This window comes from Apium graveolens, chromosome 1 (assembly GCF_009905375.1).
Source record: "Apium graveolens cultivar Ventura chromosome 1, ASM990537v1, whole genome shotgun sequence".
Taxonomy (NCBI): domain Eukaryota; kingdom Viridiplantae; phylum Streptophyta; class Magnoliopsida; order Apiales; family Apiaceae; genus Apium; species Apium graveolens.
The window spans coordinates 193332684-193404611 of record NC_133647.1 but is presented as its reverse complement, the minus strand read 5'-3'; the positions used below and the strand labels follow the sequence as shown (position 1 = coordinate 193404611).

General features: G+C 34.0%; 6 protein-coding genes across 6 annotated transcripts; 3 read left to right on the top strand and 3 right to left on the bottom strand.

The window, feature by feature from the left end:
* Nucleotides 1-3840: 3840 nt before the first annotated feature.
* On the top strand, nt 3841-6725 carry LOC141674668 (plasmodesmata-located protein 6-like). The gene is made up of 3 exons (XM_074481374.1): nt 3841-4635; nt 5914-6030; nt 6241-6725. The coding sequence occupies exons 1-3, from the start codon at nt 3909-3911 to the stop codon at nt 6255-6257; spliced, it is 861 nt and encodes a 286-aa protein (XP_074337475.1). The 5' UTR covers nt 3841-3908; the 3' UTR covers nt 6258-6725.
* A 22546-nt stretch (nt 6726-29271) lies between these two features.
* Nucleotides 29272-33493, top strand: LOC141674664 (protein TIFY 7-like). Its single transcript, XM_074481372.1, has 8 exons — nt 29272-29498; nt 31135-31173; nt 31270-31310; nt 31565-31851; nt 32009-32099; nt 32238-32559; nt 32941-32998; nt 33133-33493. The coding sequence occupies exons 1-8, from the start codon at nt 29411-29413 to the stop codon at nt 33266-33268; spliced, it is 1062 nt and encodes a 353-aa protein (XP_074337473.1). The 5' UTR covers nt 29272-29410; the 3' UTR covers nt 33269-33493.
* Nucleotides 33494-34779: 1286 nt separating this feature from the next.
* Nucleotides 34780-49739, bottom strand: LOC141674657 (mediator of RNA polymerase II transcription subunit 23-like). The gene is made up of 21 exons (XM_074481366.1): nt 49599-49739; nt 49350-49393; nt 48212-48308; nt 47120-48103; nt 45997-46237; nt 45105-45319; nt 44651-44858; nt 43959-44236; nt 43081-43164; nt 42178-42272; nt 41786-41948; nt 41464-41709; nt 40785-40955; nt 40594-40698; nt 40366-40491; nt 39181-39329; nt 38153-38393; nt 37338-38070; nt 36797-36978; nt 35210-35313; nt 34780-35097 (listed from the first exon to the last, which is right to left on the bottom strand). The coding sequence occupies exons 1-21, from the start codon at nt 49686-49688 to the stop codon at nt 34896-34898; spliced, it is 4758 nt and encodes a 1585-aa protein (XP_074337467.1). The 5' UTR covers nt 49689-49739; the 3' UTR covers nt 34780-34895.
* A 2938-nt stretch (nt 49740-52677) lies between these two features.
* LOC141674650 (glucan endo-1,3-beta-glucosidase 3-like) lies at nt 52678-57490 on the top strand. The gene is made up of 4 exons (XM_074481360.1): nt 52678-52904; nt 54919-56172; nt 56672-56699; nt 56840-57490. Exons 1-4 carry the CDS (start codon nt 52838-52840, stop codon nt 56997-56999), a joined length of 1509 nt encoding a protein of 502 aa, XP_074337461.1. The 5' UTR covers nt 52678-52837; the 3' UTR covers nt 57000-57490.
* A 1018-nt stretch (nt 57491-58508) lies between these two features.
* On the bottom strand, nt 58509-59858 carry LOC141674641 (protein PLANT CADMIUM RESISTANCE 2-like). The gene is made up of 4 exons (XM_074481354.1): nt 59628-59858; nt 59438-59509; nt 58984-59196; nt 58509-58875 (listed from the first exon to the last, which is right to left on the bottom strand). The coding sequence occupies exons 1-4, from the start codon at nt 59749-59751 to the stop codon at nt 58796-58798; spliced, it is 489 nt and encodes a 162-aa protein (XP_074337455.1). The 5' UTR covers nt 59752-59858; the 3' UTR covers nt 58509-58795.
* Nucleotides 59859-61612: 1754 nt separating this feature from the next.
* On the bottom strand, nt 61613-62723 carry LOC141674636 (cell number regulator 2-like). Its single transcript, XM_074481347.1, has 4 exons — nt 62569-62723; nt 62384-62455; nt 62016-62228; nt 61613-61892 (listed from the first exon to the last, which is right to left on the bottom strand). Exons 1-4 carry the CDS (start codon nt 62660-62662, stop codon nt 61810-61812), a joined length of 462 nt encoding a protein of 153 aa, XP_074337448.1. The 5' UTR covers nt 62663-62723; the 3' UTR covers nt 61613-61809.
* Between the last annotated feature and the right edge of the window lie 9205 nt (nt 62724-71928).

The window sequence follows — 71928 nt, the reverse complement described above, 5'->3', positions numbered from 1 at the left end:
TCTATAGCTCCGTCTCTGGATATAAACATGTTTGTAAATTTGTAACTGATATTTGTTTTATATGATTTTTGAAAATAATTTTTTTATAAAAGATTTTAAATACGAGAGAATAAAAAAGTCTGCAAGTTCTAAATTAGTTCCCACGCCATTTAATCACATTTAAATAGAGGGGTTCCGGTCGGGGCTATTCTCAAGTTCAATTGCAGTCAATTAGTGCGTACAACTTATCAGCATTGAGCTTTAAGGATCACATCAAATGGAGAAAGAAAATTTAGTACACAGTTGAATATACGTTTACATTGATATTAAAATGGCATTAGACGTATATTAATAAAAATATTGCACCAATATACGACCTTCTAAGATTTTGCATACATGCATATCGTTGATAACGATGCTGATAAGATCTTAGTTCAAATTTTCTATCATGTGTATATGAATATATTATAATTGCGAAAATTTATAAATTTAAGTCATTTTAATTAATTATTTCCTTCTAATAGTGATGAACATGTTTATATGTACAAAAAATACATCAATCAAAATAGCCAAAATTTATAAATTTCCGTACTTATTTAATGTCAATGGGCACATGCTGAAAAAACGATATTAGTTTATTTACAACAACTTTCTTAGTTTATTTACACCATCTCCTTTTTTTTACTTATACTTTGACTAAACAGCATACTTGTGGGTATCAAACACAGTAGGCAGTGCAGTTGGTTGTTAATAAATACTCCTAATTTCTAAAACTCCTGATTTAAACGATTAATTTCTAATTAATTTTTTACAAGATGACTGATCGATTCGATTTCAAATCCAATTAATTCTTATATGATTTTCTTTATATAAGTATCTGTATTAATTTAAAAATAAAAATAAATACTATATCAATATAAATATGAATACTTATAGAATATATGATATATTAAATGTATAATTGTTAATAATAAAGAATATAATCATAACATTATATTAAATAATATTTTAATATTAAAATACATCCAATTTTTTTACTTTAATTAATCCTTTCGATTAGTTTCTTAATTCCTGATTTCCGATTAAATCTAAATTGAGAGCTTAATCGATTAGATCCGATTACCAATTTTACAACACTAATCATTGAATAACACCTTAATATGATATTATATTTCACCCTTACTAATATAATCCTAAAAGACAACCTAATTCTAGCTAAAACTATTTAACCAGTTGCATATCATATGGACATTTTTTGCTAATTTATGTCATGTGCTTATGTTAAGTTGAATTTAAATGTAATTTAAAATAAAAGAAACAAAAAACAATTACTAAATATTGGATTAGTCAGAGACTCAATGTCTAAACATGGATGAGAACGAAGTTTTAATACATTTTTCTAGTAATTTTTTTCCTATCTTTGTAAATTGTATTGAACGAACATATAGTTATTGGATTATGAGAGACTCGAACGATTGAATATGGATGAGAACGAAATTTAAATATCTTTTTTTTAATAAGTTTTTTCCCATTTTTGTAAATTGTATTGAACGAGCACATAGTTTGGATCAAATCTGAGTTTCTTTTTCTATTTTCCTTTTAGTCAAAAGTCGTTATTGATTGCCTTAAAAAATGTCGTTAATCTATACGCGACCGCAAGGCTGTAACGAAGGGTAATTTAACTAGACATTAGCAAATAGCAATTCTTTTTTAAGATTCCTGTTTGTTTTCTGACCAAAATGTACGGAACAAACCTAACACTGCAAGTAATACTACTTAATGTTCATTCAACGCTCCCCTCCACATCCGCGATACGTATATTGTGCCAATCATTGATTAACGGTCAACAGTTTCTTCTAAAACATTTCCTCACAAGGTAAGACTTACGTATCAAAATCAGTGTTATAAATTTCGGAAATTGGAATTATTTGGTTAAGTTACTGATTTACGATTTATCGGATAATTTTAAAAAAATCGAATAATTAATCAGCGATTTATCGGAAATCGGTCAAATCGGATAAATATTTTTGACCATTTTTAAGCATTTTATTGGCGATTTTTGAAAAATCGTCCGATTTTTATAATAGAAATCAAAATATGTTATGGTCCGTTTTGAAAATCTCAATTTCCATTTAAAATTATGACATAACTTGTTTGTTAATATGGATTTGCACGAAATTCAAGATATTCGAATTTTAATTTAATTTTAGTATAAAATAATAATTCAAAATTATAACTTAAATCTTATCATTTAAAATTAATTTTTTTTTTAATATATTAGAGGAATCATTTTATAAGAAAAATGTTAGGGCATAGTTTTGAATATGGTTCCCCAGTTCCATACAAGTATATATTGTGCAGTGTTAAGTATTTTGAAAAAAAAAATCTCAAGTATGAATTGATAATTTTTGAGTCTGAGAGAAATATACATATATATTCGGTATAAATTTGATCAATTTACTATGAGACTTATCTATTAAAAACTACTTTTAATATTAATTGTGGAATAACTAGCACCTTTAATGTCTACTTAGTTAATATAATTGAAGCACAAGTCAATAAAAACACATTTATCTAATGAAAATCGAAAATGCACATAATCTATTTAAAGTCCCTCTTCACAATGGAAAAGGGCAATGTGTGTGTATATATATGCTATACAAATTAAAGTATAATAATTTGAATTTTGAAAACGATAGTGGTATTCATTTTGGATCCATATCAAGGTCCCTTTCAAAATAAATTATTTTATTTGACACGGGTTGCAGCGACCTGTCGTAATCTTTTGGAGGAACTAGCAACAACTTTGTTGTTTTTTGTTAAACGGTGTGCTAACGAGGCTACTTACTATATGACGAGAGAGACTTATTCTTTTCCGGATCGAGTTCTTAATAAGAGTACGGTTTCTATTGAGCTTTTAAATATTTTGCAAATTAATTTGTCTAATTAATAAAACACCCTTTTACATAAAAAAAAATAAGTAACCGTATTTCGTTTACCGTTTTGGTAAATTTCCGAAATGAAATGGAATTATACCTAAGAATTTAATAACATTTTAAGGTATATATATTATTGATATAATCTATATCTTGTATTCAATATTCTGCGCACAGAAAACTCTATAAAGAAATATAGTTTGTGTGCTTATATTTACTATTGTGATTATAATCAGATCAGCATAAAACAGGGGTTGAATATAAATGAAATTAGCAAAAAAAAGGATCGATAATATAAATGAAATTTGTTGGCTTATTGTGACGCTGGACACTTGGAATTGTGTGGGCGACTGGGACTGTTTGTATGCTTGAAGTCGTGTGCCACGAAGGGGTGACTGGGATTTAGTCACAGAATATATTGCATAGGCGATTTGAAGAATAAAAAAATTAAGTCCGCGTGACTTGCATTATCTCGTGTACTCTAATATAATTTTGGATAATGTTAAAGACATGAAAAAATTTACAAAAATTTGTTATAAAATGACATAGTATGGATGATATGATATAATAAAGTAAATCAATTTGTGTTATTAATGTAAATGCAGGGGTTCATTTATATTTAAATAATAAATATGTAGCATGTGACATTTATAACTATTTTAGTAACTCATTTTGTATCTCTAGCATTTTTTTATAATTTTTTTAAAAAAATAAGTCCCTATGACTTGAATTATCTTGTGTACTCTAATCCTTTTTACGGAACCATACTACAAATTCAAATATACTAAATTATCCGGGTTAATATCTTTTAGTATCTTTTGGAGGTGTACACTACAGCTGACTGTGGTCCATTTTATAATCAAGTTTACTAACTGACCTACGTTGATTCTTTACCAAGCAAAAATATGGAAAAGCCCCTCAAATTTCTTCTCATATACACACAACTCATGCACAATAGCGCACTCAACTTATTGGCCCTCAATACACAACAACATGTTTATTCAACCGCTTTTATTTTCTCTCCTATTTGCATACTTTCTCACACTCATTCTATTTGCACAACCATCATTTTCTGCCGCTGATAACTTCATCTATGGCGGTTGTTCTCAGCTAAAATATGCTCCGGGAAGTCCACTCGAATACAACGTAAACTCGATACTCTCCTCCCTAGTGAACTCAGCTTCCTCTACGGGCTACAACAACTTCAAAATCTCCCTCCCGGGCTCCACAAAATCAGATATTGTTTACGGTCTCTACCAATGTAGAGGTGACCTGATTAGCTCAGACTGTCGAGCCTGCGTTACGCAGGCTGTTAGTCGAGTAGGCGTCGTGTGCCCCGGGGCATCAGGCGCTGCGTTACAATTTGATGGATGTTTTATTCGGTACGATAATGTTACATTTTTTGGCGTGGAGGACAAGTCTGTTTTGATGAGGAAATGTGGACAGTCGACCGGGTATGATTCGGATGGCTTGACTCGACGCGATTCATTGTTAGGATATTTAACTAGTGAAGGACAGTATTTTCGGGTTGGTGGATCAGGGAATGTTCAGGGTGTGGCACAGTGTGTGCAGGACTTGAGTTTGAACCAGTGTCAAGATTGTCTAGCTGAGGCAACTGGTCAGTTGAAGAGTCTTTGTGGATCAGCTGCGTGGGGAGATATGTTCTTAGGCAAGTGCTATGCGCGATATTCGGACCACGGGGATCACTCGAGGAGTCGCGGTAAGCCGTTGTTCCACCACCACCACCACGGTCACCTCCGTGGTTGGTGGTTTGTGGCTCTTGGTTATGTGTTATTTTTTTCGGTATTTTAAAATGAATTTTTTTAATTTGAAGTGTTGGTGTTGAGCCTTTGAAGTAATAGTCAATTCGATAACTTGTTCAACGATTTGCAGAATCTTTTGTTTAATACATAAATATTTATAATGTATGCAACTTAATTAAGTAATGTTTTCTTGCTTTAGTACATAACATGTATGACGACTAAATGAAAATTGAAAATACATAATGTGTTCAGCAACTTATATTCCGAAAATAAGTACTTATTTTTCGGAAAAAGTACCATAATTTCGTATGAGCTGAATTTCGAAAGTTATAACTTAAAAGCATTAGGACGTCATGGATAATGTTGAAATTGTGTTACTTATATATTGGTAGTTTTGAATCTTATATTACTGCAGTCCTGTACATCCGAATAAAATGGATATCTTCCAACACAATTTGGTGTTCATATGCAGAAGAACTGAATATAGGCATTTAAAGATCACTGAGGCACTTGGGTGGCCCTTGTTAAAGTTGATATGTTCAAATTTCAATTACTATAGCATAGTATAAGACCCACTTTTATATGAAAAGAAGGGTTATGAAGGCTTTCATTAGTCAATAGTAGTACCTTTTGTTACTTTTAGTTTGTCTCAAAGTACCTACTTGCAATTACCACTTTAACACTACGTAGGATCCAATGCCATTATGGCTTTAATTTTTCTTAACACCAACAGTTTCTGAGAATTGGGAATCAGTTTCACGCTAATTAATGTCAAGCTCATTACCGAACGATACCAGCAGGTCTTTGGAGGATGCTTTTTTTCTGAAATTTGAGAAATTCGAATGTAAATAGAATTGTTTTATCGTGCTGATAACATGTTATCAACTCTCGAAAGAATATAAGGTGTTTATGAAGGTATTTGATATGCATCCTATAGGTTCCTTCACTCGAAAATTTTTCATTTTCGGTTTTCACAAAATTGATAAGTTAGTAATATATTTCAACCAAACACCAAAAATAAACATAATTTTCTTCACAATTAGTGAGAAAGATTTGTGATTTAAACAAATAGAATTGTATAGGTAATTGGTAAAGGACTTTAATATATGATCAGTGTCATAGTTAATTAAGATGATTGTTCCACATTTAGATTAACTTCCAATTCTAATGCTCGTGTTAAGAGCTTAGGCTATAGTTACTAATTATTGCTATTGCTTAACTGTAAATGTTTGCAGATTCTAGTGAAAAGAAGAAAGATGATAATATGCAAAGGACACTGGCAATTCTCATCGCAATCATAGCTATTGTTGCATTGGTTATTGTTTGCTTGGCCAAATTTTGTCACCGGAAAGGTACACATGCCTCTTTTATAATTCTTAAACATAAATTCATTAATTAGTGATTTACTTAACAGTCTCACTCCGAAAACAAGGAAGTCTGCGTACATCTGGACCTTCCCTAGCTTCCACGCTTGAGAGTTTACGTCTTTACGATATTGTTATTCTACTTCTACCTGATTATTGTCACTAGTACTGACCTTGTTTCAAATGACTACATTGCAGATAATTGTGAAAAATAAAGCTACAATCATTTAGAGGAAATATTCTCTGAAAACTTCATCTTACCATGGATAGTGACTCCCACTTGGTGCATGCAAGCTCTTTTATTTCTAATTCTTTCTGGCTTTAGAGAACTTTTCTTTTGTATTTCCTCTACAGAAAGACCCTCCCTCCATCTTTCAAAGTTGAGATAGAGGGGGACAGATACATTGAAGCAAGAGAAAGGAAATAGTAGGGAAAAACAGCTGAAAGCTTCAAAGATAGCACCCCACATACTCTTTTTTCTTTCCTTTTCATCCTACAAGATGTTGTAAATAAATAATCAAGGCCTATAATGTTCTTCTTTTATGTAAGTGCATTCTTTATCAGACAGTACTGATAATGAGTCCCATTGTTTAATGTTTGTACATTTTGGTTGTTAATAATCTATCAACTTGTCACCTTATATACCTCATCTAATTAAAAAATAAATAAATTTAAATTTAGTACTTGACAATTCAATCTGATGTAGGCTTGTTTAGCCTTTAATATTGGTATATGTAATATTTTACTTGCAGAAGTTGTTAATATTCCGGTTTAAATCCAAATGTTTGTGCTAAAACTCTATATTACCTGTACTTATATTAGGTGCAAATATGGCATGGTTAAAAAGTTATTAACATTTATGATGTAATTACATAGATGTATTGAAATATGATAAAATGTTTACATATTTGACAATTTTAATCGAAATTCATGAATGAAACTGAGATTCAATTTTATATTCAAATCATATTATGAATTATCCCCAAAATCAATTTGATCTGATTCAAAAATTATCTGAACCTAATCTAAAGTTCTTTCTGATCATAAATTGAAATCTATCAAAATAGAATAATAAATCGATCGAACTTGATATGACTCGAAGTATGAGATCGGCTATAAATCTGAATTATAAAAATGGTGATTCGAGTTTTAGTTTAATTAATATAATTTTAACAAATTAAAATCCATAAAATTTAAGTTCTTATATTATAAAAGATCGGAATGGAATATATTTTGATTTTACTTCAAATTTTATTCAATTTAATATGGATTAAAGCCGAACCTGATAAAATCCGATCTAACACAAACTGTTTTCAATATTTTATGGTACACGAAAGTTGATTTGATCCGAAATTAATCTAAACATTCATCCATTTATCCAAATTGTTAATGCTCTTAAATGTTTTTCTTCTTTTTTTTAGTACAAAATGTTTTTCTTAAACCGTCCAAATTGTTTTATACCCTAATTGAGAAAGCCTACACTGAAAATGCTTGTTTTTTGGCTACATCCGATGAAATTGTTTGCTCGAGGATCCATAGTTGAGTGGGCCATAACCTTAGAATTAGCCTTGTGGGAAGTGGATTGGGCCAGTATTGGGCCTAATCTTACAAATTCTGTTGTCGTTATTTCAATGGCTTTTGCCGGTACGAGTATAAATAAAAACTCCTGAAAGAGAGCTCTATTAATCTGAAAATGTGACTCCTTAATCTTCTAAATTCTCAATCCAACTACTTTATATACGCAAGCTAAGCAAATCACATGCTTTACAAATAACTTATTTTTTTCCTTTTAAAACAAACTTTCACATATTGCCATAATATGCAAATATGAACCATGTGAGGATCACCAAAAGAGTATAATTTTGTACTTGAATTAAACTCTTATAAATTAAAGATGTGCCTAAAATTAACCCAATTATTGAATATATTGTATAGTCATGCATGGTGTGTTCGGCTGTTTGCTCCTAAAAATTGATAAGTTTTACTCCTAGACGATGTTTCAAGAAAAAGATAAAATGTATAGTCCAAAAGTAGATTGATGATTATGAAAAATCGAAAATAAAGTACATTTCACATGTTAGTGGAGTTCTATGTTCGAACTTTGACAAGTGAACGTAATTGTATGCGTACATCTCTATTGTTCAAAATTTTGAAAATATTTAAACAATAATCATAATATGTTAGCTGATTTTGTCTTTTCATTTTTTTTTCTCATACTATATATGAACACCAAAAAAATTAGAAATGAGTTGTAGATATGATTACATATTTCGGAAATCAAAATTATTCGATTGAGTTATCGGTTTGTAATTTATTGGATGATTTTTGACAAATCGGAAAATTTATCGATTTTTTTTTGCTAAATTATGTACATATCAACAGAGAACCAAAAACAGGAAGGGATCTACCCTCTGCTCTATGACAGGTCATAAAAAAGGACCATCTATAACCAATCTAGCAAAGATTGGAGATAGAAAGCAAGCAACAACCATACAAGGAGCCTACTACAAACTATTACAAGGAATAAGATCCGGCCTACTATTTACAAGCTTTGAAAACCAAGTAGAGCTATGAAGCCTAGCATAAACATCTTTGTTGATTCCTTTGAGCAGCTTCCGTGGACCAAGAACACCAGAATTATGAGCTCGGGCATTGCATTCTCTCCAAACATGATAGCAAAAGATTTGGGCATAGCAAAGAGCCACAATACTCTTATGCTTATCAGGGAGGTCAGCCAAGTAAATGAGGAAGCTGATTAAAGAGGTGCCAACAATATCAATCCCTAAAGAAGACATGAGGTTGCCCAAAATCCATCTGCTGTAAGAGCAATGAAGAATGATATGCGAATCTGTCTCGCGAGCAGAAATGCACATATAGCATTTTTGAGTATCCACAAGACCAAATCTATGAAGCCGAGCCAAGGTGTGAAGCCTCCCGTGACAAGAAATTCATTGATGGTGAGCATAATGATTGACACGAAGCCTATGCCAAACCACACGATGCCAAGGAACCAACTTGCCTTTGTACCTTAAAGAGTTCCAAATATGCCAGATTTTTATCTGGAGACAAAGGTAAAGGAGCAAAAGTTGAGAGCCATTGCACTAGAACGGGGTCCAAGTGATGTCTTTTGGGGTTTGCTCTCGGGAGAAACCAACAACCATTTCGAATAACAACACTGAGTTTGTCACTGTGGTGCATACCACATTGTGATATAATAGGAGAGGTCAGAGTATAAGCTAGACACCCATTCTGCCACCAAGGATCAAACCAAAGAGAGACTAACTCACCATTGCAATTCTGAAAGACACAAACTGTAGAGCCAAGGAACAAAGCTTGAGAATTTTCTTCCAAATCCAGGAGCAATCTGTATGGAGCTTGGTTGTCCAGAAGTGCTTCCCTTTGAGGACAGATTTATTAACCCATGAAGCCCAAAGAGTACTAGAGTTAGTTATGATTTTCAGCAAGTGACCAATAAGTTGGGTTGTGTTCCACTCGAGCATGTTTTTTTAAGCCAAGGCCCCCTTCCTCCCGAGGGAGACACACTGTCTGCCAAGCAATCTTGGCTCCACCCTTGTGGTTAATGTTACCACGCCACAAAAATCTGGTAAGAAGAGACTGGATGGTAGCATGAACAGCCCCTGGCAACAAGAAGTGGTTGCACCAAAAAGCTTCTAGAGCACAAACAACCGACTTGATAAGCAAGGCTCTACCAGCCAAGGACAGAAGCAAGGTGGTCCAAGAATTAAGCATATTCGTGATTTTAGTGATGAGGGGCATACAGTCATTAACACACAGCTGCGTAGTGACAAGGGAACACCAAGAAATCTAACTGGAAGAGTACCCCGGGGAATCAACAAAGAGTCAAATCAAGCAGTGAAATCATGATCACAGTTACACAGAAAACTGTTGCTTTTATGAATGCTTGGAGACAAGCCACTCCAAGAAGAAAATTTGGCAATAGAATCCATAATATGTATAACAGATTCCTTGGAATCATGAGAGAAAAAAAGCATATCATCGGCAAAAAACAAGTGAGTGAGACCCATTTCTTTGCAACGACAATGGTATTTGAAATCTTAAGAAACCTTGTTTAGGATGCTAGACAGAATTTGCATGCACATAGCAAAAATATAGAAGGACAAAGGGTCTCCTTGCCGAATGCCTTTAGTTCCTTGGAAATATCCGTGAATCACACCATTGAGTTTAACCGAAAACCTAGTAGTGCATAAGCAAGCTTTGATCCATTTGATAACAATATCCGGAAAATGAAGTCTAACCAAAACAACCAAAATAAAGTCCCAATTTAAAGAATCAAAAGCTTTGTGTATATCAATCTTGAGGGCACATTTAGAGGAGCCAGTGTCCCTATCATAACCACGAAACAATTCTTGGGCAAGCAGAATATTATCAGAAATAGACCTCCCCGGAATAAAGGCAAATTGAGAAATATCAATTATGGATGGCATTATCAGTTTAAGTCTAGCTGCTATAATTTTAGATATACATTTGTACATGACAGTACAAAGGGAGATAGGTCTAAAGTCACTCATTCTAGTGGGAGAGTCGACCTTAAGAATGATAAAAATAAGGGTGAAGTTTGTACCTGATGGAAGGAACCCAGTCTCAAAGAAGTGCTTAATAGAAGCACAAACATCCGGACCTGTGGTGCTCCAAGTGGCTAAGAAAAACTCTGCATTGACTCCACCAGGGCCAGGAGCCTTATTTTTCTTCATTTTCTTCAAAGTGTCTAGAATTAAAGCATCAGTAACCGTAGCACTAAGCAAAGAAGCTTGAGTGTCAGTAAGAACCTTGCAATCAAAAGACTCTAAATCAATGTGAGAGTGAACAATCTCCGACCCCAACAGATTTTTGAAGTAAGTGACTGCTAAGTTTGCACAAGGCAACTGGCCATGAACCAAGGTTCCAGAGTCGTCCTCAAGAGCTAAGACCTTGTTATGATTCCAATTTGCTTTACATTGTTGGTGGAAGAATGCATTGTTTCCATCCCCAAGCCCCATCCACTTCACTCTTGATTTTTGAAGAAAGAGAGACTCCTCCTCGGCAAGAGCCACATTGAGTTTATTAAATCAAGTCCTTCTCTAAGACAAGAAGAGAGGGATCCCCATTATTGAGCATGCACACCTGAAGTTCTTCAAGATTAGCTCTAGCAACCAAAATACTAGAGGAAACATCACCATGGATCATGTTAAGTTGTCGAAGTAACAAATTGGTTTCTCTTAACCTAGAAGCGAACTGAGCATAACAAGAACCTGAACAAGGCAAGGACCAAGCCTTGTCAACAGCAGCATGAAAGCCTGGAATGTCAATCATATAGTTGAAGAACTGGAAAGGTTTGTTAACCTTTTGCAGCTGTATTGGTTCCTCAAATAAGATAGCATTGTGATACATGAGCCCTCGTGGTTTTACAAAGACATTACCCTCAATAAATAAATTAAACCACACACCATTAGCAATTATTCTATCCAAACGTTTGAACACTGGATTGTTGGCACGTTTGTTCGTCCAAGTGAAAATGCCCCCACCGTACGAACATTGTCAAGACCACAGTCTGCAAGACATTCTTTGAAAACTTGCATATCCAGAGTCCAATGCTCCCTGCCACCAGATATTTCAGCAAGATTAACAACACAATTAAAATCACCTAGGAGACGCCAAGGTAGAGTAGTAGTGCTCAAAGATAAGCAATAATCCCAAAGAGGAACACGATCAATTGCATCATTGTGAGCATACACAAATGAAACCAAACTAGAGATATTCTTTTTAAAAAAGTAGCATTACAAGTGACAACTTGGCTAGACATAGAGTGAATAGAAATATCCCACACATTGGGATTCCAACCAACCCAAACATGACCATTATAATGATGATTATAATTAAATAACCACTTCCAATCTCTTCTAATTTTCTTCGAAATTACCATAGACTTGTCACTCTTGACTTTAGTTTCGAGGACTCCCATAAGATTTACCTTATTAGTAGAAATAAAATTTTGCAACTTTTTTTGGTGAGGGGCTTTGTTGATGCCCCTTACATTCCAAGATGCAAAATTCATTGCAAACGTCTGAGACTTACTGGTTGAACAACCAGTTTGGGACTCCTTTTATATGTTGGGCTTTTCCTGTTCACAACCTTGGTAAATCCATCCTCGTCAATCAAATCAGCATTGGGAGCTTTAAGTGCAATGATAACAGGGTGGGTTTGAGCTTTGGGTGCTGCAGCCACCGGAGGCGCTGCGCGTGTTGTAGGTGTTGGGGGCGCTGCAGACAAAGACTGCACTCGAGCAGCATCCTGGCTACGACCCCTCCTCCTTTTTTAGCCTGGTGATTTTGTTATAATAATTTCAACAATTCTGTCAACAGCTGTGCCAATGGGTTCCAACAAAGGATCTGTCTGAGCTGTGGTATTCACCAAGCCAACTGTGATAATTTCCTGATCAGGATTCTCCAGATTCTCCAAATTATCCACCGGGACATTGTTGTCCAAATCCTTGTCAAAAATCTCTAAGTCATCACCATTCTGAAATACATCAGTGTCTTCATGAGTCTGAACATCATCCAGAGTCTGATCACCATCAAGAACTAAATCACAGCCCAAAAATTCACCAAAGACTACTGGGTTCACATCAGTCAAGTCTGCCAAATTTCCAGTTTCTTAATCTTGGCCTTTATCAACTGGGTTTGTTGCCTTGCTATGATTATTTGTCTTTGTAATTTTCGCAGCCCTTTGATTGATTCCTCCAGGCCTATTCTTAGGAGCTAGTTTGACTGCATTGGGATTATGAATGCACCTGGAGAATGAGTGCCCAAATGCTTGACAGTGACTACAGGAATAAGGCAATTGAGGGTAAATGATGCTAACTTTAACAAGCTCTTCTTCACCACAATCATCCTAAACTGGAAACCAGATAAAGTCTGGCCTTGGACTAGAGTAGGATAGCATTACTTGAACATAAGCGTATTTTGTAGGCTCGAATTTTGCTGTAAATTCATCAAACTTCAAAGGTGTGTCAACTGCTTTGGCTATGAAAGTAAGGCCCTCCCGAGACCAATAAGAATGGGGCACTTCTTCAAATTTAACCCAGCAAAGGACTGCTTCAATCACATTCTTTTTGAATTTATTTGCCTCCATCCATGGAGCCAAATACATTGTTCTACCACCAATTTGAATCGAATTTAAGGCCAGGATTTCATTCTTTTCTTGAACCGAGGCAAACTTGAAAGTGAAATAACCTTTGGAACTATAAAACACTCTGGACAAACCTTTGTTTTTCCATAATTTGAATGTAAAGTCTCAAACATACTTAAAATCAAAGCTACCACCAATAAAGTGCCCTATAATGCTAGTACTCCACATTTTTCTGGCATTCACAAGAAATTCCTTAGGTGGTTTAAGTGTTGCAGAACCATCCTCATTGAAAGTAATTTGGACATTATGGTTGTGACTTGTGCCCACGGTTGGAATATTTTTAGCAACAATAGAGCTCCAATTATCCAAAACAGGGGGGGTTCGACATTATCAACATTAGCAACATTAGCACTATCAATGTCTTTAGGGACAAAAACAGTCAAGATACCATTATGAACCTGGAAATTATCTTGCAAATCTTCAAGAACAGGAGTAGGAGCATTACCTTGCTTGGTAACAGAATCAAGAGACTTTGTTTGAGATTGCTTGGAAAAGTAAGATAAAGCTGCACCTTGACTTGGACCAGGTTCATGCCTAGTAGAACCACCCGCAAGAATTAGGTTCATATCTTCTTGAACTCGTCTAAGAGTATCTGGTAAAAGTGGCAAGGGGTTAGCCACTTCTTCGAATTTGTATGCGTATATCTGAAGGCAGTGATAGAGCGAGATTGAGGCAGGTGGGGTCATGGGACCACTGGACTTTTTATATTTTTGATATATATATAATACATATCATGTATGTATAACCTAGCTGGTTGATTTTGTTAAAAAGGTATTTATTTTGATTAATAAGGATACTAATTTTTTGACCTGCTGGCAATGGCGGAGTCAGCCATAAACGGCATGGGGGCAAAAAAATAATAAAGCAGTGTTTCTCCCATCTCATATTACATGTCTATTTTGAAAAAATAACAAATTTTAAAATTTTAAAAAACTGCCCTTAAAGTTGTATAGAAATAAGAAATGAACAAGTAATTTAACATAGACATGCATATTAGGACGGTATATTAGAACATAGGAAATATAATTGATAATAGTTTATAATTAGGGGTGTAAAATGATCCGGGCAATACCAGGTACTGTTAGGGCGAAAACACGCACTAATAACACACGCAAGTATACGCGTTCGCAAGTAATATAGAATACTTTCTAGTTCGTTCCCACAGAGACTCAGACTAATTATGTTCAATTAAACTCACTCACCAATGTATGATTACTTCTCAATGTCAAGACAATAACACTTAGATTTGATTAATTAATTATTAACTACTAGAATTAAGCACTTAATTAACACTTGAACTAACAATATTAAAACACTCATGAGATCACAACTTCATTACTACTTCCTTCAATAGTCATTGTTATTACCCTTAGCATGCAACAGTGATGATATTAATCGAATAACACGAAACTGATAAAAGCCAACTTTCATTGTACTAATACCATTCTACCAAGCATCCATAATTAAGATAGAAGTTGAATATGCATCAATTATGTTGAGTCCCTATATGTCTACAGAAATTGACAACATAACGATTTAAGTTCAAGTTATTTCTTTTGATTACACAGGGCGAATAAAACGGTTAGAGTTACCCACTAATCATGCATACTCTTACATGAACCTATGCTAGCATGGCAAGTTCTAAATCTCAAGATCCACCGTCGCTTTACAAGAGATTAACACCCTATCTTATATGTTCGCGATACACATAAGACGAATACGCACAACCTATACTAGATATCATACAATCATCACACACTAAGGTATTAAACAACTAACTAAAGAATTCCATAGTAAATCCGTTACGACCCCATGATCACGATTAGCCCATGATAGCACTCATCGTCATTATGGGTTCATATGAAAACATGATAATAACACACGAGAATAATAACTAAAACTACTTATATTAAACCAGAGTACGTCACAAGAGTAATTAGGTTCAAAGTAAAGAAAACTAGCATCCAACGTTACAACGAAATAAAGAATCACAAGAAAATATGCTTCCTCTTCGTTGCGGTGTGCTAAAACGGTCTTCTTCCTTATCTCCTCGCTCTTCGATTAATACAATGATCCAACCTCTTTTGAAACGTCTCTGAAATCTACTTATATAGAAGTCCCATAAAGCCCAGACAACTCTGAAGTTGGAAGCCAAACATAAATAGGAGTCTAAAATAATTAATCTGAAAATACGACCCTGCGCGGCCGCTCAGCATTCCTGGGCGGGCGCTCAGCCCCCTTCTGGAAACTGATCTATTTTTCCTCCATTTCTTCGCTGTAATTTGCTCCTATATTCCCTCTTGCAATGCTAGACACACGCCAAGGCTTATTATTGATGAAATCTCTTCCGAAATGTAATTAATATCCTGAAATGCACAAACACTAGAAAAACGCATCAAATACACAAAATACTTGATTTTAAGACACCAATTCAAGCTATTATAAGACGCTCTAAGTGGTATAAAATGCCACTTATCAGGTACCCCTTTACTCAAGTCTTGGATCATTTTATTTTCATAGTGTCCTGATTTGGGTCCAGTATCGTTTTACAACCCTATTTATAACCAAAAATAGTACTCCCTCCGTCCCAACCATTTGTATACAAATGGTTTGGGCACGGAGGACAAGAAATATAATAAAATAATGTTAGTTTTGTTAAGATAGTGGGATGAGAGAGAAAGAAAAAGTGTAATTTAATGAAAAAAAGTATAAAGTTGGTTAAAGTGGGGGGGCCATTCAATATTTAATGAATAAAGTGAGTGTAATGGGAGAAAGTAGTGGGTGTAGTTGATTTTCATATTATAAAATTTCTACTATTTTTGATAAGTTTAAATGTATAGAATTGAATGGGACATCCAAAAATGGAAAGTGTATAAAAATGAATGGGACATAGGGAGTACTAGCTAAAGTTATGAACGAACCCGATCAAAAGATTATTATTCTTATTAATCAAAACAAATACCATTTTAACAAAATCAACCAGTTAGGTAATATACATCCATGCATATATATTATATATAAATGTATCAAAAATTTATAAAGTCTAGGGTTCGTGACCCCATCTGCCCCAATCTCCCTCCGCTGTGGCTTGCTGGGTTTAGTGTAGTACTATTTTTGATTATAAACTATTATGAATTATACTATCTATGTTCCAATATACCGTCCTAATATCCATGTTTCTTTTAAATTACTTGTTCATTTTTTATTTCTATACAAATTTAAGGGCAATTTTTTAAAATTTTAATATTCGTATATTTTTCAAAACAGACATGTAATATGAGATGGAGGAATCACTGTTTTATTAAAAAAAATCCCCCACTATCGTTTATGGCTGGCTCCGCTAGTGTCTGAATGAGTTTTTTTAGTAACAAAGGGGGAACTGATTTGATGTAGACTAGAAACCTACATAAGATATCTGTCATTTATAAAATTAAAAAATATATAAGGTTTTTAGGAGGGTATAATTTATCACCTCTTAAGTTTATAAATTAATTTTAATTTTGTCATGGAGATTAGCACGTCAATCTAGTATTTTGAACCGTGATCTAGAGTCTAGACTTTGCAATACTCTCATTAAAGAGTTGAAAATAGAAATAAATAAAAAAGAAAGAACAGAAATCATTAAATTTTTGTTAACGGGGGAATTTGGTTAACAAAGAGTTGAGGTTCGCGGCCGGAATCAAGATCTGCAACGGTGGTCCTTCGCAGTGAAAGTCGTGGGAGTGTGGTGATTCTGATGAATCATGGGCTGAGATCGCAGAGGTGTTTGGTGATGACGTATAGAGTTCTCGCTTTCAATCCTCCACAATGTGCCTACGTACCTATTTTTATAGAGGATAAAGCCCTAAGTAGTTCTTGGAGAAGAAGAAACCTAGATGGACTTGGCTTTTCATTCTGTGGCCCAATAGAATTTGTCGATACAACTTCCTATAATAACTCGAATATCGATTTGCTTTAAGAGTGCCTGACGATGCGGCCTAGTCACAAAGGCCCAAGGCTCAATTACGACTTTAGGACTTCATGGACAAGAAAACTCCCCCGCCGAAGGATATCCCATTCCGCTACCACTACTTCCGTCGATCGTAACTGCATGTATAGTCATGACTTACCGCAAATGTCAAAGCGCATCATTTTCCCCCGATGAGGATAACCCATCAAAGTACTGAAAAAGTGAGCCCAAGCGTAGAAGTGCAAAGTGCGAGATAACCCCAAGGTCTTCCGTCGAGGACAACCCGCCGAAAACGGAGACAGGGCTCCCAAAGCACACACTAAATGTTTACGACCGTTCCCTTACGCGGATAACCCGCAAGACTACAGAACGACACCTTCAACATGTTTTCCGGGATGAAAGGCTCCTGAAGGGCCCTTTTTCTTTACGTGTTGCGGCACTCGGGGCTTCTATGGCGCATGAGGCTACTATAGCGCCCAGGGATGCTGGCGCGGCAGGGGCTGTTATGGGGCCCGATGCTGCTACCCGCGGCCGGGGCTGCTGAGGCGCCCGGAGCTGTCGCGGAAACACGTCTTGTCTTTAAAAATGTGTTATACGGCGTCGCGAGCGTCGAATGCTCAGATTAGTTATGCAATTGAGTACTACATTATGGAGTGCATATAAATTCGTCCAGTTTCCTTCATGAGATGTTACTTATTCAACTACAACTATAACTTCAGGATTCCTCTGATGGTTATCTCCTTAAAATTGGTCGAGTTTGGCTTTAGCGCATATCTTCATCCTTCATTCGGGTGTATTTTGCATTGGTTCGATGTGGCGCCTCTCCAGTTGTCTCTCAACAATTGGAATTTAGCGTTATCTTTATTCGTGTTGTATGATTTCCATAAGCTTGGTATTCCAACTGCAAGGGAGTTTGCTTATTTCTTCAGTCTTCGTCGTCATTGCAATATGTCAGTTTAACTTGGATGTCCATACGTCTCCCTAACTTGTCTTTCATTTGGCGTCATATCAATATTTCTTTTTTTGATAAGGTCAACTCTTTTTCTTTAAAATAGATGATAAGAGGTTGAAGAAGTTAATTAGTGCGGCAGCGGAGAAAGCGGATGTTGTACTTCTCCTTCCCTTGAAGACTTTAGTCTCGAAACTCCTTTTACGGATGATAACCTTAGGAAAATTGGAGTTATCCATTCCAATATGGGTTTAAAGTGTAAGAAAAGAGTTTTCGTGAAGAAAATGAATATTATAGCTTCCTTAAAGGATCTTCCCTCCTCATACGGTAGGTGCTAGGCGCGCCTAGGGATTACACACCTTCGGAGCGCGCCCTAAGGGGTGAACCTCCTAGAAATCAAAGCCTTTGATTTTTGTTCTCGTATTCCTCGTTGTGTCACCTCTACTTGTGTTTTCATATATGAATATTTGTCATGCCCCAGACATTCTTCACTTGCAACTCTGTGTTATCCATTCTTCATCTGCGGTGATACACATGCATCTCTATCTTGTGTGCTTTATTCCATATTTTACATGTCATGTACTACTTGATCTTGCTCCTCGAAAAGAGGTTGGATCTTATCTTGGATGTCGTAGTTGATGTATGTATGGTTGAAAAGTGTAAGCTTCAAGCTTAGATCAACAAGGGGATTCTTTATGAACAATCCTGATTATGACTTCAGTTACTTTGATGCGGAAACATTCCCATACGTCAATGACCTCAAGGTGGAAAATACCAAGGATATCGCTGTTAGGAGGATCGCCTAAAGACTTGGCCATTGGTATGTTCAGACCTCGTGCATGCTTGTAACAGCAGAAAGTATGGTAGGCTTCATAGCCGAAGCATCTGGTGTTGTTGCGACTGAGGACGTTGTTATTTCTGCGGATGATGTTCCTTCCACCGTGGGTTCTCCTCTCCTAGACTATCTCCTCCCGACCCCCGAGCATAAGGGTGTGCTTGCTAGACCTTCTACGTCTTATGTTCTTCATATGTGTTTCCTTATTGTTATCGTTTCACTTTTATCTTAGAATATTTTCATCTTATAAAAGTTAAACAACCAAGGAACTTGTAATTATAATGAAGTGACTCTAAATTTTTTTCCTTGGATAGAATCATTCTTCGGGTGCGCCCTAAGGAGTATATGGCTCTTTCGTGAGGCTTTGCTTCTTCTTGTTTACTTGAAATGTTTTTATTATTAATATGTTCGGAAATTATCTTCGACTTTCATACGTCTTTTTATTTGCACTTCACGTCTTGAAATAAACATAACGACGAGAGTTAATCTTCATGTCTTGAAATAAAAAACTTGAAAATTTCATCAATGATGCGCAACACACTTTAGCAAACTTTAGCTTAATAGCTTAATGCGCTCTAGCGTTTGTACTACCCTCCTAAGTGAAGAGGAATTTTATTGCTACTAGTCTACCATTCAGGCTAAGCCCTACTTGAATCAACTATAATATATATAAGCGATTAAGGGGCCGAAGCTGCGCCTTACATGAGGACTCCCCAATTCTCATTCATAACTTCAGCGTTGTATAAACCAAAAAGTATGCACAAACAGAGATCGAGCTTTTATTCCATCTTTTCACCTTCAAGAGCTTGCATAGATTTCTCGTCTTTTTGACAGAACTTCCATTGCTGTGCATTGATTTCTCATCTTTTTTTACGGAACTTCCATTGCTTTGCGCTGGCTCCTCATCTTTTTTTACGGAACTTCCATTTAGTGAGGTCTTCTTCTAGCTTTAGAAACTTCCAACTATGAGGTTCAATCGCAAAGGCCCAAGGCTCATCCATAATCACAACACTTCACGGATAATGTACCTTTAAATAAGAATAACATTTCGCTATCAGTTGTTTCCTTTGATTACGAATGCAGATATAGCCACAGTTTACCTCAAGTATCAGACTCATCCTTAGCTTGTTAATGCATGATGCAGAATCACTCTAAAGTTTTTCAAGATCAGGAATACTTCTGAAATTAATGTTGAAGAGAGCTTCCTCTATTAGAGGAGCGTCATACTTCGACAAGGGGAATTATCCTAGGAGGGTGCGTCATGTTTAAGAGACGCGTCTATCTCGACAAGGCGATTCATCCGTGGAGGGTGCGTCCTATATAAGAGACGCGTCTACCTCGACAAGGGTATTCATCCTTAGAGGGTGCGTCATGTATAAGAGACACGTCTACCTCGATAAGGGGATTCATTCTTAGAGGGTGCGTCTTATATAGGAGACGCGTCTACCTCGAAAGGGGCGTTTACCGTTCAAAAAGTTTGTCCAAGTGATTCTTCAAACGAGAAAATCCTTATCGGTTCTTCCGGAACTTCAAGCAGTTGAACTGTACATGATTCTCCACATGTGAATATTTAAGTAAAATTAAACTTTAAATGTTACCTTAGGGACACATCCTAGATATACGGACATGTACGATCAACGAAGTCTTTTGAAAATTGTTGAAAGTGATTTTAGCCTCCGATATCCTTATCAAGGCAGTTTGTGGGGATTTCCTTCATGTAGAATCTCCTTTACGATCTTCTTCCTTCTTTTTGAAGCATTCTCCTCCCAATAAATCCGAATTTCCATACAACTTAGTTACTTCATAGCTGTTGGCGCAATCTTCAAATTTTGTTCGACCCCCTGGACGAAGATCGTATTATGTGATCTCCGTCGTGGTCTCCCTAACCACAGAGGTGAAAGGCTACGTATTTTGTGCGAAAGTTTTGACCTTCCCACCTTCCAAGTGTGATAATAGCTTTCTTAAATCATCCACGTTGGCGTTTCCTATTCCAGGTATGTTCTGAGTATTAGATTGCTGCAAGACCGCGGGTAGAAATCTGAGTTTGAGTTTGCATCACAACTTGCAGTTGCGTTGATAAAATAATTTGTGGGTGAGGCATGACTCATTGCGGCTGCGTCGGTGCAATATATTGCGACTGCGATGGCACTACTACTTTTGATTGTTGACGTGTAGAATTCTGAGCATTAATCCTTTGTCGGCTCACTGACTCTTGATATTCATCTTATGGCCTTCTTCCACCATTAAGTATTGAGGTGTGTGCTCAATGCCTCCATTGTTATCGGTATGAGCCACTCTGGGTATCGCCTCTACTTCCCCAATTATGGCTCCTACAACTGACGTCTTCAGATTCTTTTACTTTCCTTTTATATTCAAAGCTACTTTACCTTTTTTCCGGATGAGGGTATTCACTGTCACAAAGTCTTTCTTCCCTTGTGAGGGGAGTATATGTACGCCTAGGAAGCCCTACTCATGTTAATCTCCATTCTTTTGTGTTTCCAGAATTCGCCTCTTCAGAACTCCGTCGCTTAATTGGATGCCAAGACGCTCCTTCAAACGAGATAACCTTCTTCGTTATTTCTCAATATTCAGATCATCGCGACAAATCTCGCTATCAGTATGTCCTGAGCGATGTGTATGTGGGACCATCCCTTGCTCTTGATTTGACTTTGGTTGAAACCTTTGTTCATCATATGAGATTTCTACATTTGGAACATCTTCAGTATACTGCAAACGACGGGGTGTTACCCCATGAAAGCGTTTATCGTGGGATACACGACCTTCCTTTTTTTGCTCTTCATACTTCTCCTTGAATATTCCCTGAGCAGAAGCTCTCTTGGAGCGATGCTTGTGAGAATAACATTCATCCTTCTTCTTCTCACTTTTTTCAATGGAGCTTAGTTTTTCTCCAAAGCGATTTAGCATATCGCCCATGCAATAGAATTGTTCCATTACATCGGTATTGCGTATGTGCATGGGTGGCGTTTCTCTAACTAGCGGAGTTCCGCGCATATCGTAGCGTTCATCCTCATGTTCGAGTTGCTGGTAACGCCCATCTTCATGTTCATGCTGCTGGTAGCGTCCTTCTTCATGTTGATCTTGATCATAGAGTTCATCTTCATGTTGCTTGAAGCCTCCATCTTCATGTTGATCTTGATCTTAGCGTCCAACTTCATGTTGCTTGAAGTGTCCATCTTTATGTCGCTTTAAGCGTACATTTCCCTATCGCTTAAAGCGTCCATCTTCATGTTGCTTGTTGCGTCCGTCTGTATCCTCACCCACGAGTTCAATGATTGAAGCAGTATCCTCAGAATTATTCAATCTTCATGAAGTTATTGGTACATGTCTAACCTCAGCTTGTCCACGACCATCTGAAGCACCTCTCTCTCTTTCCTACGTGTTAGACCAGATCGGGTTTTGCGACGGCCTCTTCTTATCTTCCTACTCCGCGTAGTACTCAATCTTGAGTGAAAACTATCCAATGCATCGCCCATTCGATGAAGTTGTTCCATCATATCTGCGTTGCTGATGAGAACCTGCGATGCTCCGCTAACTAACAGAGTTCCACGTTCTTCATACCGTCCATCTTCATTAGAGTTGTAGCCATTGTCACGAGAGTTTCCACCACTGTTGGACATCTTTTCCTCCTAAGATTCGATTTAGTTAAAGCCCCTCTTTCTAGCGCCAATTTGTTAACGTAGGAATTTGGTTAACAAATATTTGAGGTTCGCGGCCGGAATCAAGATCTGTAGTGGTGGTCTTTCACCGTGAAAGTCGTCGGAGTGTGGTGATTCTGATGAATCGGGGGATGAGATTGCAATGGTATTTGGTGGTGGCGTATAGAGTTCTCGCTTCCAATCCCCTACAATATGCCTACATATTTCCTTTTATAGAGGATCAAGCCCTACGTAGTTCTTGGAGAACAAGAAACCTAGATGGACTTGGCTTCTCATTTCGTGGCACAGCAGGAGTTGTCTAACCAATTTCCTATTATAACTCGAACATTGATTTGCCTTAGGACTGCCCGACAATGCGGCCTAGTCACAAAGGCCCAAGGATCGGTTACGACTTCAGGACTTCACAGACAAGGAAACTCCCTGGCCGAAGGATATCCCCGTTCGCTACCGCTACTTCTATCGATCGTAACCGCATCTATAGCCATGACTTACCGCAAATGCCAAAGCGCATCCTTGCCCCCGATGAGGATAACCCATCCCATGCCTAGGGCGCGCCCTAAGCATGGAGAGATCCTATGGGGGCTCCTCTTCCTTCATTATACGATTTTTATGCTTTGTTCACTTCCCATTTTAGTTGTGGGAGCAACCTCCTCGCTAATTCTTCCTTGTTACCTTACTTTTGTTGCAGAACAGCCACCCCGAGCGGCCATATAGCAAGGGCGCGCCTTATGGGGGTCCATGGATATTTCCCTGGAGGCCGGGTCGTTCTTCATTTCTTAATCATTTCACCGCTTCTTCCCTGATTTAAGATCATCCTTCATAGGCTCCATATCAAATACTCATTCTTCGTCGTCGTCTTCTACCATAGCGACCGTTGTGGTACCGTCATCGTAGCGGTCGTCGCACACTTCCTCCATCAGGGTCGTCGTAATCCTCCGTCGTAATGATCATCGTAAACCTTCATATATAACTTCACCAATCGTCGTCATAACTTCTCATCGTCAATGGTCGTCGTAAGCGACTCCCATATAGGGAGCACCCTAGTCTCCAGAAACGTGTACTCCGGAACTCGTCCGTCCTCTTCCTCGGCGGTGATCCGACCCATTTCCTTAAAGATCCGATAAAATACCCATGACGATTTTATGGTATAACACTTCTAATAAAAAAAAATATACTTATCCTAGGTCTGTTTTGTTGTCCGGAAGTAATTATTAATCAAAAATATTGTATGAATTAAAAAAAATAGTTAAACATATTATTTTATTTCCCATAATCTAATATTGCTTTTTTATACATATAAAAATGTTAAACACTGCGCATACAGAATGTGTGCTGTTTGATAATCCAGATAAATTGCACATTTTCATGAAATGTGTATTTTTCAATTCTACTAGTTTTCTGTGTGATGTTCATCTCATATTTCTTATAGGATACATGTGGGTATCAACCACTTGGTTTATGCATTCATTACTACAGTTTTAGCACCTTAGCACCTTAAAGCATACGCAATGATGCGGTTAACTTCCCCGCCCCTCCACCGACAAAAATGGACACATCAGCCCGAAGTGGGTTTTAAAAAAAAGTGACCCTAACTCATCCAATACAAAGCCCACTTTCCAAATTTTGTAGGACTCCTTATATTGATATTATAATATATATTTAGTAAATTAATTTTATAATTTGATTTTAAATTTACATTAGTAATGTTAAAATTGTAACAACTAAATTAAAGTGATTAAATATTTTAAATATATTATAAAAAATTAAAAACATTCCAATAATTAAAATGCATCATATTATTAAAAAATATGAAATAAAAAATGACATACAAGACAACATTAAATTTTAAACATTACAGTAAAAAAATAATGATTCTCGTAGTGCTCAACTAATCATTTTGTAGTTGACGATGTGCACGTCTATCACGCATCTGCATACTGTTTTGAATATACGTTTCATACGGGACCGAAGGTTCTTCGCCTAAATTTGGTAGCGATAAGCCATTTATTGCATCATCATTTAGATCAATAATGTTTTCATGACCAAAGGCGGGGACATGCGTTTTCGGAGAATTTTGAATATTGATAGGTGTTTAATGGGTTTCGAATTGTGGATTCGAAAAAGGAGGAAATGGAAACTGATATGGAGAATTTTGAGAATATGAAAATGGAAATTGAGAATTCTAAGAATGTGGAAATTGGTATTGAGAATTAAAGGTTAAGTTTTGTAGGTTTGGAAAATAGGAATTTTAATATGAATATGAAAATTAAGGGTTTAGATTTTGAGAAGTTGGATTTTGATTTGAAAATGGGGTATTTTTTGGATTTATCTTTGCTAAGATATTTTTTTTTAAAATTCAAGAGTGTAAATAATAGTAGTTTAGGGATTGCAATTTATAGGGGGGAAATATTACCGTTTTATATATATGTTGTTATTACAATGTATTTATTAACAGCTATATATCAATTTTGATACTGATGTTTAAAAGTGAATAAAAAAAATAATCAACAGACCAAGGCCCGGCGTGGTGGGACTTGACAAGTTTTGGTGAATCACTCCGATGCTTTGCAGTGCCATTTTGTGTTGACCAATTTATTTTACGTGTCCCGAGGAGCTCCGCGCTGCACTTGCTCTTACGCCGCCGCAAATGAAATGAGCTACTCCCTCGGTTCCTCCAAGTCCCCTTAATATTTTACATGTATTTTAAGATGTATAAAAATTATATCTCTAAATACTCTTTTCTAAAAAATTTTACTTGAATTAAAATTTAATATATATACTTTTATTTATAAAAAAATTGAAAAATAATTTGTGCAGATATTATTTTTATTTTTCTTAAAATACGTGTAAAAAATTAATAAGACTTGTATTTTGGAACGGAGAGAGTATTTGTAAACAAAATTCAAAGCATCGGTTTATTTAAGTCAATTTATTTTATATATTTTTTAAAATAAATCGATTTTGAATGGAAATGAGTTTGAACGAGTAATGAGTCGAATCGAACTTTTTTAGATTTAGTTCGAACTCAGCTGGTTTAGCTAGAAATCACCTCGAATTCGACTTAATCTCGATTAACCCGGCTCAGATAAATTTACATATATTATAATTAATAAATTATTACTAATCACTTAAATTTTATTTATATTTGAAAAAAATTATTAGTATATTTTTCTCGTCATTTATTAATAATTTAATTATTTTAAAAAATTTGTTTATATTTCTAAACTAAGTACATATATATCTCCCGTAAGAGAACTATTAATTATTATTATCACAATCTATTCATCTCCAACTTTTCAAATTTCACAAGTATAATTAAATAAATTGTACTCACTCCGCCCCACCCAATTATTTATATTGAGTTTGACACAAAAGTTAAGAAAAAGTGTAAAGTAATGGAGAAAAATAAGAAAAATGAGAAAAGTAACGAGACCAATCAATATTTAATGTATAAAGTAAGTGTAGCGGAATAAATGAGTGAATATAAGTAATTTTATATTATATAATTTTGCTACTTTTGAAAATTTTGAAATATAAAGAATTGAGAGAGACATCGATATAATGAAAGTATATAAAAATGGATGGCCTGGTAAAAGTAATCTACAAAAATTAATTTTAAGTAAAAAAAACATTAAGAATAATATTATAACATCCATATTAAAAAGTAATGTACGATTTCTAAATTATAAATATCTAAATAATTTTAAACAAAATTGCACATATTTTTAAAACTTGTCTTGAAAATAAAATGATATATATTAAGAAATAAATTTAATCTGTATGGAGTGTGATTGTGTATATCATCATTATAAAATAAATAGTAGTATTTGATCTAGATATAATTAATTTATAAAATTAGAAACTATAATTTAAGACGGTTCTAAGTTCCCATGATGATCGTCACTTTATTTTCGGCTATCAAAGTATGTTTTAAGCTAGGTGACATTAAAAAATAAATATAAATTGAAGATCTTGACAACAAAATTGATCTCACTAAATTATGGAAATAATTAACAAAACCTAAAGTAGGACTTAAAAGGGGTTTGGATCGGATCGGCCTAAATCCATATCCATATCCATATCCATTTATTTTTTCGGATTCGGATTCGGATCGGATCGGCTCCGAATTTTTTATAGGCCGATCCATATCCGGATCCGTTCGGATCACGGATTTCGGATCGGATATCCGTTCCATTTATTTTTTAACTTAACTTATTACAAAATTTATTTAAAATTTATAATTCCAAAAAATATTAAAATACAAGTAAAATACAATGAAATTAAAAAATAAATTATAAACTAAAATTCTCTTTTTGAAATAAAACATACTGAGTTGTACAATATTTTAATGCTAACTATGAAAAAATTGATGTTGCGAAATGGAAGTATTATATGAATTGAGATTTGGAGTTATGCGGCTCTAAAATGTAAAAGAACTAGGGTTATAGAAATGAACGTATCGGATCGGCCTAAATCCATATCCGCTCCATATATAATCGGATATTTCTTATGGGATCGGATCCCGAATCAAATTTTTAATAGGTCGATCCATATCCGCTAAAATGGTCTCGGATCGAATCGGGTCGGATCGGATTTTCGCTCCATTGACGGACCTATTCGAACTCGACGGTCCACAAATCTCGTGTTATCTTATCCTTGAGTGTCTCAGTTACAATTACCACAGGCCCTGTGGGCGGGTCTGGGGCTTCTTTTACTGCTTATTGGACAAGAGCATCTTTACTATATAAAATTTTTTAGTTAAAAATGTGTAAAAGATACTATAAATAAATATTATAGAGATTATATAAAAATTAATCAACTGCAATGATGTATTTTTATTAGTTAAAATTTTAGATAACATCCCTATATTTATTATATTTATCGAACATGTACATACTTGTTAAATTAAACATAATCTATTTATTATATCGAAATTATACATTATATTTATAATAACTTAAAATGATAAAAATATATTATTTTTAAAATATAGCCAATCATTATAGTCGGCCACTATTTTATGTCATTTTAATCAACCAATTTACCCAACATCATCGGAAATACTCTTATATTGGAGAATGTTGACAAATAATTAGCCGGAATGAAGTGATCTCTTTTTACTGCACTATTGAATAATACTAGAGAATATTGATAAGTAATTAATCCAAATTAATTTTAATTATCAATCAAAATTATGTAATAATACTAAATAAATTAACTCATTTATAATTGTTCAATTTAATAATTGCTATTTTCTTGCTTGTATTTTAATAATTTAATAGTTAGATTTGTTGAAAAAAAGTAAGAGATAGGTTTTGATTAAAATGGATATTTCATAGAAAGTAAGCATTTTTAAAACAGATGGTGGATTGGAAATTCAAATTTGTCACAAGTAAAGTGCACTCAACCTTGTTTAGTGGTAAAAAATAAGTGTTATAATTCTACTAATATATGAAGGCATTTACTCAAGTAGAGATAAAGCTTAAAATTAAAATTAAAAATTAAATTCAAGCCACTAGATAAATTTAATCCCATGATCCCTAGGGGAACACAAGATTAATCTACACTCTTTCGTATAAGATTTGAGTTTTTCTCCTTCATTTTTAATTTAATTTTTTCGTAAAATAATAAGTATTTTTTAAAATCCGATTTCACTATATTTTCTCTCCATCTCACGATAATCAATTTATGTGCTATATTTTGATGTGATTTTTTTTTAATTTTAATATCTGATTTTTATTATAAAATTATTTTTAGGGGAATAACACTCTATGAGTATTAATATCTTTATAACATTTTTTAGAAACATTAGTATATTTGAAAATATATACATATATATAAAAACAATAAAAGATTTAGTTTGATAACTATTCACCATTTTAAAATTTTGTTACTTAGGACATGTCATCCTGACGCTCCAACAAAATCTTCACTATCAACTTTTGTTTTAAAATATTTTTATCTTCAAGTTTTAAAGTATTTCATTTTTCAACAATTAATTTTATAATAACTAGCTTTAAATTTGTACTTTTCAAGATCAATTTTTTTTATTTTTTCTAATCATTAACAAAAAAAAATTATAAATTAATTCTTACCTAATCTAAAGCTAGTCTAGTTGGTAAAAATAATTTTTTACTTTCTAGTAATAATAATTTTCCAAGAGTAAAATAATAATACATATGAATAATCAAATAAACATGAATAAGTGAGAAAATAAATTGAATTAACTAATATTATTCAACTTTTTTTTTTCAAATTATATATAAAAACTCGAATACTAACTTTGGAAAAAGAACGCAGTGTGACGTTATAGCAAGAAAAAAGTGAGCTGTTCACATGAATTTTGTCAAACTAAAGTCAAGCACAGTTGCCTAGGATCCTTCTTTCGTATGTTGTTATTCACACATGTTAACTGAGATTACGGAATAGTAAGTTTATTTTTACTCACACGTGTTCATGTAAACAAAGTACTATGATGTTATTTTTGGACGTGTTACTTGACTACCGTAATCCAACATGCCCCACGAGGCCATAAGCTAGGGTCAAAGAATATTATATTATATATGAAAAATGTAAAATATAATAATACTAATAATATAAAATAATAACTCTCCTCTTTCTTTCTCATTTGTTTTGCAATTGAAACCACGACCAGCAGAGAAGAGTTCAAAACATTAGCTTATGTTAGGCTTTTAGCAATATATAATCTTTCAATCATACCAAGAATCTACGGGTGTTCTTGAAAGTTTGAGATGGAGAGAGATTTTATGGGATTGAACTCGAAAAATTCTGTGATTGAGTCCAAAGAAGAGGCTGCTGCTGGATACAAAGACTCTCCAGGTATATATGCATAGTAATTTGAAAAACTGTTCCTATAATCATATGTTCGAGCTCGAGTTTTTCAAAGTTTTTTTGTATATATAATTTGTATGCATTTCTTGATTATTGTCTTGTAATTCTCTTTCGGTTCTAATTCTAGTCTATGTAATTGTGAGTTTTATTCTTAATGTCAATTGTCAAGATGTAATTGTTCTTACTTGAGACTCTTGAGGATTATACTATGATTTTACTATTATCATTTGTACTTAAAAAAAAATATTGTTATGTTCAAGAGTTCATGAATTTATGTTGATTTTATCTATGATGCAATTCGTGCTCTTCCAACTTCTAAGCTAATTTTGGACTAGGTTTATGCATATTTTCTTTGGATGTTGTGTTAAATTTGTATATTCTGTTTTGAAGTTTATTAGATTTAATATCTGTTGATAATATCAGACTAGAAGTAATTAAGGAATGTGGTCGTGACGCTTCGTATTCTCAAAGAGGAGGATTTCCGTTAGATATTACTAAGATTTCCCTGTAAGTTTGGTGCTATTTAGCAAACAAAACTTTGGATTGCCATGATAGTCTAGTATTAGCTAATTTGTTATATATTATATGCAACAATTACTGCTTGTACTCTACAATGGCTAGATATTGATTGCAAGGTTGTTTTCAGATTCTAACTACTGTTTTAGTCCATAATTGGAATTCCTTAGGTTGTATGGAAATGCTGAAAAATTCCATAAGAAAAAAGTTTCGAGTTGTTTTTTTATATATCTGTTCTTTTAAAGTGGTTACATTTTGTGCCTGATTTAAATATGTGTTCACTAAGAAGTAAGGATCAGAGAATCAAGGGATTACAGCAGTGACCCTATGATAGTTCTAGTGTTCCAGTCTCATCTAAGAATTATGGAAGAAGAAGATTGAGCAGTAGTGCATACACCTAGAAAGACATAAGAAAAACTAGAAATTTTAAAAAAAAGGGGATTTTTCTCTTAATAATTGTAGCATTTTTAGAGTATGCAAATACTTTCTGAATATGTTTTAGAAGTGTGCCGATGTCGGAGGTCGCTACTTGTAGTTGATATTTTGAAGAAACGTCCGTTGCCACGTATGCGACAGTGTTTGGCCTGTCTTATAATCCCTTTCTTGTGGTTCACTGCTTTTTGATAACAGCTCCACTTTCTTCAGTGCTTATGTAGCAGATGTAACTGTAATAACTTTGGATTCAGACCTATATGAAGCATCAACCCTAATGGATTTCTTTGGTCTGCTTTTTTTTTGTTTTCAAGTTAAAAAAATCGCACGCGCTTTCCAAATTTCTAGAACTTTTCCCTTATACTGTGAGTTCTGTATGACCCAGTTGTTTTTTCACTTGACTGGATAATTAAAAATTTATATTAAAGTGATATCATGTCGCATTTATGCTTTAATTATCATGATATATTTGATATCACAAACATCTAATGCAAATTGATTATTTGATGTGTTACCGAAGATTCTTTGGTTAAAGGAACCTAAGCTTACTAAACTACTAAACTTTGACAAAAAAAATCAAATTTCTTGAATGCCTTTGTTCTTTCTTTTACAGTTTGTTTTTCAAATATTCTATAATATCTCACTGACATCGTATTGTTCATCTCGACTTCTGTAGTATTCTTGAGATGTCCCCAACTTGAGTTGCCGTTGGCTAGTAAGACATGCTTCTTTCCTTCTTTCAAATATCTAAACACTGCAAATGTATAAGATTTCGACATAGGGCTTATGTCTACTTTATCATGACTTACAGATGCATTCAATTCTAACAAGTGCCAATCGGGTGAAAACCAGGTATAATCCTGTTATCTATGTGGGGTTTTATTCTATTCAACTGTAATTTTTCTGATCATGGAAGATGTATATATATTAACTCATGTACTTTCTGTGCTTGAAATTTGATGCTTTGATTGATGCACATATGTAGTGTAATATCACTTGGTGTAACTCTCTAATCAAGGCCATTTTGTCTGTTCTCACGTGGAAAATTAATGTGAGATGATTGATTTTCATTCTCACGTCTTCTCTGATATCTTTTTACCTATTAGGGAGCCTCCAGTCAGAATAGGGAAGGTGGAACTTTCTCAATGACAAATTATCCCATTCAACAGAATGCACACCCATTGCATTTTTCTCCCCATGATGCAAATGCATTCGTTGGCATGAACCAAGGGCTTTCACTATCCATGAACAACTCTTTCTTTAAGACACAATTTGCTGTTGCTGGACAGAATCTTGCTGCTTCCACAGGATCACCTTATCTTGGAGTGGTCCCGGACACAGCTTTTCACTCAATTCCTTACTTTACGTCTCAGACGTCAACCAAGGAAGAAAGGTAAGGATTCTCTTATTTGATTTTGTTAGGTGATTCAATTAAGCCAAACTCCTCGTATATTTATTATGTTTAAGATTTTTCAGTGTATACAAAATCAAAATTTTGTGTGCTAAATTATTTAACTGTATTTTTTACATTGGAAAACTCTCTTGTTTAGGTTTAATCAAATAACTTCTGGGGCTCCTACTCAGATGACCATCTTTTACGGGGGTACTGTGAATGTTTTCGATGATATCTCACCTGAAAAGGTTCTCCCTTTCCCCTCTCTCTCTTTTGTGTGTGTGTGTGTCATGTGTGTTTCAGATGTTGATGCTGTTAATTTTTTTTCTCAAGAAATGATTATTTCATTATTTATTTTCGTCTGTTACTCCGGGCATCTCAATCAGGCGCAGGCTATTATGCTTTTGGCTGGCAATGGTCCTTCTGCTGCTTATCATAATGCAGCACAACCAAGATATCAACTTTTGGCACCTAGCAATAATCATGCGGCGCAAGAAGCTTTTCGGAGCCAACCTTTGATTACACCACCATGCTCTGGGCTCTCCAGCCCCATGACGTTTTCTTCACATCCATTGAGGCAGTCTTGTGGTGGCTCTACTAAGAATGACGGACTAGCTAAAATCAATAGAGGTTTGAGCACACCTGTTGACCAAGCTCCAAAGGTAGCAACCCCAGTTCATATTGCTGGCACCACAATGACACAATCAGGTACTGTGATTTTGTGATTCCAGTGCATATAAAATCATTAGTTTACCTTTACTGTCTTCAAAATTTCAAGCAGATGAAAAGAGATTTCTTGCACTTGATTGTATATGCATCATCTTTAGCAGCAAAAGAACACGAACACTCATGCTGAGGTGCATGAGCAAGGGATTCTGATTACTTTCTAATCACGCTAGCTGGTTCCTATCATTTTATCAAGCTTTTAAATTTCCAGGCATAATTGGTGAATCCCTGTTAATAGATGTTTATAGTATCTTGGAAATATCTTAATAGGGCCTTTGTTTAAAGCTTCGAATCTATAGATAGATTGCAATCCTAGACTTGGTTAGCAGTGTGTCACTCACATGCTAAATATATATTATACAGCTGTACCACAAGCGCGCAAGGCATCCTTGGCTCGTTTTCTGGAGAAGCGCAAAGAAAGGTAAACCCGTACTCTCACTCTGACGTATTCATTCTTATACTCTAAGCTTCCGCGCCATCTACAGTTAATGACATATGACTAGTCTTGATTGTGTCAATTAATGACTTTTACTCTTGTAATTGTTTTGCATTTAGGATGATGAGTTCAGCACCTTACAACAGCCTCCGCAAGAAATTCGAGGAGAGTGTCACTCTATGGCGCTCTGAAAAATCTGGGTATGGAGCTACTCTGGTTTGTACTGGAAAGGACAGGAATAACAAGCGCTGCTAAATGTCAGTGGTGTTAAACAGAAACGATAAACTTACTTCTATGTGTGTTTAGCAGGCTAACGCCAGTCCTCAGATTTATCATAAATATTAGCAATCTTTACTTAAAGTAACGCTTCGTTTCGACAGGCCATGTTGTGCATTAACCTGGTTATGTAATATATTGAACTAAGAGTTTTTGGCTACATTTGGAAACTTTATCTAAATGCAGTTCTGGACATTGGTTAAATCTTTCCCTTTGTAGTCGTATATTTAATAATGACATAGGTTCAATGAGATTAGATGCGTTAGGCTAAACTTTACATTTTGCACGGTTCACTTGGAAACAAGAACATCACTTCACTATTTTTTTTTTATGTTTTTTGCCATCTTTGGTTCGGACTTAACCTCCTTTGTAACATTTACTAGGATTTGATAATAATGTATATTTGTTCAGAAAAAAGAAGTAAATGAACGTACTTGAACTGATCGATTTGCACTTATTTGTTTTAAAATTTACTGAAATTTGATCAAATTTAATGTAATTTAGTTGAGAAAATTAATCAATCTGTACTTTTTTTGTCCGTAATGATTTTCATAATCAATCTTTACCTTTTTTTCCGTAATGATTTTCATTCTCGGGGTCTATGAACTATGATGATTGATGTGAAAAGGTAAGACGTCAAATGTTGAGATTCGAGACAACAACGCTGCATGACCAACTCCAAGAGGCTTGAAGGTTCAAATTTGGACCAGGCCTAAATCTCGGTTCAAATAAAATAATAATTTTTAATATATTTCTTTTAATTTATTACATAAAATTTAGATTTCAGGTATTTATAAATGCAATTAACCGATATTAGGATATTATTATTATTTATTTAAATAATAATTTAAATTAAAAAATATTTAAACGTAATTAAATAAATATTATTGCATTTCTTGAATTCAAATTACGAATACATTCAAACATTAAAATAAATATTACAACACATAAAACTTAATTTGAAACACAACATAAATGAAAATGCAATGAGAACAAAATTATTAATATCTTACATCATACAAAAATAATATATTTATTATTATAAGACCTTAAAATAATTAAATAAATATTTTGAGATTTGGACCGAAATTTAGACCAAATTATTGGAGTTGGAGAGGGGTTTGGTCCAAATTTGGACCAAACTGTTGGAGTTGCTACGGGGAATCTTGAAATTCAAAGGTTCCGAGGCAAGAGCAATAACTTAACAAGAATTTTGAAAAATCTGGATTTTCTTAGTTCAGATTTTATTTCATTCCCTCGAAAGGGAGGTCCTCCTTGTAATGCTACTGTCGGCTATTACAAATTACAAATTCAATTCCCTCAAGGTGGAACATAGATGATTGATACCATACACAGCAAAGGAACGAATTCAATCTCCCAGAACACTCAAAGATCCGAGGGCTGTTTCATTACGGAAGGTCAATGAAAATACACAGCTCTGCTGCTCTGCAAACTTTAGCGATGCCACAGTAGTTCATGATAGTGCCCAATTTGTAATGAAATTCTACTCTAAAAGTTTATTATTAAAATTATCTTGCTTAAATTTATAAAAGTTGAGGTTCTGGTGCAATAAAGAATAAATTTACAAAGATGATACAAGAGAATTTTACATGGAGTTCTGGACTAGGTTTGGATGTGTAGCGGCATAGATGGAAGTATTCACATCAGGTTTTAAGTGAGAAAGAAGATGCTGAACATCTGGACGCAAACTTTCCACCACTTTACCGAACAAAACCAAAATTTCTGCTCTAGGTTTGCTGGTCGATTCAACAGGACCTCCTTGCCCTTCATAGTGGACGACATGATGTCTGATGGAAACAGGTGTGTCATAACCATAGAATGAGATTACATTAGAACAAAAATATAATATCAAACACAAATGAATTATTAAGGGTGTGTGACAGGACACTGGGATCTTACAGGAAGTCAATGATATCTACTATATCTGCAGCTTTCACCGGAGTAGATGGCTGTGAGTTCTTCCCAAACACATCCACCAACACACTTAAAAGCATCAAGAGCGTCTGGCGAGCAGATGAAAATATAACATCAGAGGAAACAGTAAGCAAATAAGACAAGACCAATATGAGTACAGTCGATGAAGGATCATGTAAACTGTGAATCCCCTTATTTGTTTCATCCTACTTTTTGAGTGTGGCTGCTACGGGGATTAGAAAAGGGGGAGAGGGTAGATGCTCATTTTCTGTAACTTGTTACTTCAACAATTTTCAGAATATAGTCAAGAAACATGTATAGTCAATGATAAATCTGCTAAGATCTGATTCCTTGCATAATTTCTCCCAAAAATTAATTAATTAATTACTCAAAAAGCTCAGAAAATTCTATAATAAGCCATTGCTTTGACATACTAATTAGTTTTATACCCATAAAACTAACTATAGTTTTGGTGTGATGAAGTCTTCAAGTTGACCAAGAATGTTTGTAATAGGTGTAAATTTACTCTGTAGTATGATCTTAAAGATCAATAGACAATTTCACATCACAGGTGTAAATACAAAATGTCAAATGACAAAACGAGATGCAGAAACACATAAACGATGATAGCATGTGAGAATATTAAGGGAATGAATCGAGGGGCTGATAACTTGAAGAGATTTTCCCAAGGGCCAAAGTTGATATTCATGTAGAAAGTTGAGGAACAAAGGGTTGCTGCGTTCACTCATGTAAAAGGATGGCTTACACATGAGCATGTTTTCTTTATGTGAGGCCTCACCACATGCAATACATTGCAACGTGATGCAGGACAATAACTGAGAAAAGGAATGATATGGAAGAAAATTACAAATATATATATATATATATATATATATATAATGAGAAAAGTTCTATGCCTCTTATAATATATATTTATATGCATATATATCCCATTAAGGGGAATAATCTCAATTTCAATACTCAATTCTTAAGATAATAACGATTGCATCCCTCTATAAATTAAACAAACAACTAAGATCCTAATAATAAAAAAAAATCATTAATAAAAGAAATAAATAAACACTATAGAATATTACCACCATAACCAAAAATATCTCTAATGATCTAATAATCCAATGTTGTTAAATTTTATAAAGAATTACAAATTAAACTTAGAGAATAATGGGCCTGAGGTTGTCCTCAGGCACATTACTTGACGTTAGGTTGTTTTTAAATACAAAATCATAATGGCAAATCTGTAAATATAAACATCATAAATATAACACCACCCCCCTGAATTTACAAAAATACCCTTACTTGATATTATTTTTCTTTTAACCTCAACTAAAATCTCCTGAGATCAACCTAAGGGCCAGCAATCCCTTAAACTTATTTCTAAAATTATACATATTATATGCAAGTCGATATTATAAAAATCCTATAATTTAGGCTTTTTAACTGTAAAATACCACTGGGGTCGTATAGTTGGACATGGACTAGAGTTTCCAACCTAACGAGTGAACTTGGAATTTTTTGAACTTAAAAGAATACACAATGAATGCCTTTCAATACCTTTTTGAACAGACTGCGGGAATTGGCCACTCTAGGAAGCAGCGGGCCCATGATACGGAACACTATTCTTAGCACCCAAACAGATTTTACAGGCCTGAGATGTTTTATGAGAAGATTTGTTCCCTCAAGCCATTCCTGTGGAAGGTTACTATAGAAAGAGTGCAGCAAGGATACAATAGTGCCTGGCGATAAAGAAAATTTTAGATTAGAGTTCGAAAAGAGAAACACTGTATAATATTAAAAGAAATCATGATAAATTCAGACATTTTATGATTGCTTCATAGTAATTATCGAATCTGGGCTAAAACATCTCTTTCACTTGCCAATAGAAGGCAATGTGAAAAGAGATGTAGGACATGTCAATTTCATGGATTGAAAAAGTAGGTTTTAAGTATCTAGATATAAAAAACAATTACGTTCAGCCTGGAAGATGTCTGTATGAACAACACATTAAAGCCAGATTAATTTATAATTTGTTTTGAAAAAGAATTGGAAACTGGTATACTGCAAATTATCGATGTATCATCAGTTTAGTACATACCAACAGCTGTACTGGTATTGTCTTGAGAAGCCCAGGTTGGATCTAGCAAAGCATAACCAACAGCTGAATCTAGTTCTCTCAGGGCCCTTTTGCCATCAGCAAGCGACCAACTATCTTTTATTACACGTGCTGCCTCAATATAAAGCTGTGCATGAAACTCTTGGGGAAGCTGAGCCAATAAAAGACCACATGCTTGGATTAGCAAGCAAGACAATTGCTGGCTTGTATAACCACTCTGAGATGCAAGTTTGCAGGGGCTTATTTCTGAAACAGAAGATGTTGATATACCCCCACTCCCTCCTGTAGGTGAAGATTGTGAAAAAGAACATACTTCTGTAGATGCTCCATGCAGGCAGTGATTGGATTGAATAAGAGTTGGTTGTGTGTGAACAGCAATTTGAATAAGTGATGACACAATCTGGGATGGAGATACAGGAAGCGATAGTATCTCTATTACTGCTGTTTCAAGAATGAGCTGGGTATATGTTCCAGGATCTGGAATTTGATAAAATGCTTTCTGACCTTCAAATGCATATGTTGGGCCAGTCTGAGATGTTGTCGGTATTTTATGTGGAACATGGACATCTTCCCCTGGACCATATTTTATATTATTAAGAGGAGGAACAACATTATTTACGATACCCAATAGAAGAGTAGCAAAGTACTCCAACGGGGGAGAAGTCGCAGCATTCGAAGCATTGGCATGCTGAGGGAATGACTCGGAAAAAGGGATCTGCAGGAAAGAAGAAACCATAAATGATACTGAGCACACTAGAAGAGTAAAGAAAATAAAGGGAAAGGAATGCATGCCAAACCTTACTAGAATCTAGCACACTCAGAATTCTGAGGATGAGCTTTCCTGGGAGATGACCATAGAAATACGAAAGAATATCACGAACAAATGTAAAGTGTAGAGGATAGCAATGAACAAATGGTGAATACAATTTAAGAACTCTATCAGCTGCATCTATGGCCTCATTCTCAACAAGTCTATAGATAATCAAGGGAATGACAGGAAGCAATCGGGAAGCAAAACCATCGAAGAATGTAGGAAACCTGCATTACATACACGAACAGAATGTGAAAATCCAAACCCTATCCTCATTCAAGTAGTTAAAACTCAGGTTTTTGTCCTTGGCAAATTAAAACTAAAATTAAAGGCACCAAACTAAGATAAACCCATGTACACACACGCGCGCACACACACATGCACACATATTTGAAAAATGCAAGCACACAATATATGCAAAGGTGCACTCAAGCATAAGTCAAAACTCCAGGAAATATTTCAGAAGCCTATTAGCTACAAACATAGGATGCACCAGAAAAGATATTAAGAATCCAATTCTTAGACAATCTAAAGTGATGAATTCCTCCACAATTAAAAGTTAAATTCTTCCCTCAAATAATTAAAAATGTGATTCTCTTTACAAATAAATATACTGGTTTTTAAAAAAAAGTGCATCACCACTTTGGAGCATAATCTAAAGAAATAGTGGATCATTAACCTTTTAATTTTCATAGTTACTACAAGTAATTTTCATTCTAAATCTATAGTTTAAGTGCAAACTCTTTAACTCACTGTATTTGATCTAAAAGTACGTCAATTTCAAAGATTTCACCCTTCTTTCCGAAAGAAAAGGTTCCAAGAGCCTTCTGCAATTTAACATGCTTACAAGTACCAGAGACAAACAACATAACAAGATCTAAAAGATTAGAGGATCGTTCCCAATTTCAATCTCGCAGTTACTACACGTAATTTTATTCTAATACTATACTTTAAGTACAATCTCTTTAACTCACTATATTGGAACTGATAGTATGTCAATTTCAAATATTTCACCTTTCTTTACAAGACAAATGGTTTCCAAGAGCCTTCTGCAGTTCAACACGCTTAAAAGTTCCAGAGAAAAACCAATGTTCAGGCTGTCCAACATTAGTAAGGTAAATCTTTATTTTATCTTGAAGCTCCTGACTCTCGAGTAGACTGACCTGCTCAGATGGCAATAACCCAAACCGCATTATAGTAGATTATGAATTAGTATATTGACTATGATGCATCATGCAGTCTAAAATACTTCGTTTTTCATACAATGAATGCTATTTAGCTTACACAAAACCAGAACTACGTATAGGGCAACTCAACCCTCAGTCTGCCAATTTGAAGGTATATTAGCCTCTGAGTGGTTAGCTCTAAGTGGTATTTAATGTTAGGATATATTTATATGACATTACAGATCAATATTTCGAAAGTGGGTTAATTCGTGGGGTCTATTTGTTCAAAAGCACTTAGTTAGGAATTTGTTTTTAAGTTTTAACTGAAGTAAATGATGAGTGTTACAGAGTGTAGAGAATGACACACTCCAAGGTCCATTATGAACTATTTCCCAAACGATAAACATGTATAAAAACAAGATGACATACTTTTACGGAAATTATGAAATAACCCTATACGAGTGTGAGTGTGTGTGTGTGTGCGCGCGCACGCGCCTATATATATAATAACTGGAAGATTGTCATTTCATATCAAATTTCTTAAGCACTTGAGTGGTTTACATTACATACACTATTAGTTTCACTTGATTCCTAATAATACTATCGATACTTTCCTTGATTACCGAATTTTGACCCGGTAGATGACTTAGCGACTAGTCACTAGTCACTGTGTCTTACATCAAGCAGACCAAATTTCCTCGAGAACTAAAGTCAACTTCAACTACCATATAATTTAATTATTAATTTCTAGATTGTTGAAACATGATAGAAAACAATAAGAAAAAACCACAATAACAAGTACTACATAATAAGATCTTATGTAAGGTGTTCATTTTATGTATTGTTGAAGAAGAATTAAATTCAGAATTACAATCAACAAGGCTATTGAAATAAAACAATGCTAACATAGAAATAAATCAACAAAATCCCCTTCAGGTGGATTCTATATATAATATTTTCCAATCAGATCAATTTTAAAAACAAAATTAAACCCGCAACGAAGAAACTAAAAGTGGTAGTTCATATACCATACCACAATACGTAAAGCATGGGGATCATCATCACGGTCAATTAATGCCAGAAACAATATATCTAGCGGCAGCAGCTCATGAGTGAAGATAAAATCTGCCAGGTTTGCACAGGCTTTCATCGTAAGTTCCTACACAAAGATGAAAATCTGTTTGAAAAATCAAGTGTTGAAGTACCGAAAGAGATCACAAGGAACTTTGAGTATGAGGGAATTAAATTAGCTTGGCAAAACCTGAAAGGGCTGCTGACACATTTGAAGGCGATGCAACATCACATCAACCATTGTGTATATATTGGCTGTAACTTCTTCAGGGGAAAATTCTCTCAGGACAAGTGCCTGTGAGCCATCTATCAAGTTTAAAATATATAAAAAGGCAAGAAGACGATGCAGGTGAAAGAGGACAATTAAGTTATTAGATTTACAAGATTTGCACTGTTGATATTCTCAGGGTGGTCTTGCATCAGTATCCATGCTCCACTACAAAGATATTGTCGGTGTTGAGGGAAACTATGACCAATATAAGTCTTTGCATAAGAAGGATCAGCAGCAGGTGAAAGAAGTTGGCTGCATTGATTGATCACAGTCGTTTCAGCCTGTCAAAAAGAAAAGCCGTACAATTTAGTTTTGTCTCAAATGACACACGTCTCAAGTTAAGAAAAACATTGAGAAATGACCAATTTGGATTCTGGTTTGTATCGGTAATCAGTTATCTTATGTTTCACAAGGAACTTCAATGAAAGTAAGAATGCACTTGATTCATATGCGCATAACTTAAAAGTTTTTTGTAAAGATTCTTTTTTTATTTAAACCAGAAATATGTAAAAAAAAGGAAAACGGACAACAAAATGTAATAGATGCTCATTTAAGTCTAAAATTATCATGCATAGAATTAAACATTGAGTAGATCAAAATTTTCAAGTTTATTATAGAAAAACAAGAATGTGTTAGAGCAAGCAGGACTATGAAACAAGGGCAAAAAAACACTGTAAACAAAAGTTAAAGGTAACATAGAAATTCATATTTTTACTTATATAAAATGATTTATTAAATACGCAGGATACTGATGGAAAATGGAACTGTGGAGGGTCTCTATACAGTAACCTGCTGCCAGGCTTGTATTGCTAAGCTCCGCTTATTCATGCGCCCAATCAAGGTATTACGCAAAAGAGAAGGGAAATGGCGTAGAGTCTTTTCAGACCATGTATGCTGGCTAGTCGCTAAAATGTGTTCAACCATTGGCAGAAGATAGGGAAGGTGGTCAGCATCAGCAACTCCACGTGTTTTGATGGAGATAGCAAGTGACATGATGGTTATGCGATTCAAAGTTTCAGTGAATTCAGTCGAACCCTGAAAAATATTTTTGCCAATGAGATACAAAGCAACTGGAAGAAAAATAGTTTAGCCTCAATGGAATGATCCACACCTTCCCTTCCTTCTTGGCAGCAAAAACCTCTTTTAGTGACAGAAGAAGATTTATGCACAAATTTTCAGCCAATCTAAAAGTGCGATGTTCTCCACGTTTCCGTTTCAAGGTAGCAATTATTTTTGTAACATCATACATTAAGGTTTTGTTCTTTCCTAGATACCTAGAAAAGGTGGAAGGAACCAAACAGATTAGCTAATATTGGTGACAAACTTAATCATTCCCACAGATTTCATGCATTTAATTGTTCGACAATCTACAGAAGCAGAAACATAATATGTGGACACAAAAATAGGAACTTTAGAAGAACACTTCCAGCTTATCTCATTTGATTGCAGATAATTCAATTATATATAAACAAAACTTTGTGAACAATATATATTAACAATTACCTGTAAAGTGAAAGAAATCTGTAATTTAATAGTTCAAGCAGCAAAAGAGATGGACCCGTCTTGTTTAATGTGGATGGAAACCTTTGTGTTAGATACTGGGAAGTTCAAAAGATTACAAACTGATATAGGTAATACCAATAACATCATGGATGTGAAAAGGATAAGTAATACAAAAAATTAAAAAAATTATGGCATGAAGAAGGTTCCAAACATAAAATTCAAGTAAACCATACTGCAACCACTTTAAGCTTTGAGCAATAATGGAAACGACAAGTTAAAAAAAAGAAGAGTAAATGTAACTAGAAGCAGAGAAAAGATAAAATGTATCGGGGAAGAAAGAAAGATCTACATAGTACAAAAACTGCAATGTCTACAAACAGTATTTTCCCTCATGAAATAACATAACAGAGTCCAACCTCAACAAATATCTAAAAAGATTATAAACAGAAAACATAGAAAGGAAAATAAGTTTGAACATAATAGGAGAAGGAAAATTTACTCAACTAGAAAGCAAGCATTAAAAATTTCATGTAAAAAGTATGTGACCGATGAATTATTTCAATTTTCAAGTGCATTAACTGTAGAGGCTATGAGTAATCTAATTAAAAATCAGTACAGTAGAATAATGTATATTAGGTTGATTGATGAAAGTATATTCTTCATATTATTTTTAAAATACCAAAAGCAACAAACTTAAGGTCATTTCATGATGAGCAGGTACTTCAAGCAAAACAATTTACAAATAATACAACTAGAAAATTTGAATTAAAATGGAAACCTTAAAACATCCATTTAGCAGTTTCAAGCAGCCTTTCCCTCGTATATTGAAAAATCATAACAGACTTATAAACATTCTAAAGTTAGTCAGCGTAGATAATTTGAAGATAAGGATAAGGAGCTTACACTTAAATGTGTACGGAAAAGTGAATGAGGTGCAATGAGGAGCAATCGCGCATAGGTTTCAACCATTGCTATACTTGCAACAGCCTGTGTAAATAGAACACATTATAAATTATTAAGATAAGATTTACAGTTATAAAATTGCAAAAACTGGAATTGGCAAGAAATGTTGTACAATGTATAAGCACCATAGAGAATAAAAAATTTTAAGTTGCTAAACAGTGTGCATGGCTTTAACGTCCTGGGTTGAATCCCCAACAAAACATAGAAAGACAAACTGCAGTCTGTACTGAATTAGATGCCAAGCATAAACAGAATTCAATGCCAACAGGTAAACAGACACACAGGAAATATCACTCTAAGATTCACAAGTCACAACAGCCTGATACCATACGATTTAGGTATCCCTTAAAAACTATTGCAAAAATATAAAGTTGGGCAGTCGCAGATGGCGGAAAATCTTTCATTTGACGGACAGAACTTGGATAGACCTAGGTCGAATTTTATATATTTTGGAAGAAAAAATAAAACATTAATAGGAAGGTGAATTATCAAGGTATTTGTAAATGATTTCGTAGTTCATCACCAAATCTTAGCAACGGACAAACTCAAGACAAATTATAATATCTTAATCACCTGTCAATGTTAAAAAAGGTCATATAAGTCTTTAAAGATACTAATGCAATACTAAACAAAATATTAGCGCAAAATGTGAATCTTTAATAACTTTTAACCTTGGAAAATAGATATAAATAAATGGTATTGCTGACTAAAGAGTTAAAATGTACTGATAAAAACTGAGGATAAGTGGATTGAGCCTCAAGGACTTTGCTATTAAAATCCATCAGCAGGTCAAAACTAGAAGAAGAGAAACCAGGTACCTGTCCATTAAATATAGTTTCTTCCAGCTGAGAAGCCAATTTCAGCCAAGTATGTATCGAAAGCCCTGATAACAGTGATACCGGCACAGGGTTAACTTCTCGCATCACCATGATTCTATCACTCGACTGTAGATTGGACGCTGATAGCAATTCTGTTCCACCTGATGTCAACCAACTGATCACTGTATCGCATGCATATTGCCCTGTCATATAAGACACAGCCCAAAACATGCCGGTTGATCTATCATCCATATTCGTGTAATCCATCTTAGATTCCCCTGATATTATGCAAAGTCATGTGCTAGTCAATTTCAAAGGAAATGATAACTGAATAACTACATCAGGGGATGAAAATGCACGGGCTGATATTAGACTTCTACTAGATTTGGGACAACGTTGTATAGATAGAAACAAGAAGATTCAGCATCAAACTGTAGAACAGCATACTTTTAACAGGTGTCATCAATTTAACTTTATTGCATCTGTTTATTGGTTAAGTAACATATATCTCTGCTAATACATGCACAAGGACCCGATGATGGGGGTGTTTGTGCTTCCAACAGATGGGACTAACAGCCTAAAAATATGTTTAAACTACTGATCAGGCTCGGAGACAAAATAAACTTCAGGCCAACTAGACAAGATATACAAGACAGAGACCAGACATATTATAGAGCATTAAGAAATTCTACCTTCGCTTACTTGCTTTAACCATTCATCTATTTTCTTTCCTTTCAAAAAATGTCCATCATTTAAAATTCCTCTCATTGCTTTATCGAGTGACCAGATACGAAGACTTAGACAACTGCTTATATATTCAAGAAGGGTACTTTGTGGACTGCTAGAGTCAGAGCTTGTCTCTTCTGTGTGCATGGATAATATTTTTTGGGTTGTCTTTACCTACCAAAATGAATAAAATCTCAAGTCACCACATACATTCTAACAAATCAATTGATAACCTTTCCTTTTAAAAAAATTAGTGGATACAATAATGATCCGTATTTCAAATACATTTGGAAAGGCAATGGTACAGTTAAATAATATATTAAATAAATAAAAAGTGATAATGATATCGAAGACAAGAAAACAAGATTATAGAGCCTCAAAAAGTTAAGAAGATAGCAGACGTTCAAATTAACAAACAACCTTTCTAGGGCTTGTATCCGAAGCATGCAGAATATGCTCAGCCCGAATAATTTGGGTAAGCAACCATGTGACATGATTTGTTTTAAGAATAATCTGATGATCTGCAAGGTGTGCAACAAACTTGTCCACAAAATCAAATAAATTAAGGCACCCGGATTTTACGAGAAAATAGAATAAGTCTGCAAAGAGAAGCCACTCATGCCATGAATCTACATCTGCAATAAATTTAAAATATCAAATTAGCATTGAAGAAAAAAACACAAGTTTCCTTGCACTGATGAAACCTAAACCATGAATCTTAGGTAATTTTTTATTCTCTGTGAGTAAAATGGAAATGCATGTCATGGTACCCCTGATCATTCTCTTTTATACTAGCTTTCTGGAGTCAGTTTCTAGTTTTAAAAGTAAAAGTATCCATGTCCACTGTTTCATAGAAATCTTAAAAAGTGTCTGATTTCAAAGTTCACATATATAAAAACATGTGCAAATAGGTATATGTATATGTTGCCACTAATCATAAGCTAATGAGGAGCATGAATGCTTGATGAATAGCAGGTGAGAATTCTGCAGTTTTGTATTTCTGTATGCATGTTATCATTAACTACCTAGATCTGAGATAGATGGATAAAGGCCCCATCATGCATACCACATGTAGCAAAGACAAATTAATAGTAAAAGAAAAATTCAGGTGATGAAAACTTTAATATTTATATTCTCCATACGACACCAGTATATTTTGAACTTATACTAGCTGCAGCTATTTAAATATTTTACAGCTTAATATATTCATCACATGAACATATTGAAAAACAGTAATATATATATATATATAAAATAAACAAATAAATTATGTTGGACTGGAGTAAGAATGAAAATAGAAAGTGCATATTGCCTGGAACTGATTTTGTCAACTTCACAAGTTCAACAATTCTATCTATTGCTGCCTCGCAAGTCATTTCAGTAGTAAAGACAGCACCACTAATAGGAGCTTGAGAATTTGGCCGATTACTAGGAGCGAGAACAAGCACGCGTTTCAACCAATCAGGTGAGACATTATTACGCATAGCATGCCTAAGACAACGCATTGCTCTCTCCCAGTCTAGACTCTCTTTCTCAATAGAAGCAGCAAGATCCTAATCAAAAGAAAATTTTAGCTCATCTTGTGGATTAACATTTCACATCGTACTTGAGCATAAACATAAGTGTATGGATAGAATTTTCATTGACAAAGAACAGCATGCACCTACATCCTGGTAAATCTACCTTGGTATCACCAGAAAGAAGGCCAACATAGTGGGCTAAAAGAATGGTTCTTTGGCTTTTACTGAGTACATATAATAATAAGAAATCAAGGTTGGACAAATTACAAAAACAGTCTTCATGGAAAAAATACAATAAAAAATATTTAGTGAAAACTAAACTGCCCATAAAGCGAAGAGATCAGGTCAGCCCGTGTAAACAGCAACATAAATGAAAAGGTCTAAATTTTCTTATCTGAAAATAGAAGTACAAGTTCTGAAAACTGAAGTATCATTGCTGAATCATGAAGTCATTATTACTAGCTCCACATTCAAAAATAATGCATTTCCCATCTATTTGTTTGCCTCTCTTGGTGATTATGTGTGGCTACAGAGTCAAGTAGACTAAACTAAGCTATAGAGTCGAGTGACAATATTCAAGAACTTCATAGTCAAATTAAGTAACAGATCATCAGCTGCTCCAAATCCTAATATGTGCATGAATAAAGAAGTTCATCATACACGCTTAAAGCATATACAACTACCTAACCTATTTTAATGCCACTTAATATATTACAGATTCTATAAACTACATATTTCAGACTTCAGAGTAACAGATTACATTGCTTAAGATTTGCCTTTAAACCCATCAATTTACATTTCTATTTTTTTTCCACAGCTTCTTATCTAATATATTATTTTGGCTTCTTACTAAGAGTGTGTGTGTGAGAGAGAGGGGGGGGGGGGATTATAGCTACCACTAAAAAGTAATATCACCTCTCCATGTAATGGCTCTCCAAGGACACTTGGATATGTGATTGGTGAATATCTCATGGTTGTCACTTGATCAACTGTTATGCTTGTCGTGGTCTGGGGTATATACCGGTTAGTTCCAAAGCTAGGGCAGTGGAGGTGTTGGTCTAGCATTTGCATGTGCATAGCCATCATATCTCGTCTCTTATGAATCTCCAACATGACTGCGAACAATGCCACGTCATCAGGTATGTTTTCTGTAAGTAGTAAGCAATTGCGCAGTAGTTCATAAAATGGCACGCGACACTTATCATCTTCAACTAATAGCCATATAACATCTAAACAACTATGAAGACATTCAGTTAAGGACTTGTCAGGACTCCATGATCTTATACAATTCGACTCATCACTTCCCTGATGTCTTTGGTCCCAGTTTACCAACCAATTCATCATATGGTGGAAAATTTCAGCATGAGTGACAGGCTTTATGTTGAATTTGAGGCCATCTAAGATTATCTTGCAACATAATTGACGCAGGATACTTATGCCATTATCTCGTGCTGACATGTTGACTTTAGTCCAAGACTGTTGCTTAGCGAGAGTCTGATCAGATGATGTTATAGGAGCTGAAGGGTCACACGAAGAAATTTCATTTTCTAATTGAACGGGAGATCCAATACCATGAAATGAATGCAATGGAGATGCAGGATTTGAAGACTGAAAGTTAGAAGCATAGGGAATCAAGTCAGATGATGGTAATATGCCAGGTTGTGTTAAATTTGAACCAAGGACAGTAGACACCATTTGGTTCCCTTGACAAGCCAACAACTCAGCAGCGGCAACTGAAGAAAGAAGTGAAGAAAGAAATGTATCTAAATTTATGTAACCTGTGCTGCACAAACTACTTATGGAAAATAGAAGAAATTCAGCACGGGGTGCATGACTACAGTACTGAATAACCAGAGAAATAAGAACAGATTCTGTCACTGCCCGCAACTGTTCCTGATCCTGAACTTGTTAAAAATTTGTCAACAATTAGCGTTCTAATAATGCAAAGAGCAAGTGAATAAAAGGAGGAGGTCGAATCTCAGTATAGGGATTGACTAGGACACTTACAGAAAACTGGCTCATGAGCTGGTCAAAATCTACAAGAAATTGTTCATTACAAGGAGGAAGCACCCTACTAGCTGTAACACGTTTCTGTGATTTGTTCCTGTAAATGAGTCATTTTGGCATTGAAATGCATACATATCATGATCAATACGGACAAGTGCAGTAGTGGTAAGGACGCAAATACAGCAAAATAAAGGCAATGTGATCATAAGATAAAAATTTCTTAAGAGATTTTTCATTCTTATTCCAAAATTTGATACTCGTGTAGGAAGAACTAAAAGGACGCAAATACAGCAAAATAAAGGCAATGTGATCATAAGATTAAAATTTCTTAAGACATATTTTTCATTCTTATTCCAAAATTTGATACTTGTGTAGGAAGAACTAACTATCGGTTTTGCTTTGACAGTAAGTATACCCACATTTCTATGAATAAAACATATTTGGTGCTGAACTAAAGACCCCCTACAAAGTACATTGATACACTTATAGTGCCAGAGCCGGCCAAGCTCTTTATGCTAACCAATGGGGGCACCTAAAAAATTGAACTTTCAGGGGCACATTTTTATTATATACATGAAGGAACAAAAGATAAAAAATAAAAAATATAGGCATAAAATAAATTTTAGGGGCACATTTTTAATTTTTATTCTAAAAGACCACTTACAAATTTTTAATTTTAATGCTAAAAGACCAATTAAAAAATAAGCACTTAGTTGGACCAACATAATATTTTATTTCTTATCATTCCTTTCGGTTTATTACCACCGGGCACAAAAAAAAATCGCTTGGGACTTTATAAATCTGCCTTGTATAGTGCAAGTACCCCATGAAAATTAATAGATTCTTCTTGTCTGGGAGCATTCGTTAAAAATTAAATTAATAAATAGTAGTTACTACTGTATTAAATTCTCTTGTACATAATAATTAAATATATCTGACAATAATAATTAATTTATTTTAAACATAAATTCACATAAAAATGATTAGAGGTCATTTATCCAATTTATTTTGATTATTTTGGTCATTGTTTCAATAACAAATCATTAATCACAATGCAATAAAATCACAAAACCCTAAGGAAAAAAATAATAAAACAAAATTAACGCGAATTTCATAAGATATGCATATAACAACTTACGGTGGCTCTCTGGTACAGTCATCAGTGTTCTCGCTCCCGTTTATCTGCGTAATTTCACAACAATAAAATTGTAATAATTCAGTGTATAAGAGAGAGAGGGAGAGGGAGAGAGAGGGAGAGGGAGAGAGAGGGGGAGAGAGAGAGAGAGGGAGAGAGATAGAGAGGGAGAGAGATAGATAGAGAGAGAGAGGGAGAGAGGTAGAGAGATAGAGGGGGAGGGGGGAGGTAGGGAGAGAGAGAGAGAGATACTCCTAAGTAGAAGTTGAAGAGATCGAGGATGGCGGTTCGGGCCGGGTGGTGATCCATGTCAGCGTCAACAGCATCATTTGGAGTTCTCATTCTCTCTGGAGGGGAGACTACACAGTCTCGCTGCTTTCTTTAAATTGGCTTTACACTACGACCGCTGTGTGTTAAGCTCTGTATATATAGGTTAGGTAGGGTCTGCAATTGACACTTGTCTAATTCCCTGAAATTTTAATTTTATTGAAAACTCCCACGGTCCATCCTCCCAATTGTACGAGAAAATATAGAAAATATAGAAAATATAGATCTATATATTTTTTTAAAATTTTCCTTTTGTGAATGAAAAAGATATTTAAATTTTTATTCGGAATTTTTTTAAAAAAAAAATTATAAAATTATATTTTTTATTCATTTTAAAATACGTGTCAGATACTATTTTAGAAACGATAATAATTGGGAGGGACGAAGGAAGTACTTACTTTTAAAACTAAATCGTGTACCTAAATATTAAAAGATAAAAAGAAGTATTTCTTATTATTTAAATTGTTACAGTTTTTTGTTACTTTAAAGTTAAATGATTTAATAAATTTTACTATCTTATTTGTAAAACAGATATATATGTCTAATAGTATATAACCAAGTGAGCAAATATTATATATCAAATATAAAGTTGGGTATGGGGAGGGAAAAAAGATAATTTTAATTTTTTTACTTTTCACTTTTCAAAGTCTTAAAAATTGATTAAGGACCAAAAGAAGTATAAAATGCTACATACTTTTTGCTAGCCTAGCAAAAAAATATACTTTTTGCTAAACATATTTTGTGATGCTAAAATTATATAACATTTCGATACTAATTAAAATTATAATCAACTTATTTCAATTAAATTTGCACTTCAATGAAACTTGTAAAAGTAAATTGAAATAATTTTTGTTAAGTTATGAATTAAATATCAAGCCCGAGACTGTGACAAACTATTTTTAAATAACCAAATGATGCCCATTTGTACCTGGTCCATGGGCTTGAAAGAGCTCAATAACTTTTGCAAAAATCTGGCCCACCTCTATTTCACCTCTTCCATTACATACCGCCACGTAACTATTATATCTGCTATGCTAGCTTATCTGTTTTTGATTAATATTTATATATTTTTATTTTATTTTATATCAATTTATTAAAATTTTATGTAAATAATTTTATATTAAATAATAATTGTATATTTATAATTTATTTATATATAATTTCAAGTCAAGTTCAAATAGGTAATAATTGATGAGATCTTATTTATAAAGAATAATGTAAATGTTTGTTTTTTTATGAGATTTGAACCTGAATATATATATATATATACATATATATATGTAACTTAATAAATAATAATATAAATATTTATTGTTAATGAGATTCGAACCAACTAATATGTATTTTTAGAAATAATAATATAATTATTTGTTGTTAACGGGATTTGAACCTGAGAACCTTGAAGTGTATTATTTTAATATTTGGATCTAACGGTTCTGATTATTTGATGAACAACATATGATGGTCGTGATGAAAAGGGATAATCAAAATGAATGGTTAACCAAATTACAAATTATACACTATTCCGGTTATTATAGTATAGTATATAAATTTGCTACACCCATATTTACATGTTTTGAAAATCGAAACTAATTGATTAAGGTACAATTTATAATTTATCGGGTAATTTTTAAAAAAATGGATAAATAGTCGGCGATTTATCAAAAACTTATCTAATAAATTAAATATTTTTAACCGACTTATCATGATTTGAAAAATTTGGCCGATCTTTATAACACAATCTAGACCCCGGACTCATGATGGCACAGTGAGGGGGTCAATGTATATAGAGACAACAATTAAGCTGCAAATTTATTAAACTATGGTTGGATAACTCGAGTACTTCTGAATTTATTCTCTATCATTCCGGATCTCAAGTCCTAAATTCGATACTTGTTTATTCCAAAAATTTATGAGAACAAAAACTCAGCGATAAATTATAAGTCATATACTCGTATTTGTAAACAAAAAATTTACAAATTTACTATCTTTTAATACCTAAATCAATGGTTAAAAATGAAGTATGTGATATTTGATATATATGAATCAAGGCTACTCTTGGCCATAACAGTATTACGCTTTTTTGATTAAAATTAATCTCGTTTCAGTTTATCAGTAAATAATACGTCTCAATCTTATGGTAAACATTTTTTTGCCTTACCGGGTTACCTTGATCCAAATTTGGGAGATGTGGTTAAATAACATGTACTCCGAAACTTTTGTCAAAAATTATAATAAAATATGTACTATCAATATATATATATATATGCCTAATGGGATCCAGCTGGAACTCAGACAAAGTGGACTCCATGTCAATTGTCAGGACGACATAACAGGATAAATAAGAACTGTAATTTGTAAATGTAAAAAAGAATGCAGGTTATAATATAGTTATCATGAAAATAATTTTATATTAATTAATTTCTTTTTATTGTAGTTTTTTCCCGTAAGAAAGTTTTTTTATTTTAATGTTTAATTTTTATATATTTAGTTCATTATTTAATCCTCATTTCATCTACAAAATATTTCCTAATTTTTATTACTTTACGTGCAAATTTACTGTCAAATTCATGTCCATAATTTCCATTTATGCACATGTTTAATGTATAGACCATAGATTGATGTTATGTTATGCAACAAAAAGGAAATATTAGCTGATGTGGATGTACATTAAAAATGAAGAATACAAAAATTATGAGAAATGTTAAATTACACAAAATTGTTATAAAATAATATATTAGGATTGATGTGACAATATATAATGATTTTATTGGTATTTTTGACTTAAATGTAAGGGTCTATTTTATTATTAATATTTTTGACATAAATTCAAGGATTTATTTTTTATTTAGTCAATAAAAATTTAACATTTGATATTTTGTAATATTTTTGGTAACAAATTTGGTAGCCCCATAATTGTCAAAAATTATAGAAAACATTTAATTGTACAGAAAATAATTTTACCCAAGTCCCTACAACTCTTTCTACACCTGACATTGTAGTCTTTCCCACTTCCTCGAAGCCCAACTCAAAGGGATCTATTACATCCTCACTTCACTTCTCTGTCTAGTTTCCTTTTAGGGGAATCTTTACAACTTTATTACACAACACAACTGGGTTTTGTATGTATTCATTACATTGCAGGTTTTGAAGTTGAAAAGGCAATGGATCTATTGCTGCTTCTACTTCTTTCTCTACTTGTTTCTTTTGCTTATGCTGCTGCTGACCAAGGTAACCTCTTTCCTTTTACTCTCCCCTCTTAGCTCCTCTTTTGTAATGTAATCTCTCTCTCTCTCTCTCTCTCTCTCTCTCTCTCTCTCTCTCCCTCTCTCCCTCTCTCTCCCCCACTTAGCTTCCTGTTTTGCAATGTAATCCCTCTCTCTCTCTCTCTATATCTCTCTCCCCCCTCTCTCTCATTATATGTTAACTGAGAATGACTTCATTGCTAAATGCTAGTACTTTCCACTAGATTTCTTATCCTCATTCATGTTTAGTCATTCTTGACAAGGTAAAGTACCAAATTATTATTACATATTTATACATCTTAGCATTCAGTGTTCTGTACCTTATTTTAAGTACTTATAACTTATAGGTTTATGTTTCCTGGGACTTGAAAGGTAGATTTAGATTAATTTAGACCTTAAACTCCTAAGATTAAGTAAAGCTGCAGTTTTTCTGTTCAAATTGTGCTAGTTAGATTTGTTCTTTAATTTTCTGAACCTTTGTGGAAAAAGATGGAAGCTTTTTCTTTTAGAATTAGCATGTCCAGGAATTTGACAGCTCTAAACTTTTTTTAATATCTACAAAATTGACTTTAGAATTTTTATTTAACTGGGTAATTTAAACAAAAAACCGAAACTATGTTAATATGTAATATTCAGGAAGTATGAAAGGAAAATTAAAGGATAGTGACACCTAGCTTTAGTCCAATGCATTTTCAAAATTTCCATATGATATCATAATAGTAAATTAATATTAAATTACCACCATTTTGTCAAGGCATTATGTTAATGCAGAGTCTCATCATGCTTAGATCCGATATCCTTGATCTTCTATGGTGCATATAGTAATAGGGAAATAATAATTCTACAGACACCTACATACACTTTTCAAATTATAAGTAAACGCTTTCAGCCTTTAAGAGAGTTTGTCTTAAATTTCCGTTTACCTCAATGGTAAGACTAATTGTTGCTGATCTCTAAGAACATTCATTGCGTCAAATATAAGAACATGAAGTAGATGAGATTGAGGTGATGATGCGTTGTTGGACCCACAGTTTATAGCAAACATAAAAGCCTTCAAACTGTAACTACGTTCTTGTCATTTTCAGATTTTCCATACATAATTGTTCCTTTAAAGGAGTAGTGTGCCCTATAGGCTGTACTGCCACTCTGCTGTTAATGTTACTCACACTCGCATGCAGCTTGGCAGTTTCTGTGGTAGAAATAAAATTGTTAATTAGACAATATATTGCGGGGACATGAGTTTGAGGACCATCATTTAAGTCCCATGTCGATGTTTAATTTGGGTCTCACTCATTCCTAATTAACTCCGAAGTCTGCGACCTACATAAACATCTAGTAATTCTCGCATGTTTTTTTTCCCATTTTCTAGTTGTTCATAATGTAATATCCTTTTCTTTTCTTTTTCCAGTTAAGAGATGATGTGAATAAATAGATAAGATGGTCCATTATTGTATGTGCTCTAGTGTCATTTTGTTTATTCAAATATTTTATCTTTGAATACCTAAGTGGAAGATTGAAAATCTTGTGTAAATTACTTCCACATAATTTATAAACCCCTTACCCGGACCCCGGTCTTCATCATCATGGATTTTTCTCATCTTTTGATTTAATTCAGTCTCTGAACTTTACTATATGAGTGTTTTATATTATCTGATAAAGACACATTAATGGTGCTGAAGACCTAGTGTCATATTAGGAGACCTTAAAAAATGCGATACGTGGTTACTTATAGCACTACTTTTGCATATTTTATGCAGATGCGTGACTAATATAGCAAGTAAGCATTAATTAGAAATTTCACATTTATATTCTAATTCTTTCTGTATCAATCTGTAAAGCATGTTTGTAACTGAATCAAATTATTTTAACTACTGTGGTGTATATGCATGTTTGTTGTGCCTCTTACCTTTCAGCATTGTTAATGGAAATTGCAGTGATAACCGATTGTAGATGCAAAGTGTTTCAGTTTTGCTTAATAAGTCTCCTTTTTTCCCTGGCAGATGGTTTCATTGGAGTGAATGTAGGCACAGCCCTTTCTGACATGCCAAGCCCAACACAAGTTGTAGCTCTTCTTAAGGCTCAGCAAATCCGACATGTCAGACTCTATGATGCTGACAGGGGCATACTAGTTGCGCTTGCTAATACTGGAATACGTGTAACTGTTTCTGTTCCCAATGATCAACTACTTGGCATTGGTCAATCAAATGTCACTGCAGCCAACTGGGTTTCACGAAATATTCTGGCACATGTCCCTGCGACTAACATCACATCCATATCTGTTGGATCTGAAGTACTTACCACCCTCCCAAATGCAGCTCCTATCTTAGTCTCTGCAATGAACTTCATACACTCTGCCCTGGTTGCTTCTAATGTGGATTCCAGAATTAAAGTTTCCACAGCACACTCTTCTTCCATTATCCTCGACTCCTTCCCACCTTCACAAGCATTCTTTAATCGATCCTGGGACCCGGTAATGGTTCCACTTCTTAAGTTTCTGCAGTCCACAGATTCATATCTTATGCTTAATGTGTACCCTTACTACGATTACATGAAGTCCAATGGTGCGATTCCACTAGATTATGCTCTCTTTCGCCCCCTTCCTCCAAATAAAGAAGCTGTGGATTCAAACACCCTCTTGCACTATACTAATGTTTTTGATGCACTTATCGATGCAGCCTATTTTGCAATGTCGTATCTAAACTTCACTAATATCCCTATTATAGTTACAGAATCTGGCTGGCCATCCAAGGGCGACGCCTCTGAGCCAGATGCAATAATTGATAATGCCAACACGTATAACAGTAATCTTATCAAGCATGTACTTAATAATACAGGAACACCCAAACACCCAGGGATTGCAATTAGCACTTACATTTATGAGCTTTACAATGAAGATTCTAGTCCTGGATTAGAGTCAGAGAAGAACTGGGGCCTTTTTGATGCCAATGGGGTGCCAACGTATATCCTACATTTGACAGGATCTGGGACAGTGTTGGCCAATGACACTACCAATCAAACTTATTGTGTGGCTAGGGATAATGCTGATAAAAAGATGCTGCAAGCAGCCTTAGATTGGGCTTGTGGACCTGGGAAAGTGGATTGCTCTCCCTTGTTGCAAGGAAAACCATGTTATGAACCAGATACTGTAGCTGCTCATGCAACCTACGCTTTTGATGCATATTACCATCGGATGGCTCTGGGTGAAGGAACCTGCGACTTCAATGGCGTGGCCACTGTTACTACCACAGACCCAAGTAAGAAAACATTTTTTTTGGATTCACAGTTTATCTACTTATTTATCTTTGTGTCAAATTGCTATGCGATGGATTAAAACTTTTCAGTTGAATTAATCCGGATGTCTATTTTAAATTTTCATATAGAAGAGTTTATTTGGGTGAAATCTGTTGCGGTGTAACTTCCAGAAATTAAAACAAATCAAGATCATAATAACCTTTATGAAGTATGAAGTAGTATATTTTTCTTGTTGATTGGCTACTCAATAATTGGTTTTAAGGTATGATGACTGCTGATTGAACACTACTTACTTGCAAATGAATAGTTAACCCAATTACATGAATAGATTTTTCCTCAGTTTCTCAGTCTGATTCTTTTTTTTTTTTCAGTTTCTCAGTCTGGTTTTTTTAGATACAAGATAGAAAAGACACTTTATAGAATATAAAATATAGGTGTAGTGTTTGTTGATTCTCATTTTCTTACTTTCAGTGGATTCTTATATGTTGTTTAATTTTGCAGGTCATGGTACTTGTATATTTCCAGGAAGGTAAATCTTACCTTCACCAATTTTCATATAAATTATTTTTCTTGTTTTTTCTTGATCATGTTTTTACATCTTATATTCTGGGGCATTATGTTGTTTTGATTGGACTTTTATCTAATTTAATAATTTAAATAATCATGTAGCCGTGGAAGAAATGACACCTTTATCAATGGCACATCACTTGCCCCATCTTCAAATTCGACCCCGTTGGGCAGCTCAGCACAAAACCTCCCTAAGGCTGATAGTTCGCTAAGCTCCTTAGTTATAGCTGTTTTACTTTGTACGTTTTTAGTGTTTTTTTAAGTTAACATGACAATTCATGTTCGCGCAATTTGTACCATGTGAAACATTAGTCTAGCATAACTTCTAGCGGTACCCAATTTTGTGCCTTGATAGAGGAAGGAGGGTACATAGTGAGGTGGTTTGAACATATAGCCGGCCAGCAGCTTCACCTAGAAGTGATCCTTTGCTTTGTACAACCAAAAAGCTGAAACATGGTTTCAGATGATTGCTGTAACAATCGTGTTGCACATAAACATTTGTTTTCCTGGTCCAAGTATTCTTTGAAAAAGATTTTCATAGTGTTGATTTGTATAATTCGTAGTTGGTATTTTCTTAAACTGTTGGGAATTCTCTGTCGAATCTTCTATAGGGTGTATCATAGTTTTCCTAACATGATTCCCAGAAACTTCATTGTTCTTGTTGATGTTAGCTTCTATTGCATCCTGGAGGAGCATCACAAAGAGTAACATTTATCTCTGTTTCTTGGCAAAGAGTAAACTTCCTTCTGTTTATTGGTGTTTCCTGTAAAGTATAACTTTTTTGTTGTGATGCACTAGAATAGAGTTGTTGAATGTGTAGGAAATTAGGTAAACGTTTCAACTTCTTTTCTCAAGCTTGCTTGTTGGAAAATCAGCTAATTATAATCAAGTTGTGTCGATATGTCATTGGTCTACAGGCTCAATAGTAGTTGAAGGTGAAGCAGAAGCTACTGTACCATTCGAAAAATCTATAAACCCTCTACCAAAATGTGTGATCTAAGATTGCAGTGACAGGCAGGACCATACAATGTATCAAATTACTGAGATTTAACAGAAACCCCACATCAAAAATAGGATTTTGACTGAAAAAACAACCTGAAAATGGAATACAATTAGTCAAGTATATGATCATTTCGAAGTGCGTCTGCTGAAATAGCATTCGTAAACGCGTCTTTTAGACTTGTCCCTTGCATTATTCTTTTCTAAAGTGAAATATAGATATTGTCACATAGAAGGCCTAGTTCAAACTCCTGGTCAATACTCCATAGCAGGCTATGATGGTATGGCAAATTTTAAAATTAAAATTAGCTTAAAAGAAAATGAGTGTTGCATAGTTTCTGCAAATCCTTTACGACCACCGGTGAAAATAATGTTAGAAAGGATATATTTATAATATTTCGTCATTTTTTTGTTCCTCAATCTGTTGGCTATAAAGCAAAACTTTCAAGTGGTTTTACGTAAATAATGTAAAGCAATACATGCAACTTGTCTGCAATTATATTACATGCCCCTCTCCGTTAGTTATTTAGTTGTGATCAACGAAAGAGATGGCCCCTAAGTTCTGCTCGATTATTGATCAACAGAGAGCAGACTGTTCATTCAACTTGAGCAAGTCCGTCGTCTTTCATTGAATGAATTTTCAAATTAACAACTTGTAGATGTTGCTTCTACTAATTAGTATCATATTTAATATTGTAACCAGTAACCAAAGCCGTCCGGTTAGGTATAACGGTATCTCTTTCGCTCTCTTTACAGGACATGAAGAGTAATCTTATTTAAACACAAAAGTTTCATATTTTATTAGAAACATCACAATATTACATATGTAACCAACTCCCACACAGTTTCTATGCATTAACAAAATTACAAACAACACTTTTTTACAATCTCGTTTAACTTATTTTATCTGACATGATGACTTCACTCTTGCTGTGTATTGAATAGCTTACAAATGTGTAAAATAAACAATAGTCTAGAAAAAGAATACAACACTGGCATTTATTTATTGTATAATATACAAAACTCAAGCACAAGACGATCCATTGGTGACTTTTAACTTCATCTGTTCATTCCTCCTTCAGGTTTTGGTATACCCATAGCCACCCCACGATTCTGTTTTTCCATATTTCCTTCCCATCCTGCAGGACATAATTTTTTATACACGCCATCTTTAGTATACTTAACTTAAAGCTAATATAACACAATGAACAAGAGTTCAGATAGGCTTAGATTATATTTAAGCTTACCAAGAGACATGTCGTAACCACGGACACGAAGCTCACGGTGTTCTTGACACAATGCACAGGGCTCACAACAACAATGAACTAGAAAATCCGGACAGGGGCTTTCTGTCAGCATGTACTGGTTTCTCATCTTAGTACGATAAAAGCATGAATAACAGCATCCAAACCCTGTCACAATCTCTAGTAGTGCATACAAGGCTCCAGTTGTAGTACAAGCTGCAAATTAGACAATATATTAGAAATGACCAATCACATATACAAATGTACGTACATGGAGTGTTTCTACCGATAACATATTACATTTACTGGGAGAATAATTGTTATGCACTCTTAAAAAAGTACAAATTAATTTGTCTAATAAGTACTATATAAAACACGGAAAATAATAATTTTGCACTTTCCCGATGGTACTACCGAATGTATTTTCCAGAGAACACCAGGATATAAATGGACTTACTATTTGATCCCTTGTCAACAATCTCTGCAATTTGTCCAAAAGTGATACAGGGGCACCAACAAGTTAGACAACCTGGAAAAGAGACAGAATTTATGATCATTAGACATGTAATTAGTCCTAATAAAGCACTTGTACAAAGTGTCTGCCATGAAAATCAACACAGAACATAATAGAGGAGTAGTGCAAGTACAGTTAGGAACATCGGAGAAGCAGTCGAAGAGGCCGGTGGACCACTTGGTAGGAGCATTGGAGGAGTACTCAGCTGGGTTGCCACTTGGTTTCCCATAAGCATTTGGGTTTGAAGCAGGATTCATGATAACAGGTTAAACAATAGCTAGCTTATGAATGTTACTAGTAAGATACAGAACTAGATGATGAAATGATATTGTATATATGGTAGTGTTATTGAATATAACGAGATGGAAAGGCCTTTATATACTAGCAAATTATATATTCTTGAGTCAACTAAGTCGGAGAAGACCCGGTGCATGAGTAAAAACGTGGAGAATCTTCAAAAAAAAAAAAGCAAAGGGATGCTAGCTAGATAATTAATTATTCAGAAGTTGTGCTAATTATTAGCATGTTGATGCTTCTCCTGTTAAATCAAATGTCCATTCTTGACTAAGCACATCTAACTTATAAATCTTCAATTCGTTGTGTCTTTGAATAATTATGATTTTTGGACGTCGCAAGTTTATTTGGTACTTAAACCGCCTTAAATTAATTATATTAAATTAATATCTCCTTCGTCTCATTTATTTTTTATTTGGATCAAATTTTGGTTATATGATCCAGTTTATAATACAAACGTGTATAATATTATTGATCATATTTCTGTGAAAAGTTGAAGATTAAGTTTATGAGATTTTCTTGAAATTGACTACACAATCTTAGCTTGAAGTTTACCTTGTTAATTCTTTTTCTTTCGATCGATTCAACTTTGAAAGATAAAGATGACAAATAAGAACAAGTCTATAAACCTTTGAAGATAGAAAATCAAGGTTATGTTCTTGTCTACTACGTAATACGGCAATATATTCTTTAAATTTTACACTTGTCAAACAAAACATGATGTAAAATATATGCGCAGAAGTAGAGGAGAGTCAATATAGTGAACGAAACGTGACACAATGATCTACTGGCGGCTGAACATGCGATATCGATGATGAATGAAATCTCGCTTGATTAATGATCAGTTGTAATCATTATTACAGTAGTAAATTTCTTTTCTATCTTTTTTCTCTCCCACCTTTTTTTTCTTTTGTTTAGTTTTTATGTACTTTTACAGGCGAATCATTTTTTGAGTTTTGCGGGAGATGAAGACATGAGGATGAGCCAGAGGGACAGGGACATGTGTACTATTTGATTTCCAAAAATTTGGGCATGATCTAAATGAAACAGGTGACAAGTAAGAGACATGGAAGCTATATCATATAAGAGGCATTGAATTTGAATGCCGTAGGGATAGTTTCCGTTGAGACGGAGATCGTAGACCATAAAAAATATATGGCCATCATATATATATGACTAAGTGCAAATCCTACTCGTTTAAAGTTACACGCCAAAAGTGTCACGAAGAGACAAATCAAAGTTGTTAATATTATTAAATCGTCAAAAATATTAAAATATTATTATTATTTTTTTCCAGGAGCATTTTTGGAACCTCACTCAAAATTGCTAATTAATCTCTTGATATATGTATAGTCAGAATTTATAAATACAATAAAATATAATTTTAATGTGATACAATTTGCAGGGGATGACAAAATTTGGTTCTTATCATATACAGTCAGAACAGAAATCCCACTTCATATATATAGTATAGAGTTTTACGTAAATAATGTAAAGCAAAGGCAATACATGCAACTTGCCTGCAATATTAATAGTACATGCATGCCCCTTTCCTCTTGTTATTTAGTTGAGATCAACAAAAGGAGATGGTCCCTGCGTTCTGCTCGATAATTGATCAACAACAAACAGCACACTGTTCATGCAATTTTGTAACATACTTAATTTGGAGCTACTCCGTATTCTCTTCCGTTGAATGAATTTTCAAATTGACAACTTATACATGCTTTTCTTTTTTGTGAAGTGAACAACTTGTAGATGCTACTTCTGTTAATGTCATATCTAATATTTTAAACACTGATCAATTTACAAAATTACAAACAACACTTTTTTACAATCTCCTAATCTTGTTTATTAACTTATTTTATTTGGCATCATAATTTCACTCTTGCTGTGTATCGAATAGCTTACACTTTAGTCTAGAAAAGGAATACAGCACTGACATTTATTATACATATCGAGGGAAATACAAAACTCAAGCACAAATAACATAGTTTGTAGACAATCCATTTCTGTCTTTAACTTCATCTGTTCATTTCTCCTGCAGGTTTTGGTGCCATGCCCATAGCCACTCCACGATTCTGTTTTTCCATATTTCCTTCCCATCCTAAACAACATATTTTATTTATTATACACCCCAACTTTATGCATAACTTTAAACTAATATAGCACAATGAACAACTATAAGTGTCTGTAAATTATATGCTTAGATTATACTTAAAAAGCTCACCAAGGGACATGTCATAACCACGGAGACGAAGCTCACGGTGTTCTTGGCACAATGCGCATGCCTCGCAACAACAATGAACAAGAAAATCGGGACAAGGTCTTTCTGTCAACATGTACTGGTTTCTCATCTTAGTACGATAAAAGCATGAATAACAACATCCAAACCCTGTTACAAGTTGTACTATTGCATACAATGCTCCAGCTGCAGCGCAAGCTGCATATTATACAATTACTTAAATAAATGGCCAGTCTCCTGTATATAACACAGACATGTACATGGAATGGAAGTGCAGCACAATTTTTGCTGTATATCATTACAAAAGTGTTTCCCAAATAACGCAATATAATAATATATATAAACAGACTTACAGCATGATCCCTTATCCACAATCTCTGCAATTTGTCCAAAAGTAATACAGGGGCAAAAACATGTTAGGCAACCTGAAAATAAAAACAGAATTTATTCATTACACATGTAACTAGTCTATAATCACTCTTAAGGCACTTTGACAAAGTGTCTAGCATGAAAATTAATAGAGTAGTAGTTTAAGTACAGTTAGGAACATCGGAGAAGCAGTCGAAAAGGCCGGTTGACCACTTGGTAGGAGCATTGGAGGAGTAGTGAGCTGGATTTGAAGCAGGATTCATGATGATGAAATGATATTGTATGGTAATACAGTAGTAGTGTTAACGTAACGAGATGCATATGCCTTTATATACTACTCGAGTCAACTGGTCGGAGAAGACCCGGTGCAAGAGTAAAAAAATGGAGAATCTTATTTTAAAAAAAGGGATGCTATAGATATACTACTCACTCCTTATTTTGTTATTTTCATCAAATTTTAATCAAATGATCGAATTTGTAATGAAAATTACTTACATTACTTTTTAAGTATTTTTTTGTTGCATAACGTTCTAATAAAAACTTTCTCATTTAGAATAATTATATATTTGAATTTATAAGTTCGAATAAATTTCTATGAAAAAACTGAAATGATCAAAGTTTGTGAGATTTTCACGAACCCAAGGATACAAACATGTTGTCCACTTAACATTTACCTTGTTAGTTCTTTCTTTATATCTCAAACTTCGGAAGATAAAGATGACAAATAAGAACAAGTTGATGTATATATCTTTGATGATAGAAAAATTAAGGTCACGTTTCTTGTTTAATATACCACAATATAATATTTAAATTCTACACTTGATAATAAAAAATTAAGGTTATGTTCTTGTCTAATACGTAATACCACGATATATTTTTTAACATTTACACTTGCAGAACAAAACATGATATAATTAAAAAAAACATGATATAAATTAGAGAGAATTGCATATATATTGCATGATTGCACCCTTAATTTTGATCATATTTCATTATTGTATATCTATATCCTCTAATTGCAATTTATATGGTTATTTTTTAAAACCCTATTTAGTACGTAACTTTTTTGCCTAATCACCTTAAGTATTTAGCCTTAGTTGGTGTATCCTGTAATATATGTCATTTGTTTTCCGTAAAACTAAATTAAAATATATTGTTGAAAATAAGAATCAGAGTTAAATAATTGAAAGAAATTTTCTGTATGAAATATATATGCAGAAAACTAGAGAAGAGTCAATAGAAAGCGAAAGAAACGCGTAAATGTCCTAGAAAACATGCAATATATATATACGACAAAGTGCAAACCCTACCTACGTGTTTGAAGGTTTACGCTAAGGGCAATCTTCACGAGTGTTAAAAATTGTGTCAAAATATAGACGGCATGAGTTGATATATCACTTCTGTGTCAACTATTCATCGAAGAATTAGTGCTGCTAATTTAATATATTTTGACAGCCTCCCAAAATAAAAATAATATCATATGTGTTAATAAAGACATGTACGCTTATATTTATTTGAAATTATACTTGTATATGAATAATTTGACACCGTTAAATAAAATTTTTATAAAAAAATATTAAAAATATAATTGAAAAAAGAAACAATAATATATTAATATTATTAATAAATTAACAATATTGATAAATTTGATTTAACACTTCACCGAAGATGCTCACAGAAGACAACTAGGCATATTTGTAGGGGATGCCAAATTTTGGTTCTTATTGTATACACGTCAGAAATCTTTCGTCATATTAAATTCAATTTGTTGAAACTTCAAACCGTGGAAAAGAGAACCTCTTTTTTTTTTTGTTGATTTTTATTAGTATAAGTAAATTAATCCGTGTTTGACAAAAATGAAAAATATATATATATATATGAAAATATCGAAAACATCCATTTTTATAGGTTTTTGTTGGAAAGTGCATTTAAGAAAAGTGGAAAGAGAATGTAAATGGTTAATAAAATATGTATAAATGAGTAAGACCTACTAATAAATATAATAAAAATAGTATGTCATTTTATAAAATGTGAAAATATGATTGAAATACTTTTAAATGGGAAGTCTTAAAATTTTATTGGTACGTGGAAAATATCAAATATGAAAAAGTGTCATTTTGAAATAATCTGAATTAAATCCCAAAATAGCACCCAAGTTAAAAATAATAATATAAAATCCTTCGTGACACTACAAAATGAAATGCAGCTTTTATTTTTTCTACATAAACACCACTGACTTCAAAGCTTAAAGTTTAAACCTGTGTACTCTATAAAAAAGGTCTGCTCACTTCAAGGCGTTGGGTTTTGATGGACTCTTAGGGCTTATTTGGACGGGGTTCTGTAAAATCCGTAATTTATTTATTTATTAGATATTAATTTTATTAGATAAAAATTTTAAATTAGAATATTCCGGAAACTTTTTGTGCAAGTTATTTGAGTTGGGAAAAATTTGTTATTTGCGGAAAGAATGGTAAGAATGAATTAGAAAATCGAAATTTTTTTAGTTTAGATATTTTCTTGTGCCAAATAATTTATTTTAGAAATTTACTTGAAAAATTTATACTATTTCCTAATTGAAATTAGGGCTTTTACGTGTCTATATAAGGACCCATTAGACAATAATAAGTACTTGCACTACAAGAAAAAAAGACTAAATACAACTGTACAAATACAACCGACATCAAATTCAATCGTTTTCGGTTGAATGTAAAGGACACGGCTAAATTCAACCGCATGCGGGCGTATTTATATATGGTCGTATTTAGGTCGTTGAATTTAGCAACAAATTCGACCATATGCGATTGAATTTAGTCGCACTCCTAAATTCTACCGCATCCGGTCGAATTTAGCCTTAAAAAAATGGGGGGAACTTTACCGCAAACCATTTTTTTTGCTATTTCTAAATTTAACCGATTTCGGTCGAATTTGATATTTTGAAATGGCGGAAAATTTTCTGGTTTTTTAAAAAATTAGCTGCAAAAGTGAGGGGAAGTTTTCCGCCTTTCTGAAAATTATAATTTTTGTAAAAACAGTTGTATTTGTCTATTATAGCTGCATTCAGTTATATTTATTATTTTCATAATTTATTTTTTTTAAAAAAAATTAGTTGAGTAACCTGATAACTTTGTACTCCAACCGTTAGATCAAAATGAGTGCACAAAGATTTTATTAGAGTTGTTCGTAAACCGAGCTGTTTGGGAAACAAATATTAAAATCTATATATTCTAGTGATATGATAAAAAAATTAGAAAAAATAAATGAATTTAGTTTGCTATTTTAATAGTTAATCAGTAGTTTAACCAATACTTCTTACTCGTAAGAACTCCTATATGAATGATTCACCCTTACAGATGTCAATATCTATATATTTTAGTGATATGATAAAAATTTTAGAAAAAAATAAATGTATTTGGTTTACTATTTTAACAGCCAAATAGTACTTTGACCAGTACTTCTTACTAGTGTTAGTCCAATATCGATGTTTCGATTTTTTAAAAAATGTTTATGAATGATCCAACCTTACAGATGTCAATATTTATATATTTTAGTGATACAATAAAAATTTTAGAAAAAAATAAATTGTTAGACCCTTAATCAACTGTAGAGGGGGTGAATATAGTTAATATAATCAACTCGACAAAATTTCAACAGAATCAACAGTTTTAATATTAATCTTATAAAAACTTATTACACAAGTACTCTCTCGAAAGTATGAACAAATATCCTTGAGAGCTGCTAGGTTATGCGAAAAATATAACAATGTCGCAATGCTTATAGCATGAACCTAAACTATACTTTATATAGAGCACAACTACCAATGTATAAGGAATCATATTCTATTAACAACAAGGAAACCTATACTATTGATTCTGAGATAAAGTCCTTCACCGCCTTGAAATTCCTGTTTCCTTTTCCTCCTCGAAGATCAACTGATGTGACAAATATTGATTTCATTATCCGTTGACATCATCATCCGTTAAAATCATCATCCGTTGATATTTCATCATCCGTTGATGTTGTCATCAACATCCGTTGATGTATAAGTTCTGAAATGAACTTCTGATAGTTTCTGTTTGATATCATCAATTGCTTCTAACAATCTCCCCCTACTTGTTCATTATGGAATTATGGACAAGTTCCAATTGATGATGTCAAAACTATCTAAATGCAGGAATCAAGTATGTATATTCAATCTTGCTTCAGTGAATATCAGACTTTAACTCTTCATCTTGAACTGCTTCTTTAACTTGAGCAATGTCAGAGGTTAACTTCACTTCCTCGGCTCGGAATGCTTCCAGAAATCTTCCTTCTTTGACTAGCTTGAATGATTTCTGCTTCAAGTAAATTTTCTTCAGTATCAAGAGCTTGAACTACTGTATAGATTAAATCTATCAAATTTTAAGATTTTAAATTCCTCAGATACTGACTCCAGCTTTGGATTTAGACTTTGAAATCCTTGACTTTTCTTTTATCTTCTCCTTTCCTTTAAGCTTCATGTCAGCGGTTCCAATAACTTGTGATTTTAGAGATCTTTCATCTTCTGCCTGACTGATTTCCCTTACAACTATACCTCTAGTTGGTCTGTTAGAAGGATCATCTTCATAAAGTACTTGAGAAACAACAGCAATATCTGCATTTGCTGTCTTCATAGAATTTTTAAAGTCTTCCTCCGTTTGCCTTAGCTGTTCAAGATCAACTCCAGGATTTTCCTTTACAAATATTCTTCTACTTACCTCAGAATCAAATAATTGAATCTTTGGATCCTTGTAGAACAGAGTTGTCTTTCTTCCTTAACTTTCAGAGTTTGAAGATATTGGTCTGCTTCAGCACCAGCTTCTTTCTCCAGAATACCCTGGTCTTCATCAGCAATAGTTGTGACTTGTGAAGATTATAGCATTTTAGTAGTCACAGTCAATTCTTCAACTCTTCTTTCATTCCTCTTGTTTCCTCTTTTACTCTCATTCTATTCCCCCTTATTACCTCCATCAGGATTTTCATCATCAGTACCTATCAATGACAACTGTTTGCATTTAAATTTATCAATTTTCTCCCCCTTTTGGCATCATCACCAAGCAGTAGAGAAATAATCAACTCCATTGAATTCTGTACTTCGGTAAGTTGATCAGATATTTGAGCTTGATGAGCTTCCAATCTAGCTTGACTAACTTCGATTGCAGTTTTTCTGGTGACTATTGGTAAAATTTGTTTCTGAATTTCCTGATGAGTAAGCAGTTTTGAAGCAATCAATGATTCTTTAATTTGATTGATTTGAGTAGTAGTTGCTTCTTGAGCTATGTGTAAGGATCTGACAACTAAAGTTGATGCTTTCAGATGATTCAGTACATCAGGATTTGTAATCTTCTGTTCAGCTGTTTCTAGATGTTCAACTGCACGTGTTCTGGAAATGGGATATGTATTATCTTTCCAATAAGCATTCCAGAGATTATCAGAATAATCCTGCTTCTTCTTAGCATCTAACTCTTTCATTTTCTGTTGTCTCACATGCATAGGCATATCTTCAAGAAAGAAAAGATCATTATCAAGATCTAACATAGCATTAGATACATGAGTTTCTTTACCATCATTAGATTTTTCAATAGCAGCTGGATCTTGCACTAATTTTTGAACTTTATCGTCAGCTTCAGTATGCAGAGTAGAATGAGAAATTTATCCAGTGGCTTCAGAAGCTTCAACACCTTCAACAGTTATCTCCACATCTTCAAGTATTGTAGATAAATGAATTGGAGCTTCAATATGATCTTCTAAGAGCTCAGGTCCTGTAGAATGTTGTGGTGATTCTGAAATGGATGAATCTTTATGAATGGACCGTTGTGCTACTACATCTTCAGCAACAACAGGGATTTCTTCAGGTGATGAAAAAGAAGAATGAATGGACTGTTTTTCAATAAAAACAAGGATTATCTCATGTGGTGGAATAGTAGAATGTATGGACTGCAAGAAAGTATTAGTACTTAGACTTGCAAGGTGATCAAAAGCCTTTGATACATCAGAGTTTTCCTGAGATTCAACAGACTGTTGTTCAACATCTGTTCCTTTAGTACTCTGAGCATCTGCAAACATATAGCAAATGAAACTTATGTTAGGTCACACACACTGTAGAAGGGGGTTATATACAGTGTATAATATAATCAAATCGAATTAAGAACACAAGTATGTAACAAAGAATAATCTTATTAATAAAATAGTATTACAATGGAACTGTTCTCTCTCAGTGATGAACAATTATCACGAGAGCTACTAGGGTTACAATGAATAATATTCTCGATAATGATAACACTTATAGTGTAAACCCTATACTGTGTTTATATACTACACAGTTACAAGATAATCTCTAATTGATATCGAATATGATTCTGTATCCTAAAATATATCAATAATTATCTTTTCTTCCAAGTCTTCTATTCTTCATAGAATTCTTCTCCATGCATATCTCTTCTTGTTTTAGTCTTGATCTTCTTTCCTTTCAATCAACCGCCTTCATTATCTGAAAGTCTTCTTAAGTTCTGATATTATCTTCTGATGAATATCTTTTGATATCTTAAGTTCTGATAACTTAAGTTCTGATATCTTAAGTTCTGACTTCAGTATAAGTACTGATTTCAGTAAGTACTGATATTTCCTGTTAGTTAAGATCTGTAAAACTAAACATGAAACATATCAGACATGACATCACAAATATATCTAACAATCTTCCCCAACTTGTAAATTAGCATAATATACAAGTTCAATAGATATTTGATGATGTCAAAAATATTAAGTGCAAATGCATTTGAGAATTTGAATCGATAACTACAACTTACAGTCCTTGTAGCTTTTACCATCCTTAAAGTCTGATATCAGCTTTAGCCTGTATATCCTTCAAAATTTAACAGTTGTAGTCCTTGACTTGGCTTCAATGTTTGATCTCACGAATGTCAGGAGTTGTTCTGAGATAGTTCTTCAAAAGAATTCTCTCAGCATATTCAAGTTCATTTATCATTCTCCTTTTAGCATCTTTAAGTTCAACTGTATCTTCTCCTGTCTGAAAGATAGCAGCCCTGAGATCATTAATCTTTGCTTTCCTTATATTCTGATCCAGTCTGATCATATAAGCTTTGTTAGACTCCAGATTAAATTCAACTCCTTTAATACCCAGAAAAGTAGTGATCTTGGCAGTATTAGGCTTCATCTCAACTAAATCACCATTATGATCTCTGTACATTGGATAGTATGGACTGTCAGACTTTACAGAGTAAAGTTTCTTCTACCTCTGAATATCAGATTTCAAGTATCTGGCAGCACCATCTGTTGACTTGATCTTCACTTGAAGTAGAAATAAAACATGTTGCAGTTCTTCATAATACTTCAATCGAATTGCATCCTTTCTTATCTGGAATACCCTCCCATATGTCATAAAATAGAGCATTATGTCTTCTTTCAGCATGGAGTGGTAGACCATCTGTACAGACTCCATTTGATCTAGTCTTTCTGGAGTTGTCCCTACTCCTGATTTACTAAGAGATGTAGGATCTTAGGTAGAGTTATTTACTCTTATTTCACTAGCATTACCCAGTCCTGTTTTGTCTCTAGCTTCCTTCCCTTGAATCAATCTACTCTGAAAAACATTTGTTGAGGTCTTCATAGGTTGAGCAGATTGTTGAGCTTTGGTGAACCCAGGTAGTAGTACTGTTGAAGGTTTAACATGAGCAATGTCAGAGGTTTCCTTATTTTCTAATGTTAAGACAACTTGAGCTCTGTCAGAGGTTGCTTGCTTCCTTTGAATATCAGAAGTTACTAAGTCCTGATTCTGATCAACATGAGCTCTGTCAGAGGTTGTTTGAATATTCTTTTTCTTCTTCAAAGTCAGACTTGTATCTTCATCAGCATTTACTTCCAGATCCATAATTGGCAGAAATATCTTTACATATTCATCAACTTTTGCCTTACCCTTGAATCTAGGATCAATTTCCACCTGTGATTTGGACTTGGCTTTAGATGCCTCAGTATCTGTCCTCTCTTTGATCACAATGCCCTTAGGCTTATGTGGTTTCATTGCTGTGACTTGAGCTTTAGACTTTGACTTAGATTTGTCATTTTCAGCTTTCAGTCTAATCTCTTCTTCCTTCAGACTTTCAAAATCCATGCCTGGATTATCTTTTAGGAACAACCTTTTGTAGATCTCTTCATCAAGATTCAGAGTTTTTTTATCTGAACTTATCCTTTTATCAGTATCAGAACTTGTTCTTCTCCCGGCATCAGAACTTGTTCTTTGACTTATAGTTATGACTTTCCTTGATAAAGAACCCCTGCCTTGACTTCGACTTAGACCTATACTCCTTTCAGAGTTTCCCTGGTCTTCATTGTCATCATCCTTACCCTTCAGTGGTTGATAAGTTTTGCATTTGGACTTAATTACTTTCTCCCCATTTTTGGCATCATCTGATAGAAGCAAGGAGACAAGCAATTCCACAGAGTTTTGGATGTCATTGAGTTGGTTTTGTTGAGCAGCTTGATTCTTTAAAATATCAGATAATTAAGCTTGCTGCAGTTCTTGAGTCTTTTCTATATACTCAATACGGTCAAAGGCTGGCTTGAAAAACCTTGTCTTGTCCAATTTGAAATTCATGTCTTGCTTAGTCAGAGAATCTTGAATGTTGTCCACCTTGGCTTGAGTTATTGAGTGTTGACCTTGAAGGTTTCTGGTACTCAATGCAGTAACTCTGAGCTGTGCTTTGAAGTCATCATTCAGCAGTATCTCATCAGCTTTAACCAGGTGCTCAGCAAGAACATGTGCATTAGGAACAAAATCAACTTTGTTCCACTCCTTGGTCCACTCTTTTCCTCTGAGAGTTTCACTCCAGGGTACTGGTACATCCTGTCTCACAAACTTCTTAATTAAATCAGCTTTACCAACTGTTTATGGAGGTGCATGTCCTGAAGGACCAGCTGCATCATCATTTATATTTGTAGCAGTTGTACCAGTAGTTTCAGCATCTACTGCAACAGAACTTGCAGAATCTTCAGTATCAGCATCTTCTGATAAAATGATTGTATGTGAAGCAATAGAAGATTCAGACTCATTAGCATCTAAATGCTGATCTTAAAATAAATTCTGATCATCTTCTATATGTTGGTCTGCTACCAAGTTCTGATCAACTACCAATTCCTGATACTCACCTAAGTTCTGTTCCTCAAAATCTGTATTCAGAATAGGTGTTGATGGAATATCTGCATGGATATCAGCATCAAGTAATGGAGTTATTGGTGGAGTTTGCTGAAAAAGATGTGAATGAGGTGGAGCTTCCAGATACAAGACCACAGGCACATCCAAGTTGTTGATATCAATTTCATCACTTATGCCTGGTTTGTCAGCATGTACTGGAGAATTTATTTGAGTCACAGGAGGTGTAGGCATTTGTTCTTGATTATTCTCTGACTCGTGAATAGGAGATCTTGGAGCTTCAGGAATTTCTAGTTCAGTAGTGGGAAGAGATTCAATCACAATTGGTTCTTGTGGGATCAGAGATTC

What these genes read in the sequence shown, in the direction of transcription:
- LOC141674668 (XM_074481374.1), top strand. Translation starts at nt 3,909, where the DNA reads ATGTTTATTCAACCGCTTTTATTTTCTCTCCTATTTGCATACTTTCTC. An exon ending in GGATCACTCGAGGAGTCGCG is followed by an intron (nt 4,636 to 5,913) that starts GTAAGCCGTTGT and finishes AAATGTTTGCAG; the next exon opens with ATTCTAGTGAAAAGAAGAAA.
- LOC141674664 (XM_074481372.1), top strand. Translation starts at nt 29,411, where the DNA reads ATGGAGAGAGATTTTATGGGATTGAACTCGAAAAATTCTGTGATTGAG. An exon ending in ACTTGAGTTGCCGTTGGCTA is followed by an intron (nt 31,174 to 31,269) that starts GTAAGACATGCT and finishes CATGACTTACAG; the next exon opens with ATGCATTCAATTCTAACAAG. An exon ending in ATGATATCTCACCTGAAAAG is followed by an intron (nt 32,100 to 32,237) that starts GTTCTCCCTTTC and finishes CATCTCAATCAG; the next exon opens with GCGCAGGCTATTATGCTTTT.
- LOC141674657 (XM_074481366.1), bottom strand. Translation starts at nt 49,688, where the DNA reads ATGAGAACTCCAAATGATGCTGTTGACGCTGACATGGATCACCACCCG. An exon ending in GTGTGCTAGATTCTAGTAAG is followed by an intron (nt 38,071 to 38,152) that starts GTTTGGCATGCA and finishes TCTTTCCTGCAG; the next exon opens with ATCCCTTTTTCCGAGTCATT. An exon ending in CAATACCAGTACAGCTGTTG is followed by an intron (nt 36,979 to 37,337) that starts GTATGTACTAAA and finishes CTTTATCGCCAG; the next exon opens with GCACTATTGTATCCTTGCTG.
- LOC141674650 (XM_074481360.1), top strand. Translation starts at nt 52,838, where the DNA reads ATGGATCTATTGCTGCTTCTACTTCTTTCTCTACTTGTTTCTTTTGCT. An exon ending in TTATGCTGCTGCTGACCAAG is followed by an intron (nt 52,905 to 54,918) that starts GTAACCTCTTTC and finishes TTTCCCTGGCAG; the next exon opens with ATGGTTTCATTGGAGTGAAT. An exon ending in ACTTGTATATTTCCAGGAAG is followed by an intron (nt 56,700 to 56,839) that starts GTAAATCTTACC and finishes ATAATCATGTAG; the next exon opens with CCGTGGAAGAAATGACACCT.
- LOC141674641 (XM_074481354.1), bottom strand. Translation starts at nt 59,751, where the DNA reads ATGAATCCTGCTTCAAACCCAAATGCTTATGGGAAACCAAGTGGCAAC. An exon ending in TGTTGACAAGGGATCAAATA is followed by an intron (nt 59,197 to 59,437) that starts GTAAGTCCATTT and finishes TCTAATTTGCAG; the next exon opens with CTTGTACTACAACTGGAGCC. An exon ending in TGGTTACGACATGTCTCTTG is followed by an intron (nt 58,876 to 58,983) that starts GTAAGCTTAAAT and finishes TATGTCCTGCAG; the next exon opens with GATGGGAAGGAAATATGGAA.
- LOC141674636 (XM_074481347.1), bottom strand. Translation starts at nt 62,662, where the DNA reads ATGAATCCTGCTTCAAATCCAGCTCACTACTCCTCCAATGCTCCTACC. An exon ending in CTTCTCCGATGTTCCTAACT is followed by an intron (nt 62,456 to 62,568) that starts GTACTTAAACTA and finishes TTTTATTTTCAG; the next exon opens with GTTGCCTAACATGTTTTTGC. An exon ending in TGTGGATAAGGGATCATGCT is followed by an intron (nt 62,229 to 62,383) that starts GTAAGTCTGTTT and finishes TATAATATGCAG; the next exon opens with CTTGCGCTGCAGCTGGAGCA.